The sequence below is a fragment of the Hakea prostrata genome, chromosome 10, assembly GCF_041222555.1.
Source record: "Hakea prostrata isolate BN-2017 chromosome 10, UWA_Hpros_2, whole genome shotgun sequence".
NCBI classification, from domain to species: Eukaryota; Viridiplantae; Streptophyta; class Magnoliopsida; order Proteales; family Proteaceae; genus Hakea; species Hakea prostrata.
Window position 1 is genome coordinate 33,852,855 of NC_142609.1, and position 54,892 is coordinate 33,907,746.

General features: G+C 38.5%; 2 non-coding genes and 1 pseudogene across 2 annotated transcripts; 1 reads left to right on the top strand and 2 right to left on the bottom strand.

Moving 5' to 3' along the window:
- Window positions 1–6,780: 6,780 nt before the first annotated feature.
- Window positions 6,781–30,927, top strand: LOC149002591 (GDSL esterase/lipase At5g55050-like; annotated as a pseudogene).
- Window positions 7,660–7,732, bottom strand: TRNAF-GAA (transfer RNA phenylalanine (anticodon GAA)). Its single transcript has one exon. It is a non-coding gene; the product is annotated as a tRNA-Phe (tRNA).
- A 535-nt stretch (window positions 30,928–31,462) lies between the features above and the next one.
- TRNAF-GAA (transfer RNA phenylalanine (anticodon GAA)) lies at window positions 31,463–31,535 on the bottom strand. Its single transcript has one exon. It is a non-coding gene; the product is annotated as a tRNA-Phe (tRNA).
- Between the last annotated feature and the right edge of the window lie 23,357 nt (window positions 31,536–54,892).

Below are 54,892 nucleotides of genomic sequence, written 5' to 3' on the forward strand. Positions count from 1 at the left end.
GTTCTAAAAGTAGCCATATTGATTTCATCATTAATTGCCATTTTAATTGGCACACTAATTGATTTTTTTATTTTTTTTAAGAAAAAATAGAAATATAATAATAGAAAAAAAAAAAGGATCATGAAAAATCCCGAAGGAAATAAACTGCTATGATACCAGTTGTCTAGGCCCATCCTAAACCCTCGAAGTTTGAAAACAGGGCGTAATCAATGAGTTCTTTAAAGAACAAAGGATATGGACTGTTGATGAGATGTGTAGATACCTTGAAACATTGTAGAGGAGGGTCCACCATCTTCTGCCATGATCTTCATATCTTCAAGCATGGGCTCTGATACCATACCTCGAAACATTTTTAGGTAAAACAATTAGAGCAAATTGGGAAAGATTTAAGGCTGAATTTTCTCTTTAACTCTACTCATGCATCATACTCATAATATGATCATACGACAGTCTGAGATTCAACGACTATTTCACGGAATAATGAACATATCATACACAGAACAAAACCCCTCTGTAGCATAGCCCGTGAAACAGTCGGTGATGCCTTGCATGCCTTAAATGCTTCTCTCCGAAATTTGAAGGTTGACGAAGAAAGAACATTAAAGGGAAACTTTGTAGATTATCGATCCACAAAGGGTTAAAGATAGGATTAAAAAGATGAGTATCACCAGACCATTTACTAGAAGTTCAGATAGTCTGGAATACAGAAGGAACATTTTTCAGGCCAAATGGCATAACTAGCCATTCATAATGTCTCCTACTTGTGACAAAAGCAATCCAAGAAATGGAATATTTATGTACCATAATTTGGTGGAATAGTGGTAGAAAATACCAATGAGTGCTTAATTGCTGTAGATAAGGAAATGTCAGACAACGAGTCAGTATATAGTATTGTCTCAATAGATGTACCATGTGAGGAAACAGAAAATCCTTGTGAAGAAGATAAACATATATACATAGAAACATAGAGCTGATAAAGAGTTTGACTTACACATAAATGAACTCTTAAAGCTTGGATTAATCAGGAATTCTGATAGTCCTCATAGATCAGCTGTTTTTATTGTCAATAAAGAATCTGAAAAGAAAAGAGGTAAAAACAAAATGGTAATAAATTATAAGCGTCTTAATGATAATACAATTGATGATGCTTATAATACTCCCATAAGAGATTTTCTTATAATCTCAAAATGATGAGACAAAGGTTTTGCAAAAGACTGGACCACTCATTTCCATTGTTTTCCTTTTTCACTTCTTCTATTTTGCTTCGCTAACAAGTCATAACACTCAAAAGCCACAACTTGCTCACTCATTGTCAATCATTGCCTTTGTTGGTAAGTAACTTACTTCTTTCATAAACTGTTTATATAGTGTCTTGAATTTTTGCTACATACCATAGACACCTTCTAACCCTTTCTTTTAGTGTTTACATTATGAGAAACATTCTAACATAAATAATTTAAAATGTCAAGATAAATTAAAATGGATTAGGACATGGAGATCAATTTTAACCCCTAAAAACACAGAACAACCACACATTATATGTCTTCTAAACACGTTTCTGATGTTATTTCCGAAAATAGCAATTCTTATTCCAATGGAAGAGCAAAACTCAATGGACTGAGCAAAGTCAGTGAAAATTTAGACTTAGAAAGAGATGGCTTTCTTTCTTTCTTTTTTCATTATTATATATTTTTTTTATTTTTTATCTTTGTTTTGTTTTGTTTTTTAATAACATGCATCTTCATAAATATTGGTGCCTTTTTAAGAAAAATAGTCAAAAAGAAAGAAGATTTACCCCCAAAAAAAATTAGAATAAAGGGCAAATTACATGTAGACCCCCTAGATTTGCAATCAATTACATTTACTAGCCCTAAAAAGGATCAATTATAAATACCCCCTTAGTGTTAATATCATCAGTTAGGTTTAGTACTTAACAATAAGGGGGTATTTGTAATTGATTTCTTATCAGGGGTAGTAGATGTAATTGATTGTAGATCTAGGAGGTCTATATATAATTTGCCCTAGAATAAAAGATGGACTATACATGAGTTCACTTTATTCTCATGAGATTAATACTCCAATCTACAGTGGTACTCTGAGTCAGCTAACATATCATCTCTAATATTCTTTTCACGTATAATTCTGAGACACAAACACCATCTAATATTGGTAGTTGGATTTTTTTTTTTTTTAATTATTGGTAAACACATTATTTTGTGATAAAAAGGGTTATGTAGTTGTGTGACAAATGTGTTTTATGTTTTCTGCTTCAAACAATGCTTTTTGTTTTTGATGAGTTATGTAACAAATGTTTTTTATATTAATGTGCAATACTAAACTCCATACGGTGAGGATGGAGTGAGTGGTCGAGGTCAAAATCTTAACCACTTGTCTCATATGGTTTTTTTTTTGTTTGTTTGTTTGTTTGTTTTTTTTTTTTTTTTTTTTTTTTTTTTTATATAACTTTTTTAACCATAGCTACCTGTAATGGGGGGGGGGGGGAATATGCAAAATGAGTGGTCAAATTTCGACCTCGGCCACTCTATTCAATTGTGGCCGTACGTAGCTCAATGCACTGAAGTTGAACTCCAAGTTGTAGGAATATCGCAGGAGGCAGACGGGGCTTCACAAGCATTGCCCATAACTTCATGTGAACTAGAGGTAGGGATCAACTGACCATCTTCATTGATTTGGCTTCACTCAGTTAGGCAAAGAGGCGGAAGAGAAAGAGAAGCAAAGGAGGAAGGAAGAGGAGATGACTAGGTAGCGGCTATGGGCTGAGAGGGAGATGGCAGAGGGAGTAGCTAAGGCCAGCAACAATCATCAATTTGGCTCCATTGTTCCAAACAAAGAGTTGGTAGAGAGAAGCAGAGGATAGGGGAGGGAATGGGACAGAGCCAGGGTAGAGAGAGAGAGAGAGGAACCATTACATAGAAGATAAAGAGAAGAAGAGGGGGGAGGAGAGAGAGAGAGAAGAGAGCTGCAGGAAGAGGAGAAAGACAGAGACGTAGAAGGAAGAGGAGAAAAACTGGTACCAATCAGCAAAAGAGAAGTAGAAGAGGGGAGAGGGAAGAGAAGAGAAGATCGGTACCAATGTCACACCCCACCCCACCCAACCGGATCCGGTCATACCCGAATACCCGTGGGGGTGATACACCGCAAGACCTAAGTTCAGTGACAATTCCATACAACATGTGATATATTAAACGAGAATAAATCAAGTTTCTCATATAAAGTTATCAAATCTGAAATAATGATTAATAACATCAGAGTTTTGAAAAGAAAGAAGGATTTTTTTTGCAGCGGAAAATAAACTAGACTAATTTCATAAGGACAGTCTTAACACTAGCATGAAGCTCCATGCGCCTCCACTTCTTCTTTGGTCACTCATTCAAGAAGATATGTCAGCAACGAATCCTCCATTTGGAAGAAATCCTCATAACCTACAGTATAATCTAATAAAAAAAAGACATATAAAAAGGAATGAGTTCAACAGAACTCAGTAAGGTCAACTCAACATCATATCATGCATTCATTCACAAGATTCCACACCACACATAAACATGAATATCGAGAATGTAATTAATGACAATGATATAATATATAAATGAGTATGATATTATGCTCCTAAGTCTATCATTAAGTCTCTATGGTAGACACGCATTAAGTCATACACCAGTCTTCTTTGGGCGGTTTCAGTCAATCTTCCCTCACGGCATTCAAGCACGTCTGTTGGGTTCTCCGCGGTTGTTGGGTAAAGTCCTGCCAAGCCATGATTGGAGATTAGGTCAGCACTCTCTCACATCACCATTGGTATAAGATTTGGCGCATGTCAAGGATAATCCTAGGCTCATTGCAAAGTCATACAGTCTCGTATTACATATGGTCTGAATACTTCCCCTATGGCACCAACCAACTCGGTTCAGTATCACTTTCCACCTATAAATGGAATCCTCAACGGGAGGCATCTGTTGGATTCCATTCCTTAACTTAGCGGTCATCCACATGTAATGGATATGATGCTCTCCATGTCCTCTCACAGGTTGGTTATCGGTTTTGAGCGCCCAGGAGCCCTTATCTATTATATGCAACCCTACCTCTCTATAATGATAGTGGGTCTGTTTGGCACACAAGACCCAGCCATTAACATCACAGGTTAACCGGCTTCAATACCCCTGCCAATTAAAAGAGTAGTAGTACTCATAAGGTCACCTAACCAAACATTTCTAGGCCCTAGGTATGTCAATCAGTAATCAGGGAAAAAACTAAGGGCACCATAGGAGTGCGTTCCATACCACATCCACTGGTGTCCAATGACAGAGATGCCAAAAGGTCACTCCCCATTTCCCAATGACAACCTAAGCAATCATATAACACTAGGGCAATGGGTGAACCTACAACCCTAGTGCAACATAAAATAAAAGCAGTAATTTAATTCAATATCATCCATATATTTTCATATAAATAATTTAAGTAAGAGCAAATCTCAATCCATTCAATCTCATCCATCTCATACATTCTCATATCAACATTCAAAAGATATTGAAAACTAGAAGACATAGTCACAAGATAATACTAAAGCAAGTCAAGATATCAATAATAAAATTTAACTAATATCATTATACATTAATATAAGGTTAAGTATATTCCTCACCTTTCACTTGATTCTTTTCTCCAAAGTCCAAGAATTCACTCCCACAAGTTGGTGACCAAAGATATATAAACCTATTTATGCAAGAGGATTAACCATCACAAATTAAACTCAATTTGGGTTTCAAAAGATATCCCAAAATTTTCCCACAAAAACTGAATCCTGACCATTAGTTTAAAAATGTTTGTTCTCAACCTTACTAATGAATGGTCTCTATTTTGTCACCAATTCAAAGTCGAATCGAAACGAAACTTTGGGAAAGTCTAATTGGCAGTAAGAGTATCCTACGGGTACCTTCAATTTGATCCAATTTGACCTAGGTCAAAAGGCCCCAAATTGGCTCTCCTAAATCACCCGTGGGTGACCCGAAGAGTCAAAATGCAAAATCTTTTGCAAGGGGACAAATCATTACTCTCATACTCAGGGAAACATTTATACAAGAAAAGTGAGCATCCAAGATACCTACCACTCTTCCTTTTCAAGATCCCTCAAAAGAAAAGAAGAGAAAATACTCACAAAACTAAGTCTAAGAGAAGGATTAAAGGAATCTCACATTTCCTAATGTCTTCGCAAATATTCGAATCACAGAACACCTTCAAAAGGATGGGAACCTCTCTTCTCCTTGGTTTCTCCTCTTCCCGCAGCCTCAAACTCATTCTTGCATAAAGAAATGCGGTCGCGGGTGAGTTAAAACATAAAATAGGGCTTAACAACCCAAAATTTCGTTTTTGCCTCTAAATAGAAATGGGGGGTTGGTTCACCCAACTGGCCCAACTGACCGGTACATGGTTCGACCCCCAAACGGACTCCGAATTCTGTGATTTTTGACTTGTCGGAAAGGTCTTTCGATGATCTTCGATTTGATACCTTATTCACATCAATCGGATTCTCCGTCGCCGATCTACGGACGTTCCAAAATCACCACACCATCGTGATTAATCTTCTCTCTTCACTTAAACTCTCGGAGAGTTTGTTGAGTCATCACAAGGGTCATCCACCAACATTGGTTCCATTTCCCATCCTTTGGGCTGGACTTGAATGGTTCACAGTTGTCACCGACTCGAGGCCCGGATTCTTGGTCTTGAAACCATAGGTTAAAAGGATAGAAATCCGGGGGATTTCACAACCAATCTATAGAAGTGAGAGAAATAGAGAGGAGGGGAGAGAGAGAAGAGGGTGGCAAGAAGAGTAGAGAGATAGAGAAGAAGTGGAAAGAGGAGAGAAACTAGTACCAATTTGCAGAAGAAAAAGACAAGTAGAAGAGGGGAGGGGAGAGAGTTAGAGCAGCAAGAAGTCAAGGTGCAATCCCCTAACAAAGATCACCGAGACATCATTTGGGTAGCTGATCTTATTGACCTAGTATCGAGAAGGTGGAAGGAAGAGATCATTAGAGAGGTTTTTTATCCGGATGATGCTAAGGTCATACTCCAAATCAAGCTTAGTATTACTGCAAGGGAAGATAAGAAAGTCTAGGGACCTGCTAGAGATGGCAACTTTTTTGTTCGATCTGCATATTACCACATAGTCAACAAGAAAGAGAAAGAAGCCAACTTCCATCATCTTCTTCCAACCCAAGTAGAAGTGTTGTGGATCCAATTGTGTGGAAAAACATTTGGAGATGCCCCATGGCTCCTAAAGTTTAGCATATGATGTGGGGAACGTGTGTGGGAGAACTTCCTTCAACTAAGGAGTTGAATAAGAAGAATATACCTATTGATATGAAATGTCCTAGGTGTGATAAGGAAGAAACATCTGACCACATTCTATTAGATTGTGAATTTTCTAGAAGAGTTTGATTTGCTTCCCCGCTGGCATTCATTTCTCCTTCAGATCCTTTGGTGACTTCTACTATCAAGAGCTGGAGATCATGTCTTCCTGCAGAAAAGCAAACATTCAAAGAACTCTCTTGTCAAATAGCTTATATTTGATGGCGCTTGTGGCTGACTAGGAATAATTTGACTTTTAAGGGTACAGATTGGTCTCCTCAACAAGTGGTAGACAAAGCTTTAACAGAGGCAAAAGAGTACTTTGAATGTAATAGAGGTGGTAACATTGACGGGTCCCCTCCTCTTCCATAGCAAGTCCAAAGAGATAATGCTTGGAGTCCCCCTCCTTTGTGCTTCATTAACATGAATGTGGATGTTGCTTTTAAAGAACAGATGGGTGGCCCTGGTATTGTGATTAGAGATTCTACAGGAAAGCCCTAGAAAGGTGTGTCAACTCCAGCAAAAATCAGCTCGATTCTCATTGGTGAAGCGTTGGCCCTGAGAGAGGGTGTAACAATTGCCCTAGAGGAAAACTTTAGATGTGTCTAGATGGAGTCAGACTCTATAGAGTAGTCAAATATGTGAACAACATCAGCTCATCTCTACTAGAGATAAGAAACATCATTCAAGACATCCAAACTCTCTCCTTGCAATTTGATGTCATTTCCTTCCAATATGCTAATAGAGAGTGTAATGTTGTAGCAAACTTTCTTGCTTGTAAGGCCATGTCCAAGGTATGCCAAACTCTTTGGCCTGTTTTATTTTCACAGCTTCATGATATATGTATTTCTGATACCATGCATGGGGCACTTAAATATATAACCCTCTTTCTACCCAAAAAAAAAACAAATAAACATGAGAACCAATCATTTTTTTTTTTTTTTTTCTACACATATAGCCTATAATGTCTTTGTACCATACGCGACACTGAATGTTAGTCATACATATTTCTCATTCTTTTTAGCCTTCTTTGGATTAATGAGCAGAGAAGATGGAATTACAGACCTCACCACCATATCTCTCGTTGGTTTCAGCATCAAACAAGAGTGTCTCATTCTTTTTTGGGAGGAGCCTTATGAGTGGCACAAATATACTTTTTGTAAGTTCAAGCAGTTTTTGAAGCCGAAAACATTCATTTCTCGATGCAAATCTAGAATGCAAGGATTGCAAACAAAGCGAAAAATTAAATAAAAGAAACAAAGCGAAAAATTAAATAAAAGAATAAAAAACATAAATTAGTTTTGCGGTGAACGTGGATCGAACACGTGACCTTCAGATCTTCAGTCTGACGCTCTCCCAACTGAGCTATCCCCGCAGAAGTGATTAATACTAAAGTTTTTTTCTTTTTTCTTATCACCAAAAATCCCTTTCCACACATGGTGGTTATTTCATTACTTATTTTTTCTTACTTCTATAAATGCTTGCAACCAGGTTACTCTCCAGATAATCAGTTCACACTCCTATCATCCTCAAGGGAGTGGTCCCTTTAGGATATCTTCCTCTTCTTCTTCTTCTTCTTCTTTCTTTCTTTCTTTCTTTCTTCTTCTTCTTTTATTTATTTATTTATTTATTATTATAATGAAGACAAATAAGCTCCAAGATTACAAAGTACTAGAGCTCTAACTAGTACAAGCCAATAGAGCTCAACTGAATATTTGTGGAGCTCAAGAATTAGGGATTTTGCCATCTAAAGATCCTCTAGATGTCGTCCTAGCTGTGCGGAAAAAAGATTGGAGTTGTTATGGTCAAATATAATGGTTTGAACTAAGGAACCAGCTCAGATTATAAGGCTAGGTCCAAGGGCTGAAATCTAGGCCAAAGAGAATCATCTGGCACTTCTCGGATTTTCCTTCCTGCCAGCTTCTTGGGACTTCTCAGCAGAGAATAGGACAAAGTGATGCACATCGTATCTCTATCCTCAGCTATCCTCTCAACATTAAATGGCCCTGACAAGGCTCTCAGCTGAAGCATTTAAGGTCCTCAAAAGGCAATAACTGCCCTTGTTGACAAAAGAGTCCATCATGTGGCCCAAGCTTGTCTTGGAGATTGCATCCACCTTCTTGTCCCCTCAACCATGGGCATGTGTCACATCAAGGCTAAAGGTGATGTTGACTCATCAATCCACCAACAAATATCTAGCTGATGTAAAGGTCACTCAAGCAAGTTAGCTTGTCAAGCAAGCCAATCTAGAAGCCATCTCCACCCTCCATCTCATAGATCAACATCCAAGGGCCATGAAGCATGCTATTCTTTTAAGTATGATTCTCTTATATAATCCCTCACAAAGTATGAACGCGGGTAAGCTCTACACACTCCAGCCATCTTTCATTAGCTTTCCAACCCTTAAGAGCATGATCCTGATCATCTCTTGGGGCTTTTGGCTCCTCAATGGAGTCTACCATTTATTGGCCTGGACTAACTCGATCGTCGGAGGTGGCTTCCCGTCCTCAAAGGCGGCCCAGTTTCACTTTGTTTTGGTCTCAGGGGCTGGAGCTAGATCAAGAGCGAACCTGGAAGCCAAGATAACATTTCTTGCACCAACAGGAGTTGACCCCGAAACTGAGTATTTTGTTTGTTCAATGCGTGGACTTCTGAAAAATAGTTTATTTTTGTTTATTTCCCTATTCTATTCTTGTTTGTCCATGGCCAGTTTACCATTCAAACCATCTTTTAATGCTTGTTCAAAGTCCACCTGTGAAATCCCCCAGATTTCTACCCCTTTAACCCACGGTTTCAAGACCGAGAACCCAGACCTCGAGTTGGTGACAATCGTGGACCATTTAAGTCAAGCCCTAAGGTTTGAAAATGGACCTAATGTTGGTGGATGACCCTCGTAATGACTCAACAACTCCTAGAGTTTAAATGAAGAGAGAAGATTAATCATAATGATGTAAATAGGGTGATATTTGAATGACCATAGATTGATGTTGGAGAATCTAATTAATGCAAATAAGGTATCAAATCGAAGGTCATCAAAAGACCTTTCCAATTAGCCAAAATTAACTAAAATCGGAGTCTGTTTGGAAGTTCAACCATGGGCTGGAAGATTGGGCCGTTTGGGTGAACCAACCCCCCACCCAATTTTCCGTTTAGGGGCAAAAATGGAAATTCGGATTTTTAAACCCTATTTATGTTTTATCTCATCCGTAAATGCATTTTTGGAGGCTAGAAAGAGGTGGAGGCTTTAGAGAAAAGGAGAAACGAAAGAGAGGAGCGATTTCCATTCTTCCGAAGGTGTTTGTGATCCGAATCTTCGCAAAATTATTAGGAAATGTTATTTTTCTTTAACCCTTCTCTTTAATCATAGTTGGTGAGAGTTTCTCTTCTCTTCTTTTGTGGGGATCTATGAAAGGGAATAATGATAGGTACCCTAGATGTTTATCTTTTCTTATATTAATGTTTCCCTTGAGTATGGGAGTAATGGTAAGATCCCATGCTAAGGGTGATTCATTTTGACTCTCTAGGTTACCCACGGGTGATTTATGAGAGCAAATTTGGGGCATTTTGATTTAGGTCAAATTTAATCAAATTGAATGTACCCGTAGGATCCTTTTGTTGCCAATTAGACTTTCCCAAAGTTTTGCTTCATTATAGACTTCAAATTGGTGGCGAATTAGAGACCATTCACTAGTAAGGTTGGGAACTACCCTTTTGTAAGTAGGGGTAAGGATTTGAATTTTCGTGGGAAGATTTTGGGTTATCCTTTGAAACCCAAATTGACTCTAATTTGTGATTATTAATTTCTTGCATGAATAGGCATTTATGTATCTTTAGTCACCAAACTTGTGGGAGTGAATTCTTGGACTTTGGAGAAAGGAGCAAAGTAAAAAGGTGAGGAATAACTAACCTTGTTATACATAATTAATTGTTGTCATTTTAATTTCTTCTATTGATATAAATTGTTGTAAATTTATATTTACCATGATATGCATGTATATGACTTTGCACGAATGGAATGTAAGATTTATTGCTTGAGTATTTCTCTTTGCTATTGAATCCTATGTTATTGATATGAATATGGTATGATATTGTATGAGATGAAAGAGGAGGAATATTATTATTCCCTCTACCTTGTATTTTCTACTAGGGTCATGGGTTCGCCCATTGCCCTAGTGATCTTATGTGATTGTCTAGGTAACATTGGGGAATGGGGAATGCCCTTTTGGCATTTCTGCCATAGGATACCAGAGGAGGCGGTATGGGACGCATTCCTATGGTGCCCTTGGCGCTTTCCCTAATTACTGATTGACATATGTAGGGCATGTCTAGAAGTGTTTGGCTAGGTGACCTCATGAGTACTGTTACCCTTCCGGTAGGGGTATTGAAACCGGTTAACCCGTGATGTCAGTGGCTGGGTCCTGTGAGCATCAAGCAGGCCCACTATCATCATGAGATGGTAGGGTTGCATATAGTAGACAAGGGCTCATGGGCGCTCAAGATCGGTGAAATGACCCGTGAGAGGACATGGAGAACATTCTGTCCATTATATGTGAATGACCATAGGGTTACGGGTCAACGTAGTCCGAGCTGGTTGGTGGCATAGGATACGTTGACTCTAGGTGGGAAAAGATACTGAACCGAGTTGGTAGGTGCCATAGGGGAAGTATTCGGACCATATGTAGTACGAGACCGTATGACTTTGCATTGGGCTTAGAGTAGTCCTTGATACGCGCCAGATCTTATATCAATGGTGATGTGAGAGAGTGGTGACTTATACCCCAGCCACGGATTGATGTGACTTGACCCAATTGCCACTGAGAACCCAACAGACGTGCTTGAGTGTCATGAGGGAAGAGTGATGAGACCGCCCAAAGAAGACTGGTGTGTGACTTAATGCGTGTCTACTTTAGAGACTACATTATAGAGTTAGGAACCTCATATCATCACCATGCTTTTGTTGTTTATATTATTAAATACATGATTGTTTTATGAATTATGATATGGAGTATGGATGAATGTATTGACATGAATGTTAGTTACCTCACTGAGTTCTATGAATTCATTCCTTTATTTTGTTTGTTTCTTTAGACTGCTCTACAGGTTATAAGGACCCCTCCTACGCTGAGGATCCTTTGATGAATGGCTACCAAGAGGGCGTTGTCGGAGAAAAAGTGGAAGCTCATGGCGCTTCATGTTCATGCCAAGACTGCTCTTATGGGTTTCTTTTCGAACTTCCTTAGATGATTTTCCGCTGCAACTTTAAATATTCTTTCTCTTCTAAGACTCTGATGTTTAGTTTTGATTTGAAATAATGGATGATTGTAATCATTATTTAAGATTTGGTAATTTATTACTTGAACTTGATTTATTCTTGTCCATTTAATTATGCTATATCATGTTTTGTATGGATTTATCACTGAACCTAGATCTTGCGGTGTATCACCCCCACGGGTATTCGGGTATTACCGGATCCGGTTGGGTGGGGTATGACACCACCGGTGGCAAATCTCAGTTCCTAGTTCTAGGGATGATTTGCCGGAAAATTTTTAGCACCCCATATGCGGGTAGGTGGGGGAAGATCACTACCATCCATGCCTATTATGACAAAAGGTTTTGTGCACAGGTGTTCGTGAGATCATTGGATGAGAATAAGTGTCCATTATGCACCCTCTTGGTTGCGCTTACTTATTGTTTCTTGACCTCTTGATCTCCTCATATGTGCAGCGAATGTATGACCTTTGCGGGCATAAGTTCTCCATGATCGGTGTTGGAGCAGTTGTATGCTGCCCATTACAGAGAAGCTGGAACAAATCAAAGAATGCAATGAATAAGCAAATTATTGGGCTCACACATACAATGAAGGCATCAAGACACTACTTGAGGAGATGAAATCAGAATTCAAAGACATTAACATTCCTTCTTTGATACATATGCTGTGTTGCTCAACTTCATTGAAAATCCAGCCACATATGGTACAATCACAGCTTTCTTCTCATTTTGATCCAATATTTTTTTTTTCATCAATTCTTGCATTTCTTATTGCATTGCAATTTGCAGGGTTTACAGAGGTTAAAGCTGCTTGTTGTGGGCTAGGGAACCTCAATGCAAAGATTTTGTGCTTCCCCATTGCGCAATACTGTTCCAACGGAGATAATCACATCTTTTGGGATCGTTACCATCCCACAGAGCTCTGTTAGTATTAGTGGCAGTTTTTTCCGCCACTAAAAGTGCCAAAAACCGCCACCATTAAATGGTGGCGGTTTTTTAAATCACCACAAATCTGCCACCAAAGGCACCGCAGCCATTTAATGGTGGCGGTTTTCAGTACCGCACGTGTAACGTGCAAATCGTGGCGGTTTTTTGCCTGAAGGATGTTCATCAAACCCGGATGAGGATCCTAAAATAACACCGATTGCTGCTCCTCCCTAAAGCCGACTTTCACCACCCAATCAACGGCATTATTTGTAGTTATGCATATGTTGCTGAACTGTATGCTATTATCAAGACCAGCTAGGCCCCTAATCTTGTCTACCAATAGGGCCACACTCCCCTTAATCCTTATGCCGATTGACCCCTTCAATGAGCAAATAGCTTTGGATGAATCTATCTCAACAATAAGAGGTCTCCACCCCTTTTCACAAGCAAGCTCCAACCCAGAAAGAATGGCATGCTGCTCGGCTTCCCCACAATGCAATCGGCAATAATATAGGCAAATCCTTTAAGAAACTGACCATCACTTCTTTGAAGACACCCCCACCTGATTTTTCTTCCCACACTTCCCGACCGAAGTGTCGACATTACACTTGACTATACCCAGCGTTGTGGAACCCATGACCCCACACCAGCTAGACGTGCAACCGAATTGCAACAAGCAAGCTAAGCTTCCCTATAACCAACTGAACTAGCTCGCCCACTCTTGCCGCTTCATCCCTTGGCCTGCTAAACTCTTTCTCATGAAGATCCTGATTCCTTCATCCCAGAAAAGAATTCACTATGCAAGTGAAAGTTTCTACCTAGCCTGCAAGCACCTCCCGCAATGATATTCCAGAATAGCCATTCAACCTGAGGCAAGTTGAAGAAAGTTATATGGCCCTTCAGTCGCACAAAATGCCACCAGATACTTCTCACATATGCACAATCACAAAAAATATGCATCACATCTTCATTATTGCATGTACAGAAGGCGCAACCAGCATGATCTAACAGCCCCAATCACCAATTACAATCATTTGTGAGGATCCAAATCAACCAAATCAAGCTACATATCCTTAATGGGATCTTCAAGCCCATAACTTCTTCCAAAAATTTGAAGGGAAACCGCCATGTAAGTTGGTCAATTTGCTACTCGTAAGAAACCATAGGCTAACTGAAGCAAGAAAATCCCATTTGAATTATGATTCCACAAAAACACATCATTATCACCATCGTGCATAGGTGGAGCAACCAACTCTAGCTTACGCACACCTCCAAAGGTAAAGCTCCTACCAACCTATCCCACCTCCACTGCCCCCATTCATCTACAAAGTCACTCATTGAACCATTTATGAAGCTGACACCATCGGGATGGAGGACCACCTCATCAAGTCTCAAAGCATCCTCAAGCAATTCATACCTCCAAGAAAGCACAGACTAGCCATTCCAAATAACACACCTACAATTGTTAACCACTTTACCTACAACATTGCTCATGCCCTTTCATAATGGAGAATCAAGGGATGTGGTTGCAAATAGCGCATTTGGCAAAAAGCACCTCAGCCCATAGAGAGTCTCTATGGAGAAACCTCCACACAAGGTTCATGACGAAAACTTCATTAACCAATTCCAGTTTTCTAAACCCAGCCCTCCATCCTCCTTATGATTCACCTTGTAAAATCCACCGGATTTCAGACCTTTAAACCATGGTTTCAGGACCGCAAACCGGGAGATCTAGTAAACAATAGGTGTGGACCATTCGAGCCAAGTCCGAAAGTTAGAAAATGGACCCCGTGGAAGTGGATAACCTTGTAGAAGATTCGGCCACTCTATTAGAATTTAAGAGAGAGAAGATTAGTTAAGAAGGCTTAAAAAGAAGGTTTTGGCACGTCCGAAAACCAATTGAAAGAAGGCTCAATTGTCAAGATAAAATGCACCATTGAGTAGGCCTTGAAATGACCTTTCTACCCATCCAAGAATCACCGAAATTGGCCCCGCATGAAAGAGATAGAGTGCAAGTCGATTGGAGTCTGTTGGATGGCTGGTTTGACTTCCCCCTACCTAGATACGGGTAAATTCTGTATTTTGGGCCAAAAACTTTATTTTAAGCTCCCAACTCCTCATAAACACATTTCTAATTGCTAGAGTGGGGTTGAGGGCTTGTTAGTGGAGAAATCCAAGAATTTTGGTGGACTGCTTCCACGCAGTGTCGCACCGAAGCCCAAATCATCGCAATAACGCGTAAAAAGGTTAGCATTTATGAAAACCCTTTTTTCTAACGTAGTTTTGATCGTATTTATTAGCTATGAATGCTATGTGGTGGTTGTTGGTATTAATGGGTTGTATTGAATATTCCCCCTTTCTCATCTTTGTGTCCCCCAACATCTTTGGGAGTTAGTTTGTGCAAATATTTGCATTCAAAATCATTTTGAACCTCTCTGAGATGCTTGCGGGCAGATACAAAGAGCCAAATTTGGAGTTTTTCTTTTGAGACCTAATTGAGATGTTTGGATGGTACTTTGAGACCCTAATACTATTAGATTGACAACCCTAAAGCCCCATTTTGAGTTGATTTCGAATCGGAGTCGAAATCAACGAATTTCTGTTGTAGCCCTAGCATGGGTGGTTGACCGGGGGCGGTCTACCGGCCCTAGCTGGCTTGTGCAACAGCCCCCTTATTTGGGTGCGTGTGTTGGACCCTTCGATATTTGATTGATCCCCAACTTATATCAGTTTGATTTCTCATGATTCTAGGTCATTCTGAGTTGATTGTGCCTCCTTTGGTGGATCTTTTTGGCTTTGGAGAGTGTTGGTAACATTAACAAGTGAGGAAAACACTTAAACCATATCTTGTGTACATATTGGTGTTGTTTGAATCTTCTTCTATGTGGCTATCTTATATTCTATTTAAATTACTTGTGACTTTATGCGAATAGAAGGTAATGTTATACTATGTTTATTGCTATTTTCAAATTTCATGATTTATGATATGGAAATGATGTGAATGCATGGATTTGATGGTGGGACTCTATCCTCTTGTATATGTATATCAACTAGGGTCGTGGGTTCACCCATTACCCTGGTGACTTCATATACACTTAGACCTAGGTACATGGTCACTAGGTGTTTAGTTGTGTTGGCTAGGGAACCCCAGGAGTGATACTACCCTTCTGACAGGGGTATTGAAGCCAGGCAATTAGTGATGTCAATTGTTGGGTCTTGTGAGCATCAAGCAGGCCTACTACTACCATGAGATAGTAGGGTTGCATATGCATGGTGTTGGACTCGTGTTACTTTCAGCACTAAGTGTGATTTTTGCGGGGAAGCCACGAGAGCATCTGCCTATATATATGTGAATGACCATAGGGTTGAAGAATGGAATCCAGTAGATGCCTCGCATTGAGGATCTCATTCCTAGGTGGAGAAGGATATCAGACCAATAGATGCCTCCCATTGAGGAATGATATCCAGACCATATGTAGTACGAGTCCGTATAACCATGCATTGGGCCTAGAGTTATCCTTGACAAGCGCCAATTATCAAGCCAAATGGTGATGTGAGAAAGTGGTGACTTATTGCCCAGCCACGGATTGATTTGACTTAACCTAACAACCCAAAGAACCCAATGGATATCTCTTGTTCAGGGAGAATGATGAGACCGCCCAGAGGAGGTTGGTTAATGCATGTCTACCATAGAGACCTCATGGTTAGAGTTAGAAGCATAGTTGCATGTTCATCTATTATTCATCTCATTATTATTTACATGGTTTGTTGTGGGAAATTGTAATGGATGCATGATATGAGGTTAAGTTGACCAAACTAAGTTCTATTGAACTCATTCCTTTAGGTATATATATTTCTGTGGATATTGTAACAGGGTATGAGAACTCCATTCAAATGGGGGATCCGCCGCAAAAAGAATACCTTGAGGGAACAGTTTGTGAGGAGGTGGACTCGCATGGAGCTTCTTGCCCGTGTCCAAATTGCTCCTATAGGGCTGGGTACTACTAAAGGTCCGACAATGTCTTGGGATATGATAGCATCCCTTGTAGCTCTATGTTTTGTCATTGCTATTGAACCTATATAGATGGATGATGCTGTTTTTCGTCGAAGAACCTAGATTTCTGCTGCAAACAATTTCTTTCGTCAAACTCTGATGATTGAACTTGAATAACCTTGGATAATGATTTAACTTATAATTCTTGGATGACTGTAATCGTATTTGATAACTTGATTATCGTACTTTGAATCTTGATACTTTGATCTTTTCTTGTCCTTTGATTATGCTATGTTGTATAGTCATACGGATTTACCCCATATGTATTTGGGTATGACCGGATCTTGCTGGGTGGGGTGTGACACACCTTGTCTCCCCACACAAAACCATAAGCAAGCTTCTCCACCTCCTGCAAGATGCCCTTAGTGATAAGGCAAGCTTGCATAGAATAATAAGGAATGGACATGACCTAACTTAGCAAGAGTGACCCTACCTACAAAGGAAAGTACATTCACCTTCTATGAAGCCAGGCGGTCCTTCACTTTCTTGACAATGTAACTATACCTCCCTTTTTTAGACTTACCACCCCCAATTGGAACACCCAGTAATGACCAAGGTCATCAATTTCCTAGAACCTACCAAAGTGATCAATGCTGGAGACCTCCCTCCTGTCAACATTCCTAGAGAAAAAAATCCTCTTTTTCTCCACACTCACCTTATTGCCTGAAGTTGAACACAAAAGGTTTAGACACTAGAGAATACTCTCCATCTACAATACTAAGGCTTCAACGAAAAAGATATCGTCATAAGAAAACATGATGTGGGAGATAAGGGGCCTCTTGACACTCACCTTGAAGGGCTTCCACGATCGCTTTGAACACCATCCTACATACAATGTGTCAGAAGCTCCATGCAAAGGATAGGAATATGAGGGGAGAGAAGGTCACCCTTCTTGATACCTCTTGAAGGGTGAAACCCCTCAATGATAGCTGCATTCCAAAAATGTTCAGCTTAGAAGTCCAAGAAACTTCCTTCGCACTCCTGCCAACCCCAAAGTCTCTTCAACGAAATCTTGCTGAAGCCTATCACAGGCCTTCTCCAGAACCATTTTAATGGCCATCACCTTATAGGAGGAAGTTTTCCTCCTCATAGAGTGCAAACCACCTGGACAATAATGATGTTCTCCTAGATATCCCTCTTGGCACAAAGCTTACTTGATTTGGCATCATCAAGCTTGGCATAAGGTCCATCAACCTATTAGTGATGGTCTTAGTAAGGATTTTAATGCTAACATATTGCAAGGAAAATGGGCCGGAACTGACACTCTCTTTGGAGCTTCCACCTTCGAGATTAAGGCAATCAACGTGTCACTAAGCCCATCATCCAACTGACCGTCATAGACTCGCTGACACATCTAAAAGATAGACTAGCCCACTGTAATCCAAGAGGTCTGATGGAAATCAGCTTGTAAACCATTAGGTCCCGGTGCCTTCCACGGCCTCATTTGCCACACCACTTTAAACAAGTCATCCACAGAGAATTCCCTTGCAAGATAGACATCCATTGGCTTTGAAGCATCCAATTCTTCCTTGCTTTCTGTGCCCATAGAATCTCTTCGCAGTATAAGACAGTCTTGAACTCCAACCTCAACTCTTTTTCTAGTTTAACAAGGAAGGGATTACGAACACTTGTCGCTAATCTCCACTGGATTCCCCCCAGTCTGGCAAGCAGCCTCCTCTCAGAGCAGGGGCGGAACCAGGATTCAATATTGGGGGGGGCCGAAGAATGGAAGTCCAGATTGGGAAAGCACCAATGGTTTTTCGCTACACATATTGTATGGGTCCTTAAGACCCATTGAGGGTCCAACGTATGAATTATTTTATTATATTAAGGAATAAACTCACATATATTTTGTGGGGCCCACACATATTTGATAAAAATAGGTAAATTAGTGATAATGAGAGTTTTTTTCAACAAGATGTAGATAAATTAAAGCATCAGTACAAACAAAAAAAAATAAAATACACGTCTTCAACCCTAAAATGTCAGATGCAAACCAAATTTTTTTTTTAAGATAAGAAATGCAACCAATGGTATTTAGTTACCTTACTAACTATAGACATTTTATTTATAATATAAAATCAAATAGCAAAAATTGTAGACAAAATAAAGAAACAAAGAATATAAATCAAATAAAAAATAACAATAAATAAATTGATAAATAAAAAGAGTACCTAATTGTAGGGAAGATTTTTTTCCCAAATTTTCTTTAACCCACGCTTATAAAAAGGGAAGAATAAATAGGAAGAAAGAAACATAAGAGAATAATTAAGAAAAAAAGAGGAGAGAGGAGAGAGGAGATATGAGAAAATATAGGAATTGAGGAGTTAGTTTCTAATTATAAATGACATTTTAAATATCTAATAAGATTTTTTTTTTCAAAAATTTCCTTTAGTCCACGTTTATAGAAAGAGATGAGAATAAATAGGAAGAAAATATGTGTGAGAGAAATGGGGAGAATAAATAGGAATTGAGGAATTAGTTTTTAACTAGAGATTGACTTTTATACCCATTATTTTACATTTAAAGTTGTTCTCAATATTTGGGGGGGGGGCCAAATAGTGACATTTCACATGTAACAAGAGAAAAAAGTGGAAAAATGAAGAAGATTAATATAAAAAATCCAAAATTGAAGGGAATTAATCAAAATTTTGAAAAATCCGGGGGGGGGCCATGGCCCCCCTCGGCCCCTTAGTAGGTCCGCCCCTGTCTCAGAGGCTTCCACACGACCAAAACTCCTCTTATTCCAGTCAACTCAATGTTTCTAAAGATTATTTACAGCCTATGGTAACCTTGTATGGCCATCCCACTTGTCTTCAACCATCGCTGGGAACTCAGGCTTTGTCATCCACAGCCTTCATCTTGAAGGGTCACTTGCAGAAGGGATCCCTAGAAGGACGAAGGATACATATCATTTCTCTATTTTAAAAGGCATGTACTGGATTGCACTAAGATATATTGGCCAGTGCAATGGAATAGTCGATACGAGACAATCTTAAAACCAAGGTTTAGAGTAATAGTATCAAGTATCATATCGGTCAATTGATTCTAAGAGATGTAACACCTCATATCAAGTTTGTTCATATTGGCCAGTACATTTTGGTGCAATCAAATATCCAATATAGATACTTATTGGTTAGCATTTTATCTCATCGTGGGACATTTTAAACCATTCTTAAAATCAATTGACCAAAATGGCACACGATACTGATAGTTTAAACCTTGGTTAATTGATCTTAGACGCAATTTTTTCTTCAATAGAAATCTCTATGCCAACTGAAAAAATAACCATTTAGAAAAAGAAGGAAAACCATGACGAAGGATATATTAGGTCATCTCATACTAACTCAGTTGATAACATGTGGTTAGCGTGAACACGGATACATAAAAATCACATGATATTTGCTTATAACAACTCTCTTGTCCAGAGTATTTATCTCACCATTTTCATGTCCTGTTAACATATATAGACATATATTCAAATTATTTGAATATGAAAAGGATTCATAATTATCATAGAAGTCGCAAGGCTGCAAAAAAAATGAGAACACTAAGGCATTGGAGAAAACCAATTGTGAGAACGTACTTTATAGGTATATATTTATCATAGGCTCTTCAATCTTTTTTCTATCTATATGTATTCATTTACCAGTTAATACAATTCTGATAAATTGTACTAAAACTAATGAATTACAAGTGTGACCTTAAACAAAGTTTGTCTAATCCAAAATCAAGGGACACCAACAACAGCAACAATATTGAAACAAATAGTTGGCGAAAAAGACAGCGTTATTGTATGAGGTTAACCATTTGAATCACCTCAGAGTCAGGAGTGCATATCCCTTGTCCTTAAATTATATGTAAAACAGTAAAAGTTATCCCTGTGAACTACTCAATGGCTCTTCAAGGATTTGAAAATCCTGGGGAAAAACTAATTTCTAAACAAATTCATTCAATATCATCTATATGGACCACCTACAAAAGTTCTATCCAATAGCATCTGCTAGACAAGTCAGCCCCTTCCATCCTCCAGCATTGGATCCCACTTATAAATGTTCAATAGTTGTCATATAAGTCATCCACATGTTGTTCATCCCAAGATGTCTGGATCCTCAATCTCCTCATTGCTTTCCCCCGTCAAGTTGATCCTGAGACTAGTGGTGGCCTTTCAACTTGAGGTTCCAATGAATTTTGTTTCGTTCACAACGAGAGTTTGAATTATGCTGCAATCCTCAATTTTCCATTATTTTTCTTTGCACCTTTTGTTTCTTCTTTATCCAATATTATGAACTTTTTCTATTATTTCCATGCGATTTTGTGGGTTTTCACCTATTAGGATCGGAATTTTCTATTTTGCATGGTAAAATTGTAGAATTATGAGATTCCATTAGGAGATTATGCACATTTTTACCCTGTTTATTCGTGGAACATTCTTAATTCTGATAGGTAGCTCTATCTTAATGTGATTGTTGTTTCTCCTCTTTCTCTGTTTGAATAGTTCACATTTTTTTTTGTATATTCGTTGACTGACCACATCACAATAAAAGCATGTTTTTATCTTGATTTGAGTTGCCAAGTAATTCTGAATATGGAATTTAAAAGCATGATGAGGCCTCATATTTTTTCTATCTACTTGCAAAGATTTTCAAGTATTTTTTGCTTGATTTTGGTAGGTCTTCATCTTCTTCTTCATCACCTATTCCATTGCATGGATCAACACCTTACCCCATGGTTTGCTTTTTATCTCCATCAACCTTTCTAAGAAAACCAAAGAGTTGATGCATACATAACACCATGGATTCAACTGTCATTTCCCAAAATTATGGCTTGATGATGGTGTTTAGAACTTCTTTCCCAAATTTTGACCTTGCATAATTAGATCTCAACCACTACTTAGATATGAACATTGGAATTAAGTTGTCTTTAGGGGAATGGAGGTTATAAATTGTAATATAGTTGATTGCAAATTAATCTCCCACTTACAAGCCTCACTAGAGGTCCTTAAACCTTAAATTGTACAATTAGCTGCACTAGTTGTTTTCTCTTCAATGTAAGTAATCAACCTGCTTTCTTAAAATTTAAGAACATTTTTTTTCCCTACGTTCTCTACAGTACATCTATAACCCCATACAAACAACATTGATGATGGAAAAACTAGTTGATCCATTCCAATCATCACACACGATAGTCAACCATAAAAAGGCCAGTCCTCCAGGAATTTATTCACATAGTCACCCACTTCTTCAACAATCTAATCCAAGTAGGGCTCAACAATCTCATGTAGAGTTGGTTGCTTTCAAAATTTGTCCCACAAGACTGAATTTTCTTTATCAATCGCTTTGTAACTTGTAAGTGGGGGATCTTTAGCCTTACTACATTCATGCTTGAAATCTCAGTGTTTTTGGTTAATAATAATAATAATAATAATAATAATAATAATAATAATAATAATAATCATTACTATTATTATTATTTTTTATTTTTTTTAATTTTTTTGTTAGTATATTATTTAGGAAAATTTTAGGGGCATCTCAAGAAAATTGGCAAAAAGCATAGTTATTCCAAAACTATGCAAAATTAGCAGTTGCCCCTTTTACCATTAGTTTGAGGAAATGATGAATGTACCCTCAGTTGTATTATTCTATAACTTTATATATATATATATATATATATATATATATATATATATATATATATATATATATATATATATATATATTCCAAAATTACATTAGGAAAAATTACTTCTACAAGAGCATTGATCTTTGTGTTCTTCCTCCCACCCCTGATATTCCAAAAGAATATCATCATAAAAAATTTAAAAAAGAAAAACCCCTTCCCTATTAGAAGAGCCTATAATATAAATTTGATTATTCATCCAACTAGTTTCTTTCTCCATCAAGTGTCGATCAATTTTTGCAATTTTTTCAAAACAATCACATGGAGAAAGAAGAAATGCTCATGCAGAAGGAAATAAGATGAAATTTATTTTTCTATTTACCTATGGTAACATTGTAAAGTCACAAGAGAATAAGTGCAATATAGAAATTATGAAATCATCTAACCATAACTTAATGGAACTTGCTAAAAGAGTATACTATTGTGCAAATCTAAGAGACATTTTGGGATTCATTCCCAATTTGGCATAGCTTTGGGTGTCTTTGCTTTTTGCCAACAATCTTGGGATGTCTCTAAATTTTTCCTATTAGTTATTACTTTTTCCCACAAATATTGATGACCTTCCACATCGTGCATTGGGTGGTGCGGTGTCCTTCCATTTCCAATTTGATTTCAAGGAGAAGGAAACTAAGAAGAGAAAACTTAATAAAAATTAGTTAATAATATCACTTTTTAATAATTATTAGAGCAAATTACACTGGCACCTCAAAATGAAGGCCTTAAAACACTGACACCCCACTTTATATTTAAAAAGCACTAAGACCCCAAAATTAGATTTTTATTGTATATATTTGTCAAATTTATCATTGAAAACAGTTAAATCACTGTTTATTTTTCAAAATATTCCTATTATAAACAGTGTCTGAAAGGTTTTTCAGTAATAAATTGGACAAATATATCCAATAAAAATCCAAATTTGGGGTCTCTGTGCTTTTTAAACATAAAGTGGGGTGTCAGTGCTTTAAGGCCTCCATTTTGGGGTGCCACTGCAATTTGCTCTAATTATTATATTTGGGACAAACGTTTTACCTGTACTATTATCTATTTACTCATACTTTCCCTCTCAAAAGTTTCACCTCTAATTCCCTTAAAAAAGTAAACTCATATGTCTCCTTCTCCCCTTATATTTTAAAATGACCAAATTACCTTCTAATTATGTCCCTTTGGTAGATTAAAGCAGTTTAGTTTTCTTTTCTTTTTTTCATTTTTTCTTTTTTGACTATAAGAATCCATTATATTGGAACATAATTAGTAAATATATCATACTATCATACTATCATATCATACTACTAATATAAAAGCATGAACCCAAATGATGTCTACAATTGTAAATTCCAATTATTGAATTAATTTTAATTCTCAATTTCTTCCTTCTTCATTTTCCAATAAATCATTAATTGCTTGATACGTTATTTGAAATCATTTGCCAATTAGGATTCGGATTTCGTTATCAAGAAACCTAGAAGCCATATCCTCAGTAAACATTGATGAGGGTTGTTCATCTTCCATTATAGAACTTGACCACAATCTTCTGCTTCTGCTTTGAATCCCACCTCGACAAGTCGCTAAACCCTAAAAGTTACTCACTCAGACGGGCTACCCTAGGGAGTTAGGTCGTCGATAAAAAACCTTTTCTCTTCTCATCTTCGCTGCATTTCTTGTCGTCTTCTTCTCTTTGAATCATTTCTTGAACCCTTTGTTAAATTCACCGAAGATTTCTCTATTGCTAACAAACTTATCTCATCTCGAGAAATTTTCGGTGAAGATCATCGACTTTTACTGCAACGTTTATGACCATCTTGCCTTTGATTTCATTGGGACATCGGCTTTTGCTAGGATATTTGTAAAAAAAAAATTTCACGAACAGAAAGGTTTTTCTGAAACCCATCAATGGAGAAATAGCGGAGGCTGTGGAGAATATTGACGTTAAGTGCGCCGACAAAGTATTTGTAATTGATTTTCGGTGTCTGCTAGATATAAAATTTTCCGTAGGATTCATTAAGAACATGCTGAGCGATCTTGGTCTGCCATGTGACGGAATCAAACAAGTTATTGCTCTACAAGCGATGGTGTGGTCGAAATTCATGGAATCGATGAATCCTAAGATGTATGAATTGTTTATAAATTTGGAAGCGGAAGAGGTTGCACACGATTCTACTATTGCTATCCCAAGTCTGGATTGTTTATAAATTTGGAAGCGAAAGAGGTTGCACACGATTCTGCTATTGCTATTCTAAGTCTTGATGTCCAAGCATTTTGCTTGGGCTTGAATGAGGAGGAAGGAGCTATTTTGGACCGTATAGAAATATAGTTCTAGTAAGTTAGAAATTCAAAAGAACTCGGTTCTTATTTTATATTTTATTTTTTTATTATAATTTACTTATCTGTTTTCCTTGGATTTCGGTAGGTTGTTTCAGTGAGTAAATTCAAATCTCGGATTTCATGTTTTATAAGTAACTCTCCTGTTTTTGTTTCAAATATTAGTCTATTTTTGTAATTGAAAAAATATTTTTTCTATACATTAAGCATGCATTTAATGCCGTACCCGAGTTCTAAAAGCAATTATATTGATTTCATTATTAATTGCCATTTTAGTTGGCATACTAATTGGTTTTTTACTTTCTTGAGAAAAAATAGAAATATAATAATAGAAAATAAAAACAAAAAAGGATCATGAAAAATCTTATTCTATATACATATCCCTAATACCCTAAATGTGTATATATATTCATGGAACCCTCATTACCCTCATTCAGTCATTTTACTCATTTCCATTGTTTTCCTTTTTCACTTCTTCTATTTTGCTTCGCTAACAAGTCATAACACTCAAAAGCCACAACTTGCTCACTCATTGCCTTTGTTGGTAAGTAACTTACTTCTTCTTACAGGAACTGTTTATATAGTGTGTTGAATTTTTGCTGCTTACCATAAACACCTTCTAACCTTTTCTTTCAGTGTTTACATTATGAGAAACATTCTAACATAAATAATATAAAATGTCAAGATAAATTAAAATGGATTTAGACATGGAGATCAATTTTAACCCCTAAAAACACTAAACAACCACACATTATATGTCTTCTAAACACGTTTCTGATGTTCTTTCCGAAAATAGCAATTCCTATTCCAATGGAAGAGCAAAACTCAATGGACTGAACAATGTCAGTGAAATTTTGGACTTAGAAAGAGATGGCTCTCTTTCTTTCTTTTCTTTTAATATTATTTTATCTTTTTTTTTCTTTTTTTCTTTTTTTTCTTTTTTTATCTTTGTTTTGTTTTTTAATAACATGCATCTTCATAAATATTGGTGCATTTTTAAGAAAAATAATTAAAATGAAAGAAGATTTAACCCAAAAAGAAGTTAGAAGAAAGGGCAAATTACATGTAGACCCCCTAGATTTGCAATCAATTATATTTACTACCCCTAAAAAGAATCAATTATAAATACCACCTTACTGTTAATATCATCATTTAGGTCTAGTACTTAACAATAAGAGGGTATTTGTAATTGATTTCTTTTCAGGGTAGTAGATGTAATTGATTGTAGATCTAGGAGGTCTATATATAATTTGCCCTAGAATAAAAGATGGACTATACATGAGTTCACTTTATTCTCATGAGATTAATACTCCAATCTACAGTGGTACTCTGAGTCAGCTAACATATCATCTCTAATATTCTTTTCACGTATAATTCTGAGACACAAACACCATCTAATATTGGTAGTTGGATTTTTTATTTTTTTATTATTGGTAAAGACATTATTTTGTGAATAAAAAGGGTTATGTAGTTGTGTGACAAATGTGTTTTTTGTTTTCTGCTTCAAACAATGCTTTTTGGTTTTGATGAGTTATGTAACAAATGGTTTTTGTATTAATGTACAATACTGAACTGCATATGGTGAGGATGAAATGAGTGGTTGAGGCCGAAATCTTGACCACTTGTTTCATATGTGTTTTCTTTTTAAACTTTTTTCAACCATAGCTACCTGGTAACCGGGGGAAAGTATGCAAAATGAGTGGTCAAAATTTTGACCTCGGCCACTCTGTTCAATTGTGGCCATACGTAGCTCAATGCACTGAAGTTGAACTCCAAGTTCTAGGAATATCGCAGGTGGCAGACGGGGCTTCACAAGCATTGCCCATAACTTCATGTGAACTAGATCTAGGGATCAACTGACCATCTTCATCGATTTGGCTTCACCCAGTTAGGCAAAGAGGCGGAAGAGAAAGAGAAGCATGGGGAGAAAGAGAAGAAAAGGAGGACGGAAGAGGAGATGACTAGGTAGCAGCTATGGGCTGAGAGAGACAGAGAGACATGAGGAGGATAGAGAGGGAGATGGTAGAGGTAGCGGCCAGGGCCAACCACCGTCATCAATCCGGCTCCATTGTTCCAAACAAAGAATTGGTAGAGAGAAGCAAAGGATAGGGAATGGGACAAAGCTAGCTGAGAGAGAGAGAGAGAGAGAGAGAGAGAGAGAGAGAGAGAGAGAGGAGAGAGAGGAACCATTACATAGAAGATAAAGAGAAGAAGAGGGGGGAGGAGAGAGGAGAGAGAGAAGAGAGCTGCGGGAAGAGGAGAAAGACAGAGACGTAGAAGGAAGGAGAAAAACCTATACCAATCAGCAAAAGAGAAGTAGAAGAGGGGAGAGGGAAGAGAAAAGAAGATCGGTACCAATGTCACACCCCACCCAACCGGTTCCAGTCATACCCGAATACCCGTGGGGTTGATACACTGCAAGACCTAAGTTTAGTGACAATTCCATACAACATGTGATATAATAAAATCAAACGGACAATAATAAATCAAGTTTCTCATATAAAGTTATCAAATCTGAAATAATGATTACAATCATTCATTACTTCAACAAAATGTATAACATCATAGTTTTGAAAAGAAAGGAGGATAGTTTTCTTCGCAGCAAAAAATAAGCTAAACTAATTTCCTAATTTCATAAGGACAGTTTTAACACTAACATGAAGCTCCATACACATCCACTTATTCTTCAGTCACTCCTTCAAGAAGATATGTCAGCAACGAATCCTCCATTTGGAAGAAGTCTTCGTAACCTGCAATATAATTTAATAGAAAAAAACATATAAAAATGAATGAGTTCAACAAAACTTAGTGAGGTCAACTCAACATCATATCATGCATTCATTCACAAGATTCCACACCACACATATAACATGAATATCGATAATGTAATTAATGAAAATGATATGATATATGAATGATTATGATATTATGCTCCTAACTCTATCATGAAGTCTCTATGATAGACACGTATTAAGTCATACACCAGTCTTCTTTGGGAGGTCTCATTCACTCTTCCCTCACGGCACTCAAGCACGTCTGTTGGGTTCTAAGGTTGTTGGGTAAAGTCTTGCCAAGCCATGATTGGATATTAGGTCACCACTCTCTCACATCACCATTGGTATAAGATCTAGCGCATGTCAAGGATAATCCTAGGCCCAATGCAAAGTCATACGGTCTCGTACTACATATGGTCCGGATACTTCCCCTATGGTACCAACCGACTTAGTTCAATATCTTTTTCCACCTATGAATGGAATCCACAACGGGAGACATCTGTTGGATTCCATTCCTTAACCCAACGGTCATCCACATGTAATTGACAGGATGCTCTCCATGTCTTCTCACAAGTTGGTTACTGGTTTTGAGCATCTAGGAGCCCTTATCTATTATATGCAACCCCACCTCTCTATAATGATAGTGGGTCTGTTTGGCACACAAGACCCAGCCACTAACATCATGGGTTAACCGGCTTCAATACCCCTTCTAAAAGGGTAATAGTACTCATAGCTCACCTAACCAAACATTTTTAAGCCCTAGGTATGTCAATAAGTAATCAGGGAAAACGTCAAAGGCACCATAGGAATGCGTCTCATACCACATCCACTGGTGTCCAATGATAGAGATGCCAAAAGGGCATTCCCTATTCCCCAATCCCCAATCACAACCTAAGCAATCATATAAGGTCATTAAGGCAATGGGTGAACCCACAATCCTAGTGCAACATAAAATAAAAGGAGTAATTCAATTCAATATCATCCATATATTTTCATATCAATAATTTAAGTAAGAGAAAAACTCAATCCATTCAACCTCATCCATCTCATACATTCTCATATCACCATTCAAAGGATATTGCAAACTAGAAAACATAGTCACAAGATAATACTAAAGCAAGTCAAGATATGAATAATAAAATTTAACTAATATCATTATACATGTAATATAAGGTTAAATATATTCATCACCTTTCACTTGATTCTTTTCTCCAAAGTCCAAGAATTCACTTCCACAAGTTGGTAACTAAAGAAATATAAACCTATTTATGCAAGAGGATTAACCATCACAAATTAGAGTCAATTTGGGTTTCAAAAGATATCCCAAAAATTTTCCCACAAAAATAGAATCCTGACCATTAGTTTAAAAGGGGTAGTTCTCAACCTTACTAGTGAATGGTCTCTATTTCGTCACCAATTCGAAATCGAATCAAAACAAAACTTTGGGAAAGTCTAATTGGCAGTAAAAAGATCCTATGGATACCTTCAATTTGATCCAATTTGACCTAGATCAAAATGCCCCAAATTGGCTCTCCTAAATCACCTGTGGGTGACCCGAAGAGTCAAAACGCAAAATCTTTCTCAAGGGGACAAACCATTACTCTCATACTCAAGGGAAACATTTTACAAGAAAAGATGAGCATCCAAGATACCTAACACTCTTCCTTAGATCCCTCAAAAGAAAAGAAGAGAAAATACTCACAAAACTAACTCTAAGAGAAGGATTAAAGAAATTTCACCTTTCCTAATGTTTTTGCGAAGATTCGAATCACAAAAAACCTTCGGAAGGATCGGAACCTCTCTTCTCCTTGGTTTCTCCTCTTCCCGCAGCTTCAAACTCGTTCTTGCATAAAGAAATGCGGTTACGGGTGTGTTAAAACATAAAATAGGGTTTAAAAACCCAAAATTCTATTTTTGCCTCTAAATAGAAAATGGGGGGGGGGGTTGGTTCAACCAATTAGCCCAACTGACCGGTCAAGTTGGTTGGCCCCCAAACGGATGCCAAATTCAGTGATTTTTTACTTGTTGGAAAGGTCTTTTAACGATCTTCGATTTGATACCTTATTCGCATCAACTGGATTCTCCATCGCCGATCTACGGACATTCCAAAATCACCCTTTTTACACCATTGTGATTAATCTTCTCTCTTCACTTAAACTCTTGGAAAGTTGTAGAGTCATCACAAGGATCACAAGGGTCATCCACCAACATTGATTGTATTTCCCATCCTTTGAGCTCAACTTGAATGGTTCACAGTTGTCGCCGACTCGAGGCCCAGGTTCTTGGTCTTGAAACCATAGGTTAAAGGGGTAGAAATCCAGGGGATTTCACAACCAATTTGCAGAAGAGAGAGAAATAGAGAGGAGGGGAGAGAGAGAAGAGGGTGGCAAGAAGAGGAGAGAGATAGAGAAGCAGTGGAAAGAGGAGAGAAACTGGAACCAATTTGCAGAAGAAAAAGAGAAGTAGAAGAGGGGAGGGGAGAGAGTTAGAGCAGCAGGAAGTCAAGGTGCAATCCCCTAACAGAGATCACCGAGACATCATTTGGGTAGATGATCTTACTGACCCCAGTATCGAGAAGGTGGAAGGAAGAGATCATTAGAGAGGTTTTTGATTCGGATGATGCTAAGGCCATACTCCAAATCAAGCTTAGTATTATTGCAAGGGAAGATAAGAAAGTCTGGGTACCTGCTAGAAATGGCGACTTTTCTGTTCGATCTGCATATTACCACATAGTCAACAAGAAAGAGAAAGAAGCCAACTTCCATCATCTTCTTCCAACCCAAGTAGAAGTGTTGTGGATCCAATTGTGTGGAACAACATTTGGAGATGCCCCATGGCTCCTAAAGTTTAGCATATGATGTGGGGAGCGTGTGTGGGAGCACTTCCTTCAGCTAAGGAGTTGAATAAGAAGATTATACCTATTGATATGAAATGTTCTAGGTGTGATAAGGAAGAAACATCTGACCACATTCTATTAGATTGTAAATTTGCTAGAAGAGTTTGGTTTGCTTCCCTGCTGGCTTTCATTCCTCCTTCAGATCTTTGGTGACTTTTGCTATCAAGAGCTGGAGATCATGTTTTCTAGCAGAAAAGCAAACATTCAGAGAACTCACTTGTCAAATAGCTTATATTTGCTGGCGCTTGTGGCTGACTAGGAATAATTTGATTTTTAAGGGTACAGAATGGTCTCCTCAACAAGTGGTAGATAAAGCTTCAACAGAGGCAAAAGAGTACTTTGAACGTAATAGAGGAGGAAACATTTACGGGTCCCCTCCTCTTCCATAGCAAGTCCAAAGAGATAATGCTTGGAGTCCCCCTCCTCCTTTAGGCTTCATTGAAGTGAATGTGGATGCTGCTATTAAAGAACATATGGGTGGCTTGGGTATTGTGATTAGAGATTCTACAGGAAAGCCCTTGAAAGGTGTGTCAACTCCAGCAAAATTCAGCTCGATTCTCATTGGTGAAGCGTTGGCCCTCAGAGAGGGTGTAACAATTGCCCTAGAGGAAAACTTCAGATGTGTCCAAATGGAGTCAAACTCTGCAGAGTAGTCAAATATGTGAACAACATCAGCTCATTTCCGCTGGAGATAAGAAACATCATTCAAGACATCCCAGCTCTCTCCTTGCAATTTGATGTTATTTCCTTCCAATATGTTAATATATTGTGATGTTGTAGCAGACTTTCTTGCTTGTAAGGCCATGTTCGAGGTGTGCCAAACTCTTTGGCCTATTTTATTTTCATGGCTTCATGATATATGTATTTCTGATGCCATGCGTGGGGCACTTAAATATGTAACCCTCTTTCTACCCAAAAAAAAAAAAACAATCAAACAAACAAACATGAGGACCAATCATTTTTCTCTTTTGTTTCTACACATACAGCCTATAATGTCTTTGTACCATAAGTGACACTGAACAACGCTAGTCATACATATTTCTCATTTTGTTTCGCCTTCATGAGTAGAGAAGATGGAATTATAGACCTCACCACCATATCTTTCGTTGGTTTCAGCATCAAACAAGAGCAATGCATTCCTTAATTGGCAAAAAATTAAATAAAAGAACTAAAAATGTACATTTATTTTGCGGTGAACGTGGATCGAACACGTGACCTTCAGATCTTCAGTCTGACGCTCTCCCAACTGAGCTATCCCCACAGAAGTTATCAATGATAAAAAAAATTTTATTTTGTTGCCCAAAAATCTCTTTACACGGGCCAACTGTTTCATTACTTATTTTTCTTACTTCTATAAGTGCCTGCAACCAGGTTACTCTCCAGATAATCAGTTCACACTCCTATCATCCACAAGGGAGGGGTCCTTGTAGGATATCTTCTTCTTCAACTTCTTCCATTTTTATTTTTTATAATGAAAACAAATAAGCTTCAAGATTACAAAGTACTAGAGCTCTTACTAGTACAACCCAATGGAGCTCAACTGAATATTGTGAGCTCAAGAATTAGGGATTTTGCCATCTAAAGATCCTCTAGATGTCGTCCTAGCTGCGCGGAAAAAAGGATTGGAGTAGACCCCGAAACTGAGTATTTTGTTTGTTCAATGCGTGGATTTTTGAAAAAGTTTATTTTTGTTTATTTCCCTATTCTATTCTTGTTTGTCTGTGCCCAGTTTACCATTTAGATCTTCTTTTAATGCTTGTTTAGAGTCCACCGGTGGCCAATCTCAGTTCCTAGTTCTAGGGATGATTTGTCCAGAAAATTTTTAGCACCCCATATGCGGGTAGGTGGGGGAAGATCTCTACCATTCATGCCTATTATGACAAAAGGTTTTGTGCACAGGTGTGCGTGAGATCATTGGATGAGGATAAGTGTCCATTGTGCACCCTCTTGGTCACGCTTACTAATTGTTTCTTGACCTCTTGATCTCCTCATATGTGCAGCGAATGTATGACCTTTGCGGGTGTAAGTTCTCCATGATCGGCGTTGGAGCAGTCGTATGCTGCCCATTACAGAGAAGCCGGAACAAATCAAAGAATGCAATGAATAAGCAAATTATTGGGCTCACACATACAATGAAGGCATCAAGACACTACTTGAGGAGATGAAATCATAATTCAAAGACATTAACATTCCTTCTTTGATACATATGTTGTGTTGCTCAACTTCATTGAAAATCCAGCCACATATGGTACAATCACAGCTTTCTTCTCATTTTGATCCAATATTTTTTTAGTAATTCTTGCATTTCATATTGCCATGCAATTTGCAGGGTGTACAGAGGTTAAAGCTGCTTGTTGTGGGCTAGGGAACCTCAATGCAAAGATTTTGTGCTTCCCCATTGTGCAATACTGTTCCAACGGTGATAATCACATCTTTTGGGATCGTTACCATCCCACAAAGCTCTGTTAGTATTAGTGGAGGTTTTTTCTGCCACTAAAAGGGCCAAAAACCGCCACCATTTAATTGGTGGCGGTTTTTTAAATCGCCACCAAAGGCACCACAGCCATTTAATGGTGGCGGTTTTTGGTACCGCACGTGTAACATGCAAATCGTGGTGGTTTTTTGCCTGAAGGATGTACATCAAACCCGGATGAGGATCCTAAAATAACACCAATTGCTGCTCCTCCCTAAAGCCCACTTTCACCACCCAATCAACGGCATTATTTGTAGTTCTACATATGTTGCTGAACAATATGCTATTATCAAGACCAGCTAGGCCTAAGGGTGTCAACTATGGATCAAAACCGTTAAACCGTACCGGACAGCGCCGCCTAATACCGGACCGTTCAAAATTCGGTACAGGATACGGACCGAAACTGAATTTGGAAATTCAGTCCGGTCCGGTTCCGGTTTCAGCTGTAGAAACCGACGGTACACACCCGAACCGTACCAAATGTGTGAACCGATTCCCGTACCAAAAGTCAAGGTTACATATGGTAATTTGCGATTTTGTTTCTCAATTTAGTTTGCCCTAGGCTACCTGCGATTCTGCAAAATGTGAAGAGCGAATGCGATTGCAGCGATTCAGGGTCTTCAATCTTCACTCATCTCTCAAGTCTCAATGTTTGATTCTTTCATGCTCATCGTCTTCGTCTCACTCTCATGAGTCTCATCCTGAAGAATCAATGAAGATAGAGCAGCAAGATAAGAGCAGAAATCGTCTTCGTCTGACTCTCGTCTTCGTCTTCTTCTCACTCTAGTGCTCTACTTATATGTTCTGAAGATATTTCTGACAAGATCCAGACCTGCACAAACTCCCTTGAGGAAAGCCTTGCTCCACGCGAACGAAAGAGGGAAAGACCGAAAGACGTTAGAGTTAATTTCTTCTTCTACGATTTCCTTATCAGTCTAGACCTCATTTATTGCTTTTATCTTTTAAAATTCCATTAATCTTCTAGTAGATGCATACAGCATACCCCTTTTCCCAACTTCTTTCATAATTTGAAAGGTCCATGTATTGGTAGCAGTGAATCTGAACAGAGGAATATGTTGAAACCCAATGATGTTCAGATTGGTTTTCTAGTTTGGGATGGTGTGAATGTTTGAAGGGCTGATGAATAGAAGTGCAGTCAATCCATGTTTTTTATTCTTTGTCAACGAATTCTTTATCAAACAATTCATAGGTTTGAAAGGGTAAAAGAAAATATATATGCACTCATGTGATGCAACCCCACAGATAAGTTTTAGGCGGATGATGGATGCAAACCACTGATTTACGAACAGATTCCCCAGTCCATTTGTAGTTATTTGTGGTCCTGTGAACGGTGGTGAGTGACTCAAGTCAATAACCGTGAGTCTGTATCAAATTAGTATGGTCATTCACTCATTTGGTGGGACAGTGCGTGAAAGTGTGAAACCGATTGTATAACGAAACTGTACCGAACCACGCTAGAAACTGTATTAAAACCGTTTTTTCATACCGATTTTATACCGAAACCAAACCGGACCGTTTTTGCAAATACCGAAACCGTACCGTACCGTTTAAATTCAGTACGGTACGGTTCTGGTTCTAGGTATTCAAAGTTGGTACCGTACCTAAACTGTACCGAATTACCGAAACCGTACCGATTGACAACCTTACTAGACCCCTAATCTTGTCTACCAATTGGGCCACACTCCCCTTAATCCTTATGCCGATTGACCCCTTCAATGAGCAAAATAGCTTTGGATGAATCTATCTCAACAATAAGAGGTCTCCACCCCTTTTCACAAGCAAGCTCCAACCAAGAAAGAATGGCATGCTGGTCGGCTACCCCGCCATGCAATCAGCAATAATACAAGCAAATCCTTCAAGAAACTTACCATCACTTCTTTGGAAGACACCCCCACCTGATTTTTCTTCCCACTCCTCCCAACGGAAGTGTTGACATTACACTTGGCTATACCCAGCGTTGTGGAACCCATGACCCCACACCAGCTGGACGTGCAACCAAACTGCAACAAGGAAGCTAAGCTTCCCTAACCAACTAAACTAGCTCGCCCACTCTTTCCGCTTCATCCCTTGGCCTGCTAAACTCTTTCTCATGAAGATCCTGATTCCTTCATCCCAGAAAGGTCTTCTTCTTTATCACCTGTTCCACTACATCGATCAACACCTTACCATGGTTTGCTCTTATTTCCATCAATCTTTCTAAGAAGACCAAAGAGTTGATTCATATATAACACCATGGATTCAACTGTCATTTCCCAAAACCATGGTTCTATAATGGTGTTTTGGACTTTTTCCCAAATTTGCACAAGGAGTTCAAGATAGATGCTTCCTCTTCAATGTAAGTAATTAACCTTGTTGCGTCTAGAACTTCTTCGAGGGCCGGATATTGAGATGACCACCTTAAGAGCTCTCCAGCCAAGTTGGAATAACTGGGATGCTTGCATACACAAAGAAAGCAAGAAAGGTCCGGCCAAGTTTTGGCAGGGGAACCGCCTCCGACGCCCAAGTCAACCTAGGCAACAATAAGAGTTCTTGAGAGAGTTCTCAAGAACGTAATGAGTAATTACTCAGATGAAGTTCTCATACCTTTCTCCATGTAGGAGGTGGGTTTATATAGAGGTTACCTGGAGGCGGCGCTTCCTTGAATTTCGGGTCGACGGTTGGAGAGCGAGTGGAGTATCCTTGGAATAACGGCTCCTTCTTTGTCGCACCAAATAGAGCCGTTATGCTGACTCATCTCCCCAATTCTCGGAACAGATATGCTGAGTAGTTATTCGTAACTAACTCTCGTTGACATAGTCAAGAAAGTTTTCTGGGACTTGCCTCGAGTGGGCTTTCCAAGGAAGATATACACCAACTGAAGTCGAGTATGTATCTGTTCCAAGTGGGGCACTCGGGACCTTTTCCAGAGAAGAGATGAGCCAACCCAAAAGGGGGTGTATCTGTCCCGAGTGATGCACTCGGGACCTTTCCCAAGGAAGAGATGAGCCAGCCCAAGGGGTGCCTCTTTCCCCAAGTGAGGCACTCGGGACCCTTTATGAGGGAAGAGATGCACCAGCCCAAGGGAGGTGTATCTCTCCCGAGGGGGGGGACTGGGGACCTTAGTTCCCCACAACAAACCTACCTTCTGAAAAATGAACAGCATTGTCAATAACTATTTTAACAACATTTTCTTCCCCTACGTTCTCTACGGTACCATCTATAACTCGATACAAACAACATTGATGATGGAAAATCTAGTTGATCCATTCCAATCATCACACGCGATAGTCAACCCATTCAAAGGCCACTGCTCTAGGAATTTATTCACATAGTCATCCACTTATTCAACAATCTAATCCAAGTGGGGCCCAACAATCTCATGTGGAGTTGGTTGCTTTCAAAAATTGTCCCACAACACTGATTTTTTGTTGGGGTAATTGTATTACAAATTCTTCAAACATACAAAAATGAAATTGCGATACAATTGAGAGATGAAGATCTTTAGCAAATCCAAAGAGCTTGTAGTTGCAACCGAACGAACCACCAATCGATGAGGTTGAGTCACACCTTGATGCTGTCTTTAAGGTAATTGATGCACCCTACTACCAAGGGTTCTTCGCACCACCACCTCCAAGATAAAGCAACCTCCAACTAAGGTAGTTCTTCTAGTCCCTTCAAGGAGCCAAAAGCTAGAGCACAACACTTAGACAACTCAAGAAAGAAATGAACTTTGTAAAACAAACAATATGAGTGAGGAGTGTCTCAATTGCACACAATATGCAAGGAAGGGTTGGGTTTATATAGGCCCAAACCACACCTCCTCACAAGGGGAGAATCAATTCTCCACTAATGGAGAATCAATGGTTTGTCCCTCCACTAATGTGAATAAATCCCCTTGACCTAACCTCCCCACTACTTGGGGAAGTAACTCTCATATTCACTTCTTTGGAATGAATAGGATTTAACCCATTCAAAGACCTTAACCCCCACTCATGGTAATGGCCATGAATGGTCATGAAGTTGAAATGAGAAATGAATGTCAAGAGTTAGAATTTCAAAACCTTTAAGACCCATGACCAATGTCATGAAGAGTCTCATAACCAAGGTCATGAAGTGGCTCTTTTACACATGGTGCCTCATTACCACCCTTACCTCATGGGTCCCACACACAAACAAAACAATTAAATAAAAGAAATGCAAAGACCAATTTTGAAACTTAATATATAGATAATATAGATTTTAATAAAAAACCTAACATTTTTCTTTATCAATTGCTTTGTAAGTGGGGGATCTTTAGCCTTATTACATTGATGCTTGAAATGTGAAACCACCTAGAGATTGCTCTACCAATCCGTTTGCTCAGTGTTTTTTGTTAATAATAATAATTATTAGGGCAAATTACTATTGGCCCCTTGTACTTTGATTTTATTACTATTGTATCCCCTGTACTTTTCAAAATTACTAATCCAACCTTTAACTTTGTCTACAATTACTATTGCCCCCTAACGTTAAGTTCGTTAGTTTACTGATGATGTGGCCTCTTTATATTTTCTCAAAAACCCCAAAATACCCTTATACTTATCTTTTACTTATTTACCCTTTTGTCAAGTTACAGTAGTACCCTTAATTTACTGTGGAGAAAAAAGTAACAATAATCCGTTTTATTCTAAAATAAAAACACCAAATAAAGAAAGAATGATTGAATAAAACTCAAATAGAAACTGAAGAGGAAGGAAAATTGAATTCAACTCAAATTGGAAACTGAATATCACCTAAAATATTTTCAAAATAAATGAAGTTTAATGAAGGTGGAAAGCCAAATTGGATTTGGATTTTGCTCATTTCTTTAATTCAAAATAAATGAAGATTAGTGAAGGCGGGAAACCAAATCGGATTTGGATTTTGCCCATTTCTTTAGTTCAAAATAAATGAAGTTTAGTGAAGGTGGGAAACCAAATCGGATTTGGATTTTGCCCATTTCATTAATTAAAAATAAATGAAGTTTAGGGTAAAATTGACATTTAATCTGGTTTTTATAAATGGGGTAGCATCGTCTTTTGATTTCTTAATTTTAATGAAGGACAAATTTGACATTACATATTCAAACTTAACGGCTACTTAACACCATTATAAGGAAGGGGGGCAACAGTAATTTCGTAAAGAACAAGGTTTTATTAGTAATAAAATCAAACTACAAGGGGGCATCAGTAATTATCCCTAATTATTATTACTATTATTATTATTGTTATTGTTAGTATTATTATTTACGAAAATTTCAGGAGCATCTCAAAAAAATTGGCAAAAAGCATACTTATTCCAAAACTATGTCAAATTGGCAGCTGCCCCTTTTACCATAAAAACCATTAGTTAGTTTGACGAAATGAATAATGTACCCTTAGTTGTATTATTCTATACCTTTATTTATTTTTTTTAAATAAAATGTAATTTGTATTGCGAATAGAAAAAAATTACTTCTACGTGAGCATTGATCCTTGTGTTCTTCCTCACACCCTTGATATTCCAAAAGAATATCATAATAAAAATTTAAAATAGAAAAAACCCTTCCCTATTAGAAGACCTATAATCTAAATTTGATTATTCATCCAACTATTTTCTTTCTCCACCATGTGTCGATCAATTTTTGCAATTTTTCAAAAACAATAGAATGGAGAAAGAAGTACTTATGGAGGAAGAAATAAGATGAAACTTAGAATTCTTTTACTAAGGGTAACATTGTAAAGTCACAAGAGAGTAAGTGCAATATAGAAATTATGAAATCATCTAACCATGACTTAATGGAACTTGCTAAAGGAGTATACTATCATGCAAATCTAAGAGACATTTTGGGGTTCATTCCCAATTTGGCATAGCTTTAGGGTGTCTTTGCTTTTTGCCAATAATCTTGGGATGTCCCTGAATTTTTCCTTTTAGTTATTACTTTTTCCCACAAAGATTGATGACCTTCCACATCGTGCATTGGGTGGGGAGGTGTCCTTTCATTTCCATTTTGATTTCAAGGAGAAAGAAACTAAGAAGAGAAAACTTAATGAAAATTAAATCAATAATATCATTTTTTAATAATTATTATATTTGGGACAAACATTTTACTTGCACTAATATCTATTTACTCTTACTTCCCCTCTCAAAACTTTCACCTCTAATTCCCTTAGAAAAGTGAACTCTTATGTCTCCTTCTCCCCTTAAATTTTGTAATGACCAAATTACCTTCTATTTAGGTCCATTTGGTGGATTAAAGCAGTTTCATTTTCTTTTCTTTCTTTCTTTCTTTCTTTCTTTCTTCTTTTCTTTTCTTTCAGTTTTTTTGAGCGTTTGGATATAATGGTTATTTTTATGTTATTATTTATGGTTTTATATATATATATATATATATATATACCATTGTTTTCCTTTTTCACTTCTTCTATTTTGCTTCGCTAACAAGTCATAACGCTCAAAAGCCACAACTTGCTCATCCTCAATCATTGTCTTTGTTGGTAAGTAACTTACTTCTTCTTTAATAAATTGTTTATATAGAATTTTCACTGCATACCATAAACACCTTCTAACCTTTTCTTTCAGTGTTTACATCATGAGGATCATTCTAACATATATAAATAATTTAAAATGTCAAGATAAATTAAAATGGATTCAGACATGGAGATCAATTTTAACCCCTAATAACATAGAACAACCACACATTATATGTCTTCCACGTTTCTGATGCTATTTCCAAAAATAGAAATTCCTATTCCAATGGAAAAGAAAAACTCAATGGACTGAGCAATGTCAGTGAAAATTTGGACTTAGAAGGAGATGGCTCTCTTCCTTTCTTTCTTTCTTCTTTTATTATTTTTTTATTTTTTATCATTATTTTTGTTTTTTTAATAACATGCATCTTCATTAATATTTAGGTGCTTTTTTAAGAAATTAGTTAAAATAAAAGAAGATTTATCCAAAAAAAATTAAAATAAATGGCAAATTACATATAGACCCCCTAGATTTGCAATCAATTACATTTACTACCCCTAAAAAGAATTAATTAGAAATACTCATCATTTAGGTTTAGTACTTAAAAATAATGGGGTATTTGTAATTGATTTCTTTTTAGGGATAGTAGATGTAATTGATTGTAGATCTAGGAGGTATGTATACAATTTTCCCTAGAATAAAAGATGGGCTATACATGAGCTCACTTTATTCTTATGAAATTTATACTCCAATCTACAGTGGTACTCTGAGTTAGCTAACATATTATCTCCAATATTCTTTTCACATATGATTTTGAGACACGAACACCATCTGATATTGATTGTTGGATTTCTTCTTTTATTATAATTGGTAAAGACATTATTTTGTGGATAAAAAGGGTTATGTAATTGTGTGACAAATGTGTTTTATGTTTTTCTGCTTCAAACAATACTTTTTGGTTTTGATGAGTTATGTAACAAATGTTTTTTTATATTAATGTGCAACACCGAACTGCATACGGTGAGGATGGAATGCGTGGTTGAGGTCGAAATCCCGACCACTTGTTTCGTATGTATTTTTTTATTTTTTTTAAACTTTTTCAACCATGGCTACTTGTAACCGGGGGGAAAATATGCAAAATGAGTGGGGTCGAAATCTTGACCTCGGCCACTCTATTAGATCATGGCCATACGCAGCTCATTGCACTGAAGTTGAACTCCAAGTTGTAGGAATATCGCACGAGGCAGACGGGGCTTCGCAGGCATTGCTCATAACTTCATGTGAACTAGAGCTAGGGATCAACCAACCATCTTCATCAATTTGGCTTCACTCGGTCAGACAAAGAGGTGGAAGAGAAAGAGAAGCAAGGGGAGAAAGAGAAGCAAAGGAGGAGGGAAGAGGAGATAACTAGGTAGCGGCTATGGGCTGTGAGAGAGAGAGAGAGAGAGAGAGAGAGCTCTCTTAGGCATGTTTTATCTTCATGACTTCATGATATCGGTATTTCTAATGCCATGTGTGGAGCACTCTTAAATATATAAGAACCAGTCATTTTTCTCTTTTGTTTCTACAAATACAACCTATAACCAATCATTTTTCTCTTTTGTTACTAAACATACAGCCTATAATGTCTTTGTACCATGCATGACACAGAATGCTAGTCATACATATTTCTCATTCTTTTTTGCCTTTTTTGGATTCATGAGCAGAGAAGATGGAATTACAGACCTCACCATCATATCTCTCGTTGGTTTCAGCATCAAACATGAGCAATTGGCAGAGTGAGCTTTGTTTCAGGAGGAGCCAGCATTATGAAACCAAAAACATTAATTTCTCGATGCAAATCTAGAACACAAGGATTGTAAACAAAGAAAAAAAATAAATAAAAGAATAAAAATGTAAATTTTAATGCGGTGAACGTGGATCGAACATGTGACCTTTAGATCTTCAGTTTGACGCTCTCCCAACTGAGCTATCCCCCAGAAGTGATCAATACTAAATTTTTCTTTTTTTCTTGCCACCAAAAATTCCCTTTCCACGGGTCAACTATTTCATTAATTATTTTTTTCTCACTTCTATAAATGCCTGCAACCATGTTACTCTCCAAATAATCAGTTCACACTCCTATCATCCACAAGGGAGCGGTCCCTTTAAGATATCTTCTTCTACTTCTTCCAATTTTTATTTTTATTTTTTTTAATTTTTCTGTTTTTATAATGAAGACAAAATAAGCTTCAAGATTACAAAGTACTAGAGCTCTAACTAGTACAAGCCAATAGAGCACAACTGAATATTTGTGGAGCTCAAGAATTAGGCATTTTTCCGTCTAAGGATCCTCGAGATGTCGTCCTAGCTGCACGGAAAAAAGAATGGAGTAGACCCCAAAACTGAGTATTTTGTTTGTTCAATGCGTGGACTTCTGAAAAATAGTTTATTTTTGTTTTTTTCCCCATTCTATTCGTGTTTGTCCGTGGCCAGTTTACCATTTAGACCTTCTTTTAATGCTTGTTCAGAGTCCACCGGTGGCCAATCTTAGTTCCTAGTTCTAGGGATGATTTGTCCGGAAAACTTTTAGGACCCCATATGCGGGTAGGTGGGGGCAGATCTCTACCATCCATGCCTATTATGACAAAAGGTTTTGTGCACAGGTGTGCGTGAGGTCATTGGATAAGGATAAGTGTCCATTGTGCAACCTCTTGGTCGCGCTTACTTATTGTTTCTTGACCTCTTGATCTCCTCATATGTGCAGTGAATGTATGACCTTTGCCGGAGTAAGTTCTCCATGATTGGCGTTGGAGCAGTTGTATGCTGCCCATTAAAGAGAAGCCGGAACAAATCAAAGAATGCAATGAATAAGCAAATTATTGGGCTCACACATACAATGAAGGCATCAAGACACTACTTGAGGAGATGAAATCATAATTCAAAGACATTAACATTCATTCTCTGATACATTTGCTGTGTTGCTCAACTTCATTGAAAATCCAGCCTCATATGGTACAATCACACCTTTCTTCTCATTTTGATCCAATATTTTTATATCAATTCTTGCATTTCTTATTGCCATGCAATTTGCAGGGTTTACAGAGGTTAAAGTTGCTTGTTGTGGGCTAGGGAACCTCAATGCAAAGATTTTGTGCTTCCCCATTGCGCAATACTGTTCCAACGGACATAATCAAATCTTTTGGGATCGTTACCATCCCATAGAGCTTTGTTAGTATTAGTGGTGGTTTTTTTGCCACTAAATGTGCCAAAAACCAGCACCATTTAATTGATGGCGGTTTTTTAAATCGCCACAAATCCACCACCAAAGGCACCGCAGCCATTTAAGGGTGGTGGTTTACCGCGCATGTAACGTGCAAATCATAGCAGTTTTTTTCCTGAAGGATGTCCATCAAACCCGGATGAGGATCCTAAAAGAACACCGATTGCTGCTCCTTCCTAAAGCCCACTTTCACCACCCAATTCACGGCATTATTTGTAGTTCTGCATATGTTGCTGAACCGTATGCTATTATCAAGACCAGCAAGGCCCCTAATCTTGTCAACCAATAGGGCCACACACCCCTTAATCCGTATGCCAATTGACCCCTTCAATGAGCAAAATAGCTTTGGATGAATCTATCTCAACAATAAGAGGTCTCCACCCCTTTTCACAAGCAAGCTCCACCCCAGAAAGAATGGCATGCTGCTCGGCTTTCCCGCCATGCAATCGGCAATAATATAGGCAAATCCTTTAAGAAACTGACCATCACTTCTTTGGAAGACACACCCCACCTAATTTCTCTTCCCACACCTCCCAACCAAAGTGTAAACATTACACCTGACTATACCCAACTAGCGTTGTGGAACCCATGACCCCACACTAGCTGGACGTGCACCCGAACTGCAACAAGGAAGCTAAGCTTCCCTAACCAACTGAACTAGCTCGCCCACTCTTGCCGCTTCATCCCTTGGCCTGCTAAACTCTTCCTCATGAAGATCCTGATTCCTTCATCCCAGAAAAGAATTCACTGTGCAAGTGAAAGTTTCTTCCTAGCCTCCTCGCATGCGAGCACCTCCCCGCATTGATATTCCAGAATAGCCATTCAACCCGAGGCAAGTTGAAGAAAGTTATATGGCCCTCCAGTGGCACAAGATGCCACCAGATACTTCTCACATATGCACAACTGCGAAAAATATGCATCACATCTTCATTATTGCATGTACACAAGGCACAACCAGCATGATCTAACAGCCCCAATCGCCAATTACAATCATTCGTGCAGAACCTATGATAGCAAATCAACTAAATCAAGCTACATATCCTTAATGGGATCTTCAAACCGCATAACTTCTTTCAAAAATTCGAAAGGAAACCGCCATGTAAGTTGGTCAATGTGCTACTCGTAATAAACCCATAGGCTAACTGAAGCGAGAAAATCCCATCTGAATTATGATTCCACAAAAACACATCATTATCACCATCGGGCATAGGTAGAGCAACAGACTCTAGCTTACGCACACCTCCAAAGGTAAAGCTCCTACCGACCTATCCCACCTCCACTGCCCACATTCATCTACGAAGTCACTCATCGAACCATTCATGAAGCTGACACCACCGGGATGGAGGACCACCTCATCAAGTCTCAAAGCATCCTCAAGCAATTCACGCCTCCAAGAAAGTGCCGACTAGCCATTCCCAATAATACACCTACAATTGTTAACCACTTTACCTACAACACTACTCATGCCCTTCCATAATGGAGAATCAAGGGAAGTGGTTGCAAATAGCACATTTGGCAAAAAGCACCTAAGCCCATAGAGAGTCTCTATGGAGAAATCTCCACAAAAGGTTTATGAGAAAAACTTTATTAACCAACTCCAGTTTTCTAACCCAGCCCTCCATCCTCCTTATGATTCAGCTTGTAAATCCCTCGAATTCTTGACCTTTAAACTGTGGTTTCAATACCGTGAACCCGGAGCTCGAGTAGACAACAAGTGTGGACCATTTGAATCGAGTCTGAAAGTTAGGAAATGGACCCCATGGAAGTGGATGAACTTGTAAAAGACTCGGCCACTCTATTTGAATTTAAGATGAGAGAGAAGATTAGTTAAGAAGGCTTAAAAAGAAGGTCTTGGCATGTCCCAAAACCAATTAAAAGAAGGCTCAAATGTCAAGATAAAATACACCATTGATTAGGCCTTGAAATGACCTTTCTACCCATCCAAGGATCATCAAAATTGGCCCCACATGAGAGAGATAGAGGGCAAGTCGGTTGGAGCCTGTTGGATGGCTGGTTCGACTGCCCCCTACCTAGATGCGGGGCAAATTTTGTATTTTGGGCCAAAAACCCTATTTTAAGCTCCTAATTCCTCATAAACACATTTATTATTGCTAGGGTGGGGCTGAGGGCTAGTGAGTGGAGAGATCCAAGAAGTTTGGTGGATTCCTTCCACGCAGTGTCACATCGAAGCCCGAATCATTTCAATAATGCGTAGAAAGGTGAACATTCATGAAAACCCTCTTTTGTCACCTAGTTTTGACGGTGTTTATTAGATATGAATGCTATGTGGTGGTTGTTGGTGTTAATGGGTTGTATTGAATATTTTCCCTTTCTCATCTATGTGTCTCCCAACATCTTTGAGAGTTAGTTTGTGCAAATCTTTGCATTCAAAATCATTTCAAACCTCTCTAAGATGCCTGCGGGCAGACACTGAGAGCCAAATTTGGGGTTTTTCTTTTGAGACCTAATTGAGATGTTTGGATGGCACTTTGGAGACCCTAATGATGTTAGATTGACAACCCCAAAGCCCCATTTTTAGTTGATTTTGAATCGGAGTCAAAATCAACCGATTTCTATTGCAGCCCTAGGGTGGGAGGTTGACCGTCCCCGATCAACCGGCCCTAGCTGGCTTGTGCAACAGCCCCCTATTTTGGGTGCGTGTGTTGGCCCCTTCGATGTTCGATTGATCCCAGACTTATATCAGTCTGATGTTTCATGATTCTAGGCTTTTCAGAGTTTATTGTGCCTCCTTTGGTGGATCTTTTTGGCTTTGGAGAGTGTTGCTAACATTAACAGGTGAGGAAAACACTTAATCATATCTTGCGTACATATTGGTGTTGTTTGAATCTTCTTCTATGTGGCTATCTTATATTCTATTTAAACTGCCCGTGACTTTGCGTGAACAAAAGGTAATGTTATACTATGTTTATTGCTATTTTCAAATTTCATGATTTATGATATGGAAATGATGTGAATGTGTGGATTTGATGGTGGGACTCTGTCCTCTTGTATATGTATATCAACTAGGGTTGTGGGTTCGCCCATTACCCTAGTGACTCCGTATATATTCACTTCGACCTAAGTACATGGTCACTAGGTGTCTAGTTGTGTTGGCCAGGAAACCCCAAGAGTGCTACTACCCTTCTGGCGAGGGTATTGATGCCAAGCAATCCATGATGTCAGTTGTTGGGCCCTGTGAGCATCAAGCAAGCCCACTACTATCATGAGATAGTAGGGTTGCATATGCATGGTGTTGCACTGGTGTTACTTTTAGCACTATGTGTTTATTTTTGCGGGGAAGCTACGAAAGCGTCCGCCTATACATATGTAGATGACCATAGGGTTGAGGAATGGAATCCAATAGATGCCTCCCATTGAGGATGTCATTCCTAGGTGGAGAAGGATATCGGACCATTAGATGCATCCCGTTGAGGAATGATATCCGGACCACATGTAGTACGAGTCCGTATAACCATGCATTGAGCCTAGAGTTTTCCTTGACAAGTGCCAGTTCTCAAGCCAAATGATGATGTGAGAGAGTGGTGACTTATTGCCCAGCCACAGATTGATTTTACTTAACCTAACAACTACAGAGAACCCAATGGACATCTCTTGTTCATGAATAGTGATGAGACTGCCCAGAGGATGTTGGTGTATAACTTAATGTGTGTCTACCATAGAGACTTCATGGTTAGAGTTAGAAGCATAGTTGCATGTTCATCTATTATTCATCTCATTAGTATTTACATAAATGGTTTGTTGTGAGAAATTGTAATGGATGCATGATATGCGGTTGAGTTGACTCACTGAGTTCTATTGAACTCACTCCTTTGTGTATATGTTTTTTTTTATATATTCTAATAGGGTATGAGGACTCCATTCAAATGGAGGATCCGCTGCAAGTAGAATACCTTGAGGGAACGGTTTGCAAGGAAGTGGACTCGCATGGAGCTTCTTGCCTATGCCCAAATTGCTCCTATAGGGCTGGGTACTACTGAAGGTCCGACGATGCCTTTAGATATGATAGCATCCCTTGTAGCTCTATGTTATGCCATTGCTACAACCTATAGAGATGGATGATGTTGTTTTCCGTCGAAGAACCTAGATTTCTGCTGCAAACAATTTCTTTTCTTCAAACTCTGATGATTGAACTTGAATAACCTTGGATAATGATTTAACTTTAAATTCTCGAATGACTGTAATCGTATTTGATAACTTGATTATCGTACTTTGAATCTTGATACTTTGATCTTTTCTTGTCCTTTGATTACGCTATGTTGTATAGTGGTATGGATTTGGCCATGAACCTTGTTTCTGTAGTGTGACCGGATCCTGCTAGGTGGGGTGTGACGCACCTTGTCTCCCCACACAAAACCGCAAGCAAACCTCTCCACCTCCCGCAAGATGCCCTTAGTGATAAGGCAAGCTTGCATAGAATAATAAGTAATGGACATAGCCACTGACTTAGCAATAGTGACCCTACCTGCAAAGGAAAGTACATTCACCTTCTATGAAGCCAGGCCATCCTTCACCTTCTTGACAATGTAACTATACCTCCCTTTTTTAGACTTACCACCCCCAATTAGAACACCGAAGTAATGACCAAGGTCATCAGTTTCCTAGAACCTACTAGAATGATATCAATGTTGGAGACCTCCCTCCTATCAACATTCCTAGAGAAGAAAAAAATCCTCGTTTTCTCCACACTCACCTTATTGTCTGAAGTTGAATAGAAAAGGTTTAGACACATGAGAATATTCTCCATCTACAACACTAAGGCTTCAACAAAAAAGATATTGTCATAAGACAACATAATGTGGGAGATCAGGGGCCTCTACACACTCACCTTGAAGGGCTTCCACGACCGCATTGAACAACGTCCTACATACAATGCGTTAGATGCTCCATGCAAAGCACAAAAATATGAGGGGAGAGAGGGTCACCCTTCTTGATACCTCTTGAAGAGTGAAACCCCTCAGTGACAGCTCCATTCCCTAAAATGCTCAGCTTAGGAGTCCAACAAACTTCCTTCGCACTCCTACCAACCCCAAAGTCTCTTCAATGAAATCCTGCTGAAACTTATCATAGGCTTTTTCTAGATCAATTTTAATGGCCATCACCTTATAGGAGGAAGTTTTCCTCCTTATAGAGTGCACAACCACCTAGACAATAATGATGTTCTCCTTGGTATTCCTCAAAGGTTACTTGATTTGGCATCATGAAGCTTGGCATAAAGGCCATCAACCTATTATTGATGGTCTTAGTAAGGATTTTAAAGCTAACATTGCAAGGAAAATGGGCCGGAACTGACACGTCTCTTTGAAGCTTCCACCTTCGAGATTAAGGCAACCAATGTGTCACTAAGCCCATCATCCAACTGACCGTCATAGGCTTGCTGACACATCTAAAAGATAGAGTGACCCACTGTAATCCAAGAGGACTGATGGAAACCCGCTTGTAAACCATTGGGTTCTGGTGCCTTCCATGACCCCATTTGCCACACCACTTTAAGCAAGTCATCCATAGAGAATTTCTTTTTTTTCTTTCTGTTGGGATTTTATAATTATTAATTTAATTATATGCCCAAAGGCAATATTCAAAACTCACTATTAGGGCGGTTACAAAATATAGGGTTATATATTTGTAACCACCGCATCATTGAAGAACAACGAGATTATTCGTGCATGAGATTTTTTCCAGAGAAAGGCAGCTCCCATCTCTCTCTCTCCCCCTCTCTCCTAGAAATGTAGGAAAGGAGTTTCTTGCTTTAGATCTCCTTACCATCCTTCCACGGCATTTGGGTTGTGGAATTTATTTGCTTTCCTAGCAATTGTGGAGTCACACCGGTGGAGCTTTAGTGGAGGAACGAGGACGTGGAATCCAGTTTACTTCCGCTGTAGATATTCTATATTTAGGAAAGCGAATCCAGGTAAGGATCTTTCCCCATCAATTATAGAATTGAAAATTATATGGAATATTACCTACATTGGCATCAGAACCATGGTTCCCACGGTTCTTAGTTCCTCCCTATTGTTTGTGCTTTCTTGAATGGACCCAATGGGAGGATCCAAGGTTTGATAGGAAACCCATGGGAGAATTGATAGGGTTTTAAGAAACCCTTATGTTTGGTTTGGATCCGAGTTGGAGGATCATTTGATTTCCCTTATGTAAAAATTGCATGCATTGGTAATCCATGATGAATGTTTCTATTCAATGTTTATTGGATTTTTTTCCATGCATATTTTTGGATGAATTTTTGGGAGAATTTTTTTTTTTTTCCGTTTTGTGGAACTGAAATTCGTTCAAAGGGAAAAGACGTTCGTTTGGTCACTGAGGACCATACGGACTCCCAGACGTTGAGCCTTCTCAAAATCCATCTCAGACGGATTGTCAAACGGCGATCCGTCTCATAGTCTTTCTTATCACAGTGGACCAGATGGAAAGTTCGTCTGGTAAGACGGCAGTCCGTCTGGGTAGACAAACTCCCAGACGGTGAGCCATCTCAAAATCCGTCTCAGACGGATTGTTAGATGGCGATCCATCTCAGAATCTGTCTGAGAGTATGTCTAGTTCTGAATGTGTTTCTAACTTAGTGGACACCAATGGCCCGACAATCTGTGTGATGTTTGGGCATTGAGGGCCTAATGGGCCTAATGGGCCTAATGGGAGCTAGTGAGGTAAAGTGTTCTGTGTGAACCACCTCAAAGCATTAACATGATTGGATGTTTTATTTGATTGAATGTTTTTAGCATCTCTTTTGGTTTAAATGCTTATCCCATAGGTTGACTATGCTAGTATGAATTGCTATTGCTTGTGTTGTGTTTTATGCTAGAATAGTTGAACTCATCCTTGTATATATTGTCTCTAGTTTAATGGCTGCTATCAAGAGCATTGTTGTTGACCTCACTAAAGGAGATAAACTGAATAAGATGAATTATGACCTCTGGCACCGAAAGGTGCAATATCTCCTGGAAGGGCAGGACATGCACGAAACCATAAACCAGACCATGTCCCCACCTGAGGAAGGTATCACTGCACAGCATCGTAGGGACCTTGAGCTTTACAATGCCTGGAAGAGGAAAGATTGAGTAGCTAGGATACAATCCTAAGCTCCATGAGGGATGACCTGATGCTTTGGTTTGAGAAGCATAGGACTGCAAAGTCTTTGTGCGAGGTGTTTGCAAAATAAAATAACCGCAAGCACACAGTATCGTGTAGCTAACAAGTCGATCTCAGGGAGATATGCCACCTAGAATTCAACTTCTTAATGGTAATGCGAGAGTGGAATGATTCAAATTTTGTTAACTAATTAATTAAACTAAACCAACGATCCTAATCCATACATCTAATGCAATCGAATTAAAATGAAAAATAAAGCAAACATAACCAAAGCATAAATAAAAGACAGGAAACAAAATGCAAACCATAAAAATAAAAGGGAAGTGATCGGAGTGTCAGCTCTGGATCGAGGGAAGGGGAATATAATAATAATGGCTTTGACCGTGGACCCTTTGCCGTAGCTTACAGTCCACCGATCGAGGGAAAGGATTTTAGAGAAAAAGAAATTGCAGAAAGGAAATAACATAAAGTAAATAACAAAGCAATAAACAAAGCAATAATAGCAAAAGGGAAACCTTAACCAAAGAGAGGCATGACTGTAGGCATCTTTGATCAAGGACCCAGGGGGAAGGGAGAATAGTAAGTAAATGCTGAAATTTAAATCCTAAATTAAAAATATGGAGGGGTAGATAGAAGTGAGAATGGAGGGGGAAGAGAAGATTATTGAAGAATCTTACTTACTTGCATCTTCCAAGCAAAACTTGAATAAATGATTCGAATCTCAACCAACCCTAACAACTAGATCTAGAATAAACTAGATCTGCAATTGCTAGACCCAGAGAGAAAGCGAATCAACTTGAAACTTGAATTTGAACTTGAACTTGAAATTGCATTGATAAAACTAAAGGAATTACACTTGCATAAAAAAAATTATACAACTTCAATATTCTTAAACATTCAATATAAAAAAACTAGAATCCACAAATTAATCAAAGAACTAGAGAAAACCTAGAGCAAACGAAAGAGAATAGAAAGTGCAAGACTAAAATATACTAAAGAGAAAAATAAAGTGTGCCTAGACCTAAGAGGGAGGTAATATTTATAGAAGAAGGAGAATAATTTACAAACAAAGAAATAAAATATAATACCTAATAATAATAACAAAAGAGTAAAATAGAAAAAGAAAACAAATAAAGAAAGAACAAAATTCGTTAGAGAGAGAGAGAGAGAGAGAGAGAGAGAGAGAGAGAGAGAGAGAGAGAGAGAATAAGTGAAGAAATTAAATAAATAAATAAATAAAAACTTGCTTTCAAAGTTCACGTGGAGACAAAGTGGAAGAAAGAAAGAAAAGTGGAAGAAGGAAAAAAAAAATGTTTAGAAAAACGATTTTGGGTTAATGAAGGAAAAAGAATAAAATAAAATAGTGAAAATAATAGAAAGTGGGAAGAGAGAAAAAAAAACTACTTAGAGAAATAAATAAAATCTAACAAAATAAAATCTTCTAAAAAAAAATAGAAAATCCTAGTCTTTGACTACTTGTGGGCCCCATACAATTCTCAATTACAATAAAGAAAAATAAAATAAAAATCCTAATCTAATTTTACAAGATATTCTGGAATTGGCCCATAATTGCATCTCTAGCCCATCATGCTCCAAATCAAGCCCACTTTCGCACTTCAGAATTTGAATGGACCTCTTGACATGTAAAATTCACATGTTTAATACCCAAAACTCCAGATATTCGCTCAAAGTCCTAAAAATTCATAAAATCTGCAAAAACAACATAAAACCCAAGGTAGCTCTACTCTAACATGCTTTATGCCCTAAGATTTCACATATAAATGTGCTCATCAGGACGCTGTGAAGTTCCAGTATGGAGGGACTTCCACCACAAGAGGCCGCCAGCTCGGACTCACTTTTGACGGTTATAAGATGCACCAGGGTCACACCATGAGGCAGCATATAACTATCATGTCTAACATTATTAGTGAGTTGAGCGCATGTGGGTGCCAAAAGACTGATGAGGAGCAAGTCTCCGCAGCCATCAGGTCACTATCAAAGACTTGGGAGCATATAAAGATCTTCTTGACTCATGCTGATGATGTCAAGACTTTTGATCAAGCTGCCAAGCACCTTGAGTTAGAGGAGGATTGGATGTTGACCGATGCCCCTCAAACTGAAGTACTTGTTGCTGAAGCTAGCACTAGTAAGGGTGCAAGCTTGAGTGCTAGCTTCAAGCGCAAGAGAGAGAAAGTTCAACCTTAGCGGTCCAAGCAAAGTAACCAAGGTGGGAACAGAAATAAGAATGGCCCCAAGCGTTCAAGGGGGACTAGAGCTGGCAAGAAGAAATCACCTTTGATTTGCTTCATGTGCCTAAAGCCTGGTCATTTTGCTCGTGATTGCACTGAGCAAGAGGTATGTACTGTGCGTTATACCTCATCTTGTTATGTAACAAGTTCTACTATGCTTGCTGAACTAAATCTTTTGTGGATTGTTGATTCAAGTACAACAAAACACATAACAAGGGAACGCTCGAGCGTCATGGAATATACAGGAGAATAACGATGGGGAACAGCTCAAATGTGGAGGTTCATGGCATAGGCAAATGCATATTAGTTTTGCGAGGTGGCCGGACACTGTTACTCCATGATGTGTTGTATGCTCCAGACATTCGGCAAAATCTTGTTTTTGTTATTTTTCTTTTGAGACATGATTTTAGAGTTGTATTTGAAAACAATTCTTTGGTTTTGTATCTAGGTGATACAGTTTATGGTTATGGTTTTTTCTTCAGAATGGTTTTATTGTATTGGATATAATTGATGATTTATCTAATTCTAGTAATGCTTTTGTTTGCCAAAATACTGTGTGTATTGATTCTAATATGTGGCATGCTAGACTATGACATATTGGCATAGATAGGATGAATAGGTTGGCAAGAAAAGGTCTCTTAGGCCAAGGTTCACTATCCGATTTGCCAACCTATGAGTCATGTCTAGTAGGAAAAGCAACTAGAAAACCATTCAAAAAGGCTTTGAGAGCCTCTCTTCCTCTAGAACTTATCCATTTAGATGTGTGTGGACCCATGAATGTGCATACTATAAAAGGACAGACTTATTTCATCACATTCATAGATGACTATACACGGTATGGTCATATTTATCTAATTTCTCATAAGTCAGAAGCTCTAGAATGTTTTAAGAAATTCATGAGCTTAGATGAGAATCAGTTAGATAAAAGGATTAAAACTCTTAGAACGGATAGAGGTAGAGAGTATCTCTTCGATATGTTCAAAGGGTTATGTGATGAAAAGGGGATATCTAGGCAACTTACTATTCCAGGGACTCCACAGGAAAATGGGATTGCTGAGAGGAGGAATAGAACCTTGCTAGACATGGTGAGATCCATGATGCCGCAAGCAAACCTACCCATCTCTTATTGAGGAGATGATTTGCTGACTACAGCCTATATGCTCAATCAAGTTCCAACCAAATCGGTTCCTTCCACCCCATATGAATTGTGGACCGGAAGGAAGCCAGATTTGAGTTACTTGCGCGCATGGGGATGTGCAGCATATATTCACTCTACATCTCACCAATATGGGAAGCTTGGACCCAAAGGAAGCAAGTGTATCTTTGTAAGATATTCTGAACTCTCGAAAGGACATGTCTTTATTGGTCTAGATGAGAATGAAAGGAGAACGGAACTTGAATCTAGGGATGCAACATTCTTGGAGAATGATTTTCCATCTCCTTCAGGAGTTAACAAAAAATCATCGGAATTCTTTGAGATACAAGATAGTGATCTTGTCACTCCAGGGATTCAGACTTTGGATAATGAACCCTGGGTTCATCCAGAAAATCCTAGTGGGAGTGGGAGTCCAGATGTGATAGCTCCCTTAGAGGTTGAGCAATCTGATATGCACGTGCACCGTAGTGGGCGCGCGCGGGCTAGTTCCTCATCGACGTTTCAACATAGAGGATGAAGCCTATATGGTAACTCTTGAAGAGATAGACTGTGAGATGGCTCCAGTCGATGAGCATGAACCGAAGAGCGTGTAGGAAGCTCTTGCAGAGACAAGCTCAAAGGAATGGTTGAAAGCGATAGAGGAAGAGTTGGAGTTTATGAAAGTTAATCATGCCTGGGACTTGGTTGACTTACCGCCGGGCCGAAAGGCAATTGGGAACAAGTGGGTTCTCAAGATCAAGAGAAAGGCGGATGGATCTATTGAGAGATTCAAGGCTCGTTTAGTGGCTAAGGGCTACACCCAGCGAGAGGGCATTGATTATGAGGAAACTTTTTCCCCTGTGGTTAGGTTTGCCTCCATCCGCCTCATACTAACCATTGTTGCTCAGTTGGACTTGGAGCTTTATCAGATGGATGTAAAGACTGCTTTTCTCAATGGAGAACTTGAGGAAGAGATCTATATGGATCAATCCCAAGGTTTTGAAGCTAATGGAATTGAGCGCAAAGTGTGCAAGCTTAAGAAGTCCATATATGGCTTAAAGCAAGCATCTAGACAATGAAATATGGGCTTCCACCAAGCTATGATGGAAAATGTGTTTACACCAAGAGATCTGATAGTAATTATGTCATTCTGACACTATACGTAGATGACATACTCATGGCTAGCAATAGCAAGGAGCTATTGGAAACCATTAAGAAATGGTTGTCCTCCGTATTTCATATGAAGGACATGGGTGAAGCAAGCTATGTGCTTAGTGTCAAGATTGTCAGAAATAGGCAAAAGAGATTACTGGGTTTATCTTAGGAGACCTATATTGACAATGTCTTGATGAGATACCAGATGCACAATTGCAAACCATTGGATACTCTAGTGGAGAAGGATTTGCATTTGAGCCTTGATGTGGGTCCTAAGACTCCAGAGGAGAAAACCAAGATGGAAAGAGTTCCATATTCCAGTGCAGTGGGTAGCCTTATGTAGGCGATGATAAGTACTAGGCCAGATAATTGTTATGCAGTGGGTTTGGTTAGTCAGTACCAATCAAACCCAGGCATAGAGCACTGGAAAATAGTCAAGAGGATATTGAGATATCTCAGAGGCTACATGCTGTGTTACCAAGATCAAATTTGAGATTAGTTGGCTATAGCAATGCTGACTGGGCTAGAGATATTGATGAGCACAAATCAACCTCTAGATATGCTTTCTTGCTGAATGGTGGGGTCATTTCATGGTGTAGCAAGAAGCAGACTTGTATATCCCTTTTGACCATGGAAGCAGAGTATGTGGCATGCTCCGCTGTGGTTCAAAAGGTTGTTTGGTTGAGGAGATTCTTTCGACATACTAGATTTGTAATAACATCCAAAGAGGCTACCCTTGTCTATTGTGATAGTATGG